At 37.0% G+C, this 72089-nt stretch overlaps 2 protein-coding genes and 1 pseudogene across 2 annotated transcripts; 2 read left to right on the top strand and 1 right to left on the bottom strand.

The window, feature by feature from the left end:
* Positions 1–24751: 24751 nt before the first annotated feature.
* Positions 24752–27772, top strand: LOC129883643 (uncharacterized). Its single transcript, XM_055958261.1, has 7 exons — positions 24752–25249; positions 25703–26197; positions 26282–26425; positions 26625–26735; positions 26911–27006; positions 27094–27596; positions 27679–27772. The coding sequence occupies exons 1-7, from the start codon at positions 24752–24754 to the stop codon at positions 27770–27772; spliced, it is 1941 nt and encodes a 646-aa protein (XP_055814236.1).
* A 19389-nt stretch (positions 27773–47161) lies between these two features.
* On the top strand, positions 47162–48677 carry LOC129881731 (protein ELC-like). Its single transcript, XM_055955842.1, has one exon. It carries the CDS (start codon positions 47349–47351, stop codon positions 48396–48398), a length of 1050 nt encoding a protein of 349 aa, XP_055811817.1. The 5' UTR covers positions 47162–47348; the 3' UTR covers positions 48399–48677.
* Positions 48678–49049: 372 nt separating this feature from the next.
* On the bottom strand, positions 49050–67757 carry LOC129883642 (3-ketoacyl-CoA synthase 11-like; annotated as a pseudogene).
* Between the last annotated feature and the right edge of the window lie 4332 nt (positions 67758–72089).

The raw sequence follows: 72089 nt of genomic DNA, 5'->3' as shown, positions 1-72089 counted from the left end.
TCATTTTACAAAAATTTCAAAAAAATGACCTTGAGGGTCATTACAATATCCACTACTAAAAGAACTTTCGTCCGCGAAAGTAAGGACAAGAGTATACCTGGAGGGTCCAATAAGTTGGGGAATTGCTCCCGCATCTCCTGTTCGGTCTCCCATGTAGCCTCCTCGATCGGACGATGGCGCCACTGGACCTTAATCACAGGGATGGACTTAGAACGAAGCTGGCGAACATCTCTGGCTAGAATAGCAACTGGCTCCTCAACAAAAGTTAGGCGATCATCTAACTCAACACAGTCATACTGAAGCACATGAGACTCATCTGGAATGTACCGGCGCAACATAGAAACGTGAAAAACAGGGTGTATAGCTGAAAATGCTGGTGGCAAAGCCAACTCATAAGCAACCTCTCCAACTCTCCTCAGAATCTCAAACGGCCCGATATACCTAGGGCTAAGCTTACCCCGCCTGCCGAATCTCATCACGCCCTTCAAGGGCGACACCCGCAAGAACACCTGATCTCCTACCTCGAAGCGCAAGGGCCGACGCCTGCGATCAGCATAACTCTAGTGCCTACTCTGAGCTGTCCTTAACCTATCCTGAATAACCCGAACTTTGGCTATGGCATCCTGAAGTAAATCGGTACTGTGCGGCCTAGGCTCTGAAGACTAAAACCAACCAACCGGAGTACGACAACGCCTACCATATAAGGCTTCAAACGGGGCCATCTGAATGCTAGAGTGGTAGCTGTTGTTGTACGCAAACTCTGCCAAAGCTAAGTACTGCTCCCAATGACCCTTGAACTCTAATACACAAGCTCGCAACATATCCTCCAGAACCTGAATAGTACGCTCTGACTGACCGTCGGTTTGTGGATGAAATGCCGTACTAAGATCAACCCGGGTGCCCAACTCTCTCTGAAAGGCTCTCCAGAAATTGGAAGTAAATTGAGATCCCCTATCTGATATAATGGATATTGGTACCCCGTGCAGACGGACCACCTCCTGAATATAAATTCGAGCTAGACGATCTGCAGTAAAAGTGGACCGTACTGGTAAGAAATGCGCTGACTTGGTCAATCGATCAACGATGACCCAAATACCATCATTACCCCTGGATGATCGAGGCAATCCCATCACGAAGTCCATGGTAATTCGTTCCCATTTCCACTCGGGAATGGGTAATCTCTGAAAGACTCCACCAGGCCTTTGATGCTCCGCCTTAACCTGCTGGCAACTTAAACAATGGGATACATACTCAGCTATATCTCTCTTCATACCGCTCCACCAGTAATGTTGTCTCAAATCTCGATACATCTTCGCGGTGCCTGGATGGATAGAATATTTAGAATCGTGGGCCTCGTGAAGGATCAACTGAATGAAGTCTCCAACTCTGGGAACACAAAGGCGACCATCGAACCGTAGTATGTCATCCGAATCTATAGAAGCCTGGCCACCCTCGCCTCGTAATACTAACTCTCGAAGCTTTACCAATTCTCCATCCTCAAACTGTCGACCATGAATCTGGTCCAATAAAGACGATCGTGCTCCCACAAAAGCCAAAATCGGTCCGGAATCTAAGATTTCCAACCTGACCATCCGATTAGCCAAATACTGGATGTCCAAGGCTAAGGGTCGCTTTGCAGCAGACAAGTAAGCTAAACTACCCATACTCTCCGTCTTCCGGCTCAAGGCATCCGCTACTACATTTGCCTTGCCCGGGTGGTAAAGAATAGAGATGTCATAATCGGCTAGTAGCTCAATCCAACGCCGCTGTCTAGAATTAAGATCTTTTTGACTCATAATGTACTGTAAGCTACGGTGATCTGTATATATCTCGCAATGGACTCCATATAAGTAGTGCCTCCATATCTTGAGCGCGAAAACTACCGCCGCTAGTTCCAAGTCATGGGTGGGGTAGTTGCGCTCGTGCACTTTCAACTGTCTGGAAGCATAAGCAATAACCCGGCCATGCTGCATTAGTACACACCCAAGACCTACACCAGAAGCATCACAATATACCGAAAAGATCTCTCCCTCAACTGGTAGAGTCAGAACAGGAGTGGTGGTAAGCAAATCCTTAAGCTTTCGAAAGCTCGACTCACACTCCTCGGACCACACAAAGGGAACATCCTGGCGGGTCAAACGGGTCAATGGGGCTGCAATGGTAGAGAAACCCTTAATGAATCGTCTATAATACCCAGCCAATCCAACAAAACTCCGAATCTCTGTAACAGATGTGGGCCTAGCCCAACCACGAATAGCCTCAATCTTCGCTGGATCCACTCTGATACCCTCTCTGGACACCACATGTCCCAGAAATGCCACAGACTCCAACCAAAACTCGCATTTTGAGAATTTAGCATAAAGCTGTTGATCTCTCAAAGTCTGGAGCACAACCCTCAAGTGTTGCTCGTGCTCCTTCCTACTCCTTGAGTATACCAGTATGTCATCAATGAATACAATCACGAAGGAGTCAATATAAGGTCTGAATACTCGAGTCATAAGGTCCATAAAAGCTGCGGGGGCATTAGTAAGCCCAAACGACATCACAAGAAACTCATAGTGGCCATAGCGAGTGCGAAAAGCAGTCTTAGGAATGTCAGCTGCTCTAATCTGCAACTGATGGTAGCCAGACCTCAAGTCAATCTTAGAAAACATGATCGCACCCTGAAGCTGATCAAATAGATCATCGATACGGGGCATGGGGTAACGGTTTTTCACCGTCACCTTATTCAACTGCCTGTAATCAACACACATCCGCATAGTCCCATCCTTCTTCTTAACAAATAAGACAGGCGCACCCCACGGCGACACACTCGGGCGAATAAATCCCTTACCTAGAAGATCCTCAAGCTGCACGCTGAGCTCCTTGAGCTCTGCAGGGGCCATACGATAAGGTGGTATAGAAATAGGCTTAGTTCCTGGCTCCAAATCTATGTCAAAGTCAATATCTCTCTCTGGGGTAGACCAGGTAGGTCAGTAGGGAAAACATCAGTATACTCCCTAACCACAGGAACTGAATCAATAGTAGGGGCCTTGCTGGATACATCACGGACATAAGCTAAGTATGCTAAGCACCCGGATGTAATTAGCCGTCGGGCCCGCATAAAGGATATGATACCAGTCGGTGAGCGACTATAAACACCCTGCCACAAGACCGGGGGAATACCAGGCATGGCTAATGTAACGGTCTTGGCATAACAGTCCAAAACCGCATGATGAGGGGATAGCCAATCCATGCCTAGAATAACATCGAAGTCCAGCATATCAAGTAAAATAAGATCTGCCCAAGTCTCATGCCCCTGAATAATCACCACACAGGATCTACAAACCTGATCCACTACTAAAGAATCCCTTACCGGGGTCGAAACATGTAATGGGACCTCAAGTGACTCATAAGGAATACCCAAACGTGGAGCAAAATATATAGACACATAGGAATACGTGGAACCTGGATCAAATAAAGCTGAAGCAGTCTGCTGACAAATAAGGATAGTACCTGTGATAACATCATCTGATGCCTCAGCCTCTGCCCTCGCCGGAGCAGCATAGAAGTGGCCCTGTCAGCCTCCCCCACGAACATTCACCCTACCACCTGACCTGCCTCCTCGGGAACCTCCCCGAATACCCTGCTGACCATCGCCACGGCCGTGACCCCGATCTATACCTCCTGGTGGAGGTGGTACTACTGCCAACGGTCTAGCCCGGCCGGGACACTCCCTAGCCCAGTGCTCTAGTGAGCCACAATCGAAACATCCTGAAGCTGAGCGACCCGTGATAACTCGTCCGCGGTAGGAAGAAAGTGGACTCAATCCCCTCAAGCTCTGCCCTGCGATGGAACCCCCCGAACGGGGCTGACTACTCTCAACTGCTGGTAGAGCGGCCTGAATCGGCCGAATGGATTGACCCTGCTGGTACCTATCCTGCTGAAACCGCTGGCGGGGCCTGTCATAACTATCATGGCCTCTAGAATGTGACCCACTGAAGCTATCCTGATGCCTGGGTCTCTTATCGCTTCCCCCTTGGGCCTGGCGATGAATAATTTCGATCGTGCGGGCATGATCCACCACATCCAGAAAAGAGCGGCCCGCAGAAACAAGGTGCTCGGTCCCCAATCTCAGGTAAGGTCTTAATCCACGTACAAAACATCGTACCCGCTCCTCCTCAGTAGGTAGAATCATAGTGGCATGTCGGGAAAGCTGATGAAATCTAGCCTCGTACTCTGCAATCGTCATGTGGCCCTGCTCCAACTGAGTAAACTGATCCCGAAGTCGGTCCCGAACACTCCTAGGGATGTATCGAGCTAAGTAAGCCTCTGAGAACTGGGCCCATGTCAATGGTGGTGACCCAGCTGGTCTGGACTGCAAATAAGAGCGCCACCACTGTCTGGCTGCCCCTCTAAACTGGTGAGCAGTGAAGTCGGCGCCTCTGGACTCCACAAGACCCAAGGAATGGAGCTGCTCTTGACAGGTAGTCAAGAACTCCATGGCATCCTCGCCAGTGGCTCCAGAAAATATCGGGGGGGATAGCCTCTGAAATATCCCTAACATCTTCTGATCTTGTAATGACATCATACCCTCTGGAACTGCTGGCGGGGGTGCAACAACTGGTGGAGGCAGTTGAACCTCAGGTACTGGCTGAACAAGCGGATCCCGCGGTGCTAGTATGCCTGATACTGGGGTCGGGGCCTGTGGTACAACTCCAATAGCCGTGAGGAGCTGCACAATCGTTGCCTGTAGTGCAGGGGTCATAACTGGTGCAGCTGGAGGCTGTGCTGGTGGTGGTGGTCCCTCTGGCTGAGTAGGAATAGGAGCGTCCTGATGATCCTCTACCAGCTCTGGCTCTATCTCTGGGTTGGGAGCTGGTGCTGCTCTCCTACCTGTCCCACGAGGACGACCTCTAGGCATGCCGGGCCTTGGTGCGTTATCATTACCGGTGGTACCGCGCGTACGAACCATTCCTGTGAAAGAGTGAGTGGAACAAATGAGATTTCACAGAATTAATAAGACACAACACTGCACGAAATGATACAACATAGAGAATGTTCCTAATGACATCATGTAGCCTCCCGAAGATAAGTTACGGACGTCTCCGCACCTATCCGCGAGACTCTACTAGACGTTAGCTCTGTACAAGTGAGACCAACGAACCTGGGGCTCTGATACCAACTTGTCACGACCCAATTTTGTAGGTCATGATGGCACCTACTATAACCCTCTAGTAGGTAAGCCAACCCGTCAACCCGGAACTTCAAGTAATGTGTTTGAAGGCAAAAACTATATAAGAGCATTGAATTATAAAAGTAAACAGAATGAATAAGCGGAAGTAAACCAAAACATGTTTTAAACAACTAAAGATCCCTCCCAGAACCTGGAAGTCACAAGTACAGAGCTGCTACAAAATAAAATACGAGTACAAGTCCCGAAAGTGGACCAAAAAGATATAAAACAACTGGCTAGTCTCAGAAGGCAAAAGACGGGCCATCCATGCTGAAGGAGACAAGAATGATCTAAAAACGCCAAGTACTCACCCTAGTCTCCGAAGTTGACTGCAACAGGCTCGATTTATCCACGGCGATAGCTGGTGCTCGGTCCTGCATCACGAAAGTAGATGCAGAGTGTAGTATGAGTACCAAGACAACAGGTACCCAGTAGGCATCATAGGCCGACTGAGCAGAAAAGGTAAAAACAATATGAAAAAGAAGAATAGCCTAAATAGGAGTCAACATAAGCATCAAAAGGAAAAAAAAGTACTACCTATGAAAACTACAGCTAACTATACCCAACTGGGCCCCCATAAGCCCAACCGGGACACTCGTGCGCAAGTTAAATAAAAACTCGGACGAACCCCCATAAGCCCGCCGAGTACACAGAATAGCTACAACTACTAAGGCTAGGAACCAAGAATCTGCGATGTTAGGAGCCGAAGTATTATATCATTTCCAAACCCAGAATCTCTAAGAGTCAATCGATCTAGTGGTGACTTAGGGGTCGAGGCTGGGACTGGGACCCAGAGGCTCACCCGAATATTCAAAGTGGTCAAGGCCAGGACTGGGTACCCGGATGCTTGCCATAATATATAAGTACGGTCGAGGCCGGGACTGGGTACCCGGATGCTCGTCGTAACACATCGATATGATCGAGGCCAGGACTGGATACCAAGATGCTCGTCATACTACCAAGTCGATGGAGGCCGGGGCTGGGTACCCGGATGCTCCTCGATAATTCAGAATGGAGGTCGGGACTGGGTACCCGGATACTCACAGATATTTTATCTTATGGTGCCGAATATTCTCCTTTCCAACTAAACAATAATAGTACCGAGAATCTCCTTTCCAATGAGTCAACCAATATGCCGCCAAAACTAAAACCGGAGCCAAAGTCAACGATCACGAAATCTAGTGCTGCCGACGCCTCACAAAAGTCATGATTATATCGAGTTATGGATGATGGTATTTTTAAGAGCAAGAGTAACGCCTAGCTAAGGCCAAACTACTAGGCACTAGCCCGCTACACCATTCTACAAGGATCTAAGTCTACCGGAGCGACGCCGGGACATCTAAAGCAAGTTTACATCCTATACTAAGGCCAACATACCCCACTGTATCAATAACATGCTCATTCAACTCTACTTATAAAACTTAACAAATAACGACAAGATACACATGCTTCTAAATATCCGAAAACCCGATAATAAGCCTAAAGCATAATTTCTAACGCCTAAGATATACAATCAAACTACCCAACCCAAATTCCAACTATTTCAACATGCTTTCACACATTTCGGCTCAATCTAAAGAAAGGTAAACCGTAGCCTACCTGTAGGCCAAACACGCGGGCTCCAAATCACTGTGCTGGAGCTTTTCCCTTTCGAACGGCCTCAGAACGCTGCCAAGCTGTCAAAAATAGAACCACAACGTCGATACGGTCGTTTAGACACTAATTTCATAATTTTTGGAAATGGACCAATTTTGGGGTCGAAAACGGGAATTGTGGGGCCCACATACGAAATTCCAGATTTGACCCCCAAAACAGGTTCTACACGTCACCCCAAGCACACAAATCAGATTTATAACATAATTCGGGGTGGGAAATTACGTAAGACGATCAAAAATCAATTCCCACATTTTTAAACTAAGAAAACGATATAAGGCAGCCTCCTTACACGTCGATTTCTCAAAAAAGAAATACTGTCAATCAAAACAAATTATACCATGACGTTCCTTGCGAAAAACCCCACAATCTAGCCTCAAGAATCACTCAAAACGGAGTTATATTGACCAAGATACACTCTTTCAATTTTCAACAAAATTTCATTCCGAAAATGACTAAATCTGCTGCTTAAAATCAATTTATTACCTCGAACGACGTGCCAAAAATAGATTCTAAAACTTCCACGATGTTCTCCTTAAATTTCCACGCAAGATAGCCTCTGGAATCACTCAAATCGGATTTATATTGGTCAAGATATAACTTGTCAAAGTTCTTCAAAAATCCATTCCGAAAATGGATACTGCTACAAATAAAATCACGATTTTTACCAGAATCGAATACTCCAAATCAGTTTTCAGTTTCTCCAATGCATTCTCCACGAAAAACCTCACAATTTTGCCTTTTGAATCACCCAATTTGGAGCTCTAGAACTCAAGAAATGAGGGTTCAAAGTTGAGGAGAAAATCTGAAAATTTTTCTGCACTATTGCTGCAGATTTTCTGGTTTAGCCACAATTTAAAGTCTCCGAACGAACCTTCGGAATTCGTTCAGAATCAGATAAAAATAAACCAAATATGCTACTCCACTAAATTTGACATTCCGGACTCAATGGCGCATTCAGAATTTCCATACGAGATCATTTTAATAAAAAGTGGGCCCCACACCCAAAAGTCATTTTCCACAACGGGTCTCGATATTAGCTCGGGAGCCTCGGGAAGCAAACGAAAGGTCGTTCCTGACCAAAATTGACAATCCGGAACTAACCGCACTGTCAGAATTTTTATTCGAGCGCATTTTCCAAGAATGTTGACCAAAGTCAACTATAGGCTAAGTTTCAAAGTCAAAAGTGTCAAATAGCCCCAAACTCGTATTGATTGACTCGATAGTCATTCCAACAGTGCTACTAGCCTAATTTGGTCATTCCGGAGCTGATGGAACCATCAGAATTTGAATTCGAGATTTCGTTAGCCCAAAACTCAAAAAGTCGCAACTAAACTAACTTAGGCCTTTAAAATACCAAAATGGACTCGGGACCTCTAAAAATTCAACCAACACTTCTTCTAGACCAAAAACCATCTCCTGAATCCAGCGGAGTTGTCGGAATTCCATTCCGAGCATCGAAACTCCAAAAGTTGACCAAAGTCAAACCTTGGCTTAAAGTTCCTCAAATTCTCAATTCAAGGCCTCAAATCTTCGTTACAGCTCCAAAACTGATTCCGTAAAGTCTCCTAACCCAATTTAGACATTTCAGAGCTGCTGGAATCGACGGAATTCCGTTCTGAGATCTGTAGCTCCGATTGACCCCAAATACCACTTTTTAACACTTAAAACTTATGAAACTCAAAATTTCCAAGGACTTAACTTTTCATAGGATTTTCTAAAAATCAACACCCGATAACAATTAGAAATGACTCAGGGCATCTAAAGGGATGGGTAAAATGGTCATTTTACAAAAAATTCAAAAAAATGACCTTGAGGGTCATTACAATATGTGGCATATATAGATCCTAGAGGTATATATGTGGCATATATAAGAGTGATTAAGGATATGTAAGATGGAGAGACCCAAATGAGGACAATGGGAGGAGACTCAAAACACTTTCCAGTTAAAATGAGGTTACATAAGGGATCAACTCTTACCATATTTTGATTTGTTTTGGTGATAGATTGTAATGACCCTGAATGTCATTTTTGTCATTTTCAATAAAAATACCATTTTATCCCTCCCGTTACTTTTTTCGAGTCACTTTTGTTTGGGTTTGAAAGTTAGTTTTTTGGAAACCTTGAGAAAAGTTGAGGTTTTGCTTGAAAAATGGGTTCTAAAGGCTTAAGTTGTCAAAATTTGAGTTTCAAAGTCATTTGGAGTTTTGAGTCTCGAAATGAAATTCCGTCAATTCCATCAGCTTCGAAATGTGGAGATTGGTCTAGGATAGTTGGCGGAATCATATTTGGAGTTATAATGTGAAATTTAGGTCCGAAGATGGAAATTGAGTTAAAGTTTGGTTAAAGTTTGACTTTGGTCAACATTTGAGGTTCGGGTGCTCGGATTGGATTTCTGATGGTTCCAATGATTTCGAGAGGTGATTCTAACACTAATTTTTTTTATAATTTTTAGAGGTCCCGAGGATAATTTGGGTATTTCAAGTGCCGAAACTAGTACAATTGCAAGTCATCGGGTTCAGGGTCAAGGAGGCCTCAAATTCAAATTTTGATGATTTCATTATGTCCGGAATATCGAATTTAGTAGGATTGCATATTTGATTTGTGTTCACGGGATTCCGATCAAATCCTGTGGGTCCATTTGGAGACTTATCCTTGTGAAACTTGTTGTTGTCAGCTGGTGACTCCAATTACTCTTCGCGATCGCGGAGGAGTCCTGTCGCGATCGCGAGGCACCTGTCTTTTGACCTTTGCAATCGCGAGGTCTGGGGACGTGATCGCGATGAAGCGAGGGACTGACCTTCGCAATCGCTACGTAAGTGGGTCTTGGTCGCGAAGGGTTAAAAAGCCCTAAACAGTGTCTTTTCCCAAAAGACAGGATTAGGGCCAATTTCCTTTATTTTTGACATTCTAAGCTCGGAGAAGGCAAATTTCAAGGAGATGTTTTATGGAAAACTATTGGGTAATGTATTTCTAATACGTTTCCTTAATTTTCATTGAATAATTTCATATTTTAACTTCAAATTGTGGATTTCAAATTGGAGATTTTGGGATTTTCTTGAACATGAACTTTTGAATGAGAAATGGGAATTTTGAACTCATTTTAACTCCATTTTTGAAACGGATTTCACCATTAAATTCCTTATTACTTGAGAAATATTTTTATTTAAAAATAATCAGATTTTGAATTCAATTTCTGATATGAAAATTTTGACCCTTTTACCCTTTTCACTCGAATTTCTTGATTTTAGTGTCAATAGATTCGAAATGTGATTGTGAGTCTATATTTGATTAGATTGTGGTGATTTGGATTATCATCGGAGAGGAAATACGATAATTTTGGATTGTTCGTGACTTTTTGGCTAAGACAAGTGGAATTCTAACATTTGTTAAGTATGTTGAACCTTGTATTTTCCTATGTGAGTGGATTAGGGTTTGTTGGGTCATTAGATTCAATTGAATTATATGAGTTGAAGGGTGATAGTGGTTTGAATAGGTATTAATCGTCTAAGTGTGGTGGATTTTGGAATAATGATCTATTGTGTGAATATTTATCTTGCTTCACTCTATGATTGTGCCTATATTGCATCTGTGATGGCTGAGAAATGATATGAATAAGGTACTGGATATTGGGATGAGTTTTTTTGTAACATTCCTTAAAATACTCACAAGTGTCTTAAGAATGCATTGGGAATAGGCCGCTCACGTAATGCATTATTCTTAATTTTTTTGGCAAGTTCGAGTCCGTAATATCGATTAGGGGGTCAAAACCTGCTGAAAAAGGGTCTCGGTGGATTTTTAAGACCCGTATGTCGAAAGATAAATTTTTCAAAGAAAATGCGCAAAATAGTAAAGTGCACGGCAAGTCGACTTGCTCCCGTTCAGTGTAATTTTTTCCGAGTCAAAATCTGGCCAAAATCTCATTCGCTCAAAATTTGCCTATCAGGGAACACCTCCGCGTCGCGGACCTAGGCGAAGGTTTTTGTCCGAATTTAGTTTTTTTAGTAAGGGCACTTTAGACTTTTCCCTAGTTGTTAGTTAATTACCTAGACGTTTTTAGGATCTAATTCAGCTCTATAAATTAACCTAAACCTCTAATTCTATTCATTCTTCTACAATTCACCTACTCAAATATTTCTCTCCTACAAAAGACTCTCAAGGACTCCATTGAAGACTTCAAGTAAATTCACTCAAAACTCTCAAGTTCTTCCAAATTATTTGGTTTTCTCACTTATGGTATGTGGGTATTGATTCATGAATTCTTTTATTCATGAAGTCGAATCAATTTCTCAAGTTTTCTATTAAATTAAAGTATGATATTTTATGGGTATTATGATCTCTAGTCCAATTGCGTGAATTATGATTCAAATTGTGACTATGAGTCTATTTTGATATAAATTGATGGTTATTTCATTGAATTAAAGAGTTTTTTCATGAATTATCGTATATTGATCTCTAGTGTTAATGATGTAAATTATGGGTATTTTCAATTATACTTCCTAATGATATTATCTTTATGAATTATGTATGGGCTGATAGAAAGTATGTGATCATGCATGTTTCTAAGTAAATTTCATGATTTCTAAGTCAATTGATTATGCATTTGAGTTCTACTCGTAGTTCAAGATATGAATTTCATGCAAGTTATAAAGTAAGGTTACTTAGGGCCCTATGTGGTGACCTAGGCCCTAACTATATGAATTATGAAAATATGATTGTAATGATGAAATGACAATTCTCACATTACAAGTATGGTATGAAAATGAGCTATTCTATGATTTCAAACCTATGATCATGACTATGATATATGTAAATTATGATTTCTATGCTATGTATGTATTTCGTGGAATTTGACTTAGCATCGAGTAGAATTGAAGTGGGGGCCCTAGTAACAACCTCATGTCTTTTAAACTACGTGCTACAGTAGGTTGCCTTCATGGCCTAGCTATTGGATCCACATATAGCGTGTGTATGACCCGCCTAGCAGGGTAGAGTCTACCTTGGCAAGTAGATTCTCCTTTTTCTTCGTTGTATGGAGAGACAACAAAATTCTATGTTATAGATCACATGTTAAGTGTCGGTTATGGTTCTTATCCCACATATGTATGATCTCTTACGTATGTCATGATTTATATTATGCTTTTTAAATGCTTTGGTCATTATAATTTTCTCATGACACTTATCTCATCTTATCATTTGTTTACTTGATTATTGCATCTCATCATTTACGTTGCATATCATGCCCTCGTACTTAGTATATTTCAACGTACTAATGCATACTTTTTGCCTACATTGTCTCATAATATAGGGGTTGAGGTTGAAGATCATATTCGTCCACATGGCTAGTTAAGCTTTCCTATCCGGCGGTGTTTGGGGTGAGTCCTCATTTATCGGGGACTACTCATAGAATTGGTTATTGTTCTCAAAGACTTGTATTATATTTCATATTGAGGGTGAGTTAGGGATGTCTTAGCCCCTGCCTATGTTCAAGAGTAGAGGCATCTAGTTGGACAAATATTTCAAGTCTATTTTGTTATGTGGCATTCTTTATTTACTATTTATGGTTTAGACTCTCTTATGATATTTCCGCTTTTACTTTACCTTATGTATGCTTATGATATGTAGAAGAGACTTGGTTGGAGCCCCTTCGGGGTTTCAATCGCCATGTTATGACTAGGACCTAAGTCGGGTCGTGACATACTTGTTATCAAAGAATAAGGTTTTCAAGTGTCCTAGGGAGTCCAACATGCAGCGTTAAATAGAGTCTTATTCATGATTGTAAAATGCTTCACATCTATGAATAGGAGGCTATGAGACATTTTAGGTATTCTCACTTTTTTCATAATCTATGTCGTGCTATAGAGTTACCGTAAGACTTATTTTCCCTAACGATCTTTCTTTGTGATTTTCAAAAAAATGGCTTCAAGAAGACCACCATTTCCAAGGGGAAATAATTTTAATGATGACCAAGCTCCCTCAGCTCCTTAATACAATAGTTCTCTACCGGACCAAGTGACTAATGCAGAGTTTCAAACCGCCATTACTATGCTAGCCCAAGTGGTGACCAACCAAGGGATTGAGGCTCCTCCTAATGTTCCTACTCCAGACTTAAGAGTGAGGGACTTTGCACAAAGGAACCCTCCGGAGTTCATGTATCAAAGGTTGATGAGGATCCTCAAGAGTTCATTAATGAGGTACACAAGATAGTGAGTATTATTGGGGTGACTTTGAAAGAAAAAGTGGAGTTGGCGGCTTATCAACTTAAGGGTATTGTTCAAGCTTGGTACACTCAATAGAAGATGGAGATAGAAGATGGAGAGTGTGGATGAATGTCCTATTGAATGGGAAGCTTTTAAACTTCCTTTCCTTGATTACTTTTTCCCTCTTGAGTTAAGGGAGGCTAAGGTGTTGGAGTTCATAAATCTTTGACAAGGCAATATGGGGATGAGGGACTATGCACTCAAGTTTAGTATGTTATCCAAGTATGGTCCTTTATTGATTTCCGATCCACATGCCCGAATAAAGTAATTCATATCAGAGGTATCCGACTTTGTTGCTAAGGAGTGTTGTACAACTATGCTTATTAAGGATATGGACATATCTCTGCTCATGACTTTTATCAAATAAATTAACGGAGAAAAGCTCAAAAAGATGAGGATGAGGGATTTTAAGAGGGCCCGGTATGATGGTGGATTCTCCAATGCTAGAACCGGTGGTAGTAGTGTACGCTCTCAACAAGGCTAAAGCTCGAGGAAGAAGTTTTCTAAGGATAAGATGCCATACCCTAAAGCTCAAGGAAGAGGAAGTGTGAATGCTTGTAGCCCTTCTTTTCCTAAGTGTGCAAGGTATGGAAAGAATCATAGAAGAAAGTGCTTGGTGGGAATGGGTGCTTGTTATGGATCTAGTAAGATGGGACATAAGAAATCCGAGTACCCTCATGTTCCCAACAAGGGTGGAGAAGGTCATCCTCTCGTAGGCCAAGTTCAACAAGGCGACAAGCTCAACCCAAGGTGGCCAACGTAACAATAGATTTTATGTTCTTCACATTAGACAAGATGTTGATGGACTCCCGATGTAGTCATGGGTATGTTACGAGTCTTTAACTTTGATGTTTATGCATTGCTTGATACGGGTGCCAACTTGTCCTTTCTTACTTCTTACATTGCTATGAAATTTGATGTCTACTCCGAAGTGTTAATAGAACCTTTTACGATTTATAGTCCCGTTAATAGAACCTTTTGCAATTTATGCATTACCCATATGGGTCTTGCGCAGAGTTATTCCATCTGATCTTGTTAAGCTTGACATGATTGACTTTGACATTATTCTTTGTATGGATTGGTTACATGCGACTTATGCATCTATATGTTGTAGGACTCATGTGGTTAAGTTTCACTTTCCTAATGATCCTATTCTTGAATGGGAGGGTAATAATTTGATGGTTAAGGGTCGATTCATTTCATGTATTAAGGCCTAAAAAATGATTTTCAAAGGGTGCATTTATCATATTGTGCGAGTTTGGGAAGTCGATTCCTAAACTCCTACTCTTGAGTCAGTTTGTATAGTTAATGAGTTTTTCGATGTGTTTCCTAATGATTTGCCCGGTAATCCTCCCCAAAGGGAAATTGACTTCTGTATAGATCTCCTTCCTGATACCCAACCTATTTCTATTCCTCTTTACCGTATGGCTCTGGCGGAACTTAAGGAGTTGTAAGAATAATTGAATAATTTGTTGGATAAAAGTTTTATAAGACCGATTATTTCACCATGGGGTGCTCCCGTGTTATTTGTTAGGAAAAAAGATAGGTCACTACGAATGTGTATAGACTACCAGCAATTGAATAAGGTCACCATAAACAATAATTATCCAATTCGAAGGATAGATGACTTATTGATTAATTACGAGGGAGTTTCTTAAGAAAATTGGGTTGGCTGAGTCCCATGGTCTTCAGTATGTTACTCTTCAGCTTTGTGGTTCGTCTAGAAAGTGGTGGAGGATATACACTGGATCGTTACCACTTGGATATCCTCTAGTGACTTGTGAGTCATTCACTAATGCTTTTTATGATTGTTTCATCCCTTGGAGTGTGAGGGAGGAAAGCCACCTCAGATTTGAGAGCTTGAGGATGGATGAGATATGTATTTTTGAGTATGAGGTTCCCTTCTATTAGCTAGCCAGACATGACACCGCTATCATCCCCAAGGAGACCGAGAGGGTTTGCCACTTTGTGAGATATTTGACTTATTTTATCAGGCTGTCGGTATTTAAGGTATCTAGATATAAAGCCTCATTTTAGTCGGTGGTTAGTGTAGCCAAGAAGCCAGAGTCGATGGAGAATAAGGAGTTTGGGGACCTCAAGAGGGCTTGTGCTTTGGGACAGTTTTCGAGTGCCTTATTTGGAGGTAGAGGTTCTTACAAAGGAGGTGGTTCTTTTTAGTACAGAGGGACGGTTCATGCCTCTATGCCACTATTTGAGGGAGGACAAGGTTATCGTGGTTCATACAGTTTGGGTCAGGGTTTATCTGGTTCATAGTATAGGCTTGCGGGTCGAGGTGGTTACAATATTCCTCCTATTTCTCTACATCAGCCGTCTGTTTTGAGATCATGTTTTGGGTGTGGATACCCAAACCATATGGTTTGACAATGCCCCATGTAGACTCATTCAGGTCCACACCGTATTTACACAACAACACCAGTCAGAGGTCCAGCACCACCAGTCAGAGGTTCAATGTCACCGACTTGGGGTAGTGGTAGGGGTCAGTCTGATAGAAGTGGTCGTACCAAAGGTAGGGGAGGGGGTGATGCCTTACCAAAGTTAGGTGGTAGAGGAGTTGCCCAAACAGGTGCCAAACAGTGAGCTTATTGTTATTTTTTTCTAGGTAGACCTGAGGCTGAGGCCTCCGATGCAATCATTATAGGTATTATTCCAATTTTTCATCACCCTACATCTGTGTTATTTGATCCTGGCCTTACTTATTCGTATGTGTCAGCTTATTGCTCTTTTGAGTTTGACTTTCTATGTGATCGTATGCCTGTGACCGTGTATATTTCTACCCAGTAGGAGAGCCCTTAGTAGTAGATTAGGTGTACCAATCCTGTCTTTTTTCCTTGAAGGGTTATGAGACGTGGGTGGACTTGATTATCCTTGATATGGTAGACTTCGATGTCATTTTGGGTATGGATTGGTTATCTCCGTATTATGCCATTCTTGATTGTTATGCCAAGATGGTGACATTAGCTATGCCTAGTAGACCACAGATAGAGTGGAAGAGTTTGAGTGGTTCATATCCTAGTAGGGTTATTTCTTGTATTTGGCCCAGCGATTGATCGATAGGGGTTGTTTGGCGTATTTGATCTTTATTTGTGATACTGATGTTGAGCTGCCTTTTATGGAGTCTATTTCGGTAGTTTGAGAGGTTATAAATGTATTTCCTACTAATCTTTCAGGGGTTCCACCTGAAAAGGATATTGACTTTGCTATTGACCTCGAGTCGGGCACCAAGCCTATTTCTATTTCTCCTTATTGTATAGCTCTAGCTGGGTCGAAGGAGCTAAATGAGCAACTTCAGGATTTGTTGAGTAAAGGGTTTATTCGTTCTAATATTTCTCCTTGGGGTACCCGGGTGATATTTGTGAAGAAGAAGGAAGGGTCTATGAGGATGTGCATTGACTATAGGCAGTTGAACAAGGTGACTATCAAGAACAAGTACCCTCTTTCCCGTATCAATGATTTATTTGATGAGCTTCAAGGAGCGGCCTTATTCTCTATGATTAATTGGAGATCCGTATATCACCAGTTGAGGATTTGGCCTTTAGATATTCTAAGACAGCCTTTCAGACCATATATAGCCACTATGAGTTTCTTGTTATGTCTTTCGGGTTGAGTAACGCCCCAACAACATTTATGGAGTTGATAAACTGGATTTCTTTGTGATCGTCTTCATTGATGATATATTGGTTTACTCCAAAACTGAGGCAGATTATGTGCAATACTTGAGGATTGTACTCTAGAGGCTTACGGAGGAGAAGCTTTATGCCAAGTTCTCCAAGTGTGAGTTTGGTTGAGTTTAGTGGCATTCATAGGGCATGTGGTATCAAAAAGAGCATTAGAGTCGCTTTGGTTAAGATCGAGGCGGTCTAAGGATGGACTAGACCCACCTCAACTAGAGAGATTCACAGTTTTGTGGGTTTGATATTGTATTATTGTCGTTTTTTCAGGGTTTCTCCACGATAGCAACTCTATTAACCAGACTCACTCAGAAGAATATGGTATTTCATTGGTCGGATGAGTGTGAGGAAAGCTTCCAAAAGCTCAAGGTATAATTGACTACTGCACCTGTGTTGACCTTGCCTGAGGAGGGTGTTGACTTCACCGTATATTGTGATGCATCGGGAGCAGACTTAGGTGGAGTGTTAATGCAAAAGGGAAAGGTGATTGCCTATGCTTCGAGGTAATTAAAGACTTATGAAAAGAACTATCCCACCCATGATTTAGAGTTGGCGGCGATTATCTTTGTTTTGAAGTCATGGCGGCATTATTTGTTTGGATTTCATTATGAGATATTCACCGATCACTATAGTCTACAGTATATATTTATCCAGCGGGACTTGAATTTAAGGCAAATAAGGTGGGTTAAGCTTTTGAAGGGTTATGATTTGACTATCCTGTATCACCCTGGGAAGGCCAATGTAGTAGATGATGCATTAAGTAGGAAGACTTGTAGCATGAAAAGTCTTGTAGCTATTCTAGTCGAGGAGCGACCCTTGGCTAGAGATATTCAGTGATTGGCCAATGGGTTGGTGAGATTTCTGCTTTCTGATGAGGGTCGGGTGCTTGCTTTTATAGAGGCCCGCTCATCTTTGATGGACTAGATCCGAGAGAGTTAGTTTGAGGATGAGAAGTTGTGCCTCATTCGAGATAAGGTGATAAGAGGTGAAGCTAAAAAAATGGTGCTTGATTCAAAAGGTGTTTTGAGGATCGGTAATTACAGTTGTATTCCTAATATGGGTGAGTTGGTTAGATTGATACTTGAAGAGGCCCATAGCACTCGATATTCTATTCATCTAGGGGTAGCGAAGATGCACCATGACTTGAGTCAGCACTATTGGTGCTGTGGTATGAAGAAGGATATCGCTGAGTTTGTATCCAAGTGTTTGACATGCCAGCATGTTAAGTGTGAGCACCAGAGACCCAGAGGTGAGTTTTAGAGGATGCCCATTTCCACTTGGAAGTGGGAGAGGATCATGATGAATTTTGTGGTAGGTTTGCCCACTACCTTGGAGGTTTTGATTCCATTTGGGTTATGGTCGACCGATTGACCAAATCAGCTCATTTCATTCTAGTTAAGGTTAGTTTCACGGTGGATAGGTTGGCCCAGCTCTATATCAGTCAGATTGTTAGACTCCATGGAGTTCCTATTTCCATCATATCGGATCGGAGTTCATTGTTCACATCTCACTTCTGGGAGGTTGTGCAGCATGGATTGGGTACCCGATTGGACCTGAGTACTGTATTCAACCCTCAGACGAATAGACAGTCTGAAAAGATTATTCAAGTACTTGAGGATATGCTACGGGCATATGTGATCGATTTTGGTGCTCGGTGAAATTAACACTTACCCCTGCCAGAGTTCGCTTACAACAACAGTTACCATTTCAGCATCCAGATAGCTCCTTTTTAGGCCTTTTATGGCCGAAGATGTAGATCGCCTATTAGCTGGTTTGATTCTATGGCGGTGGATAGTCTAGACACCGATTTACTTTGAGATGCCATGAAGTGGGTTTGGTTTATTCAGGGTAGGTTGTTGATAGCTTAGAGTCACCAGAAGAGCTATGCTGACAAGAGGGTTCGACCCTTAGTATTCATGGTTGGTGATCAGGTATGGTTGAAGGTCTTTCCCTTGAAGAGTGTCATGAGGTTCGGAAAGAAGGGCAAGCTCAGCCCTAGGTTTATTGGCCCTTTTGAGATCTTAGATCGAGTGGGAGAAGTGGCATACAGACTTTTCTTGCCACCTAGTCTGTCTTCTATACATCCAGTATTTCATGTCTCGATGCTACGACGCTATATTCCGAATTAGTCTTATGTGATTTCCCATGACTCAGTGGAGTTGAGCCCAGATTTGATATATGAGGAGGAGCATGTGGCTATTTTGGATAGACAGGTTAGAAAGCTGAAGACTAAGGATATAGCTTCGGTGAAGGTCCAGTGGCGGCATCGGTCAGTGGGGAAGGCTACTTGGGAGTTAGAGTCAGACATGCGGGCTCGTTACCCCCATCTTCTTGAGACTCTAGGTATGTCCCTTGCTTTATGTTCAAGGACGAACATAGTTTTTAATAGTGGATGATGTAATGACCATAAAGGACATTTTTGGTATTTTGATAAAATTACCAGTTTACCCCTCTCATTAGTTTCCCCGAGTTACTTTTGTTTAGGTTTGAATGTTAGTTTTTGGAAACCTTGTGAATAATTGAGGTTTTGCTTGAAAAATTGGTTCTAAAGACTTAAGTTGTCAAAATTTGAATTTCGAAGTTATTTGGAGTTTGACTCAATTTTGACTTTGGTCAACATTTGAAGTTCGGGTGCTCAAATTGGATTTCTGATGGTTTCAATGATTTCGGAAGGTGATTCTAACGTTATAAATTTTTTATAATTTTTAGAGGTCTCGAGGATAATTTGGGTATTTCAGGTGCTGAAACTAGTTTAGTTTGGACTCATCGGGTTCCGGGTCAAAGAGGCCTCAAATTTGAATTTTGATGGTTCTATTAAATTCGGAACATCGAATTTAGTAGGGTTGCATATCTGGTTTGTATTCACGGGATTCCAAACGAATCCCAAGGGTCCATTCGGAGACTTAGCCTTGTGAAACTTGTTGTTGTCAGCTGGTGCCTCCAATTACTCTTCGTGATTGCAAATGAGTCCTATCTAGAGGCACCTGTCTTTTGACATTCGCGATTCCGAGGTCTGGGGATGCGATCACGATGAAGCGAGGGCCTCGTCTTCGCGATCGTGACGTAAATGGGTCGCGGTCGCAAAGGGTTAAAACGCCTTGAGCAGTCTCTTTTCCGAAAAGACGGGATTAGGGCTAATTTCCTCTATTTTTGACATTTTAAGCTCGGGGAGGCAAATTTCAAGGAGATTTTTCATGGAAAAATATTGGGTAATATATTTCTAACACTTTTTCTTAATGTCTATTGAATAATTTCATATTTTAATTTCAAATTGGAGATTTTGGGGTTTTCTCGAACATGAACTTTTGAATGAGAAATGGGGATTTTGAACTCATTTTAACTCCATTTTTTAAACGGATTTCACCATTAGATTTCTTATTACTTGAGGAATGTTTTCATCTAAAAATAATTAGATTTCGAGTTTAATTTTTGATATGGGATTTTTGACCCTTTTACCCTTTTCACTCGAATTTCTTGATTTTAGTGTCAATAGATTTAAAATGTGATTGTGAGTTTATATTTGATTAGATTTTGATGATTTGGAGTATCGTCGAAGAGTAAAGGCGGTGATTTCATATTGATCGTCACTTTTTGGCTTAGCAAGTGAAATTCTAACCTTTATTAAGTATATTGAACCTTGCATTTTTCTATGTGAGTGGATTAGGATATGTTGGGTCATTAGATTGACTTGAATTATATGAGTTGAAGGGTGATAGTGAATTTTAATAGGGATTAATCGTCTAAGTGTGGTGGATTTCGGGACAGTGATCAATTGTGTGAGTGTGGTTTATACGACATCATTGTGAATATTTATCTTGCTTCACTCTTTGATTGTGCATATATTGAATCTGTGATGATTGAGAAATAATATGAGTAAGATATTGGATATTGGAACTGAGGTTTCTACCGATCGATGTGATTTGCCGAGGTTTCTTCTAGCGGCCGAGGTCTCTTCCGACTGATATTATGGCCGAGGTCTCTTCCGATAGATATTGGCCGAGGTTATTTTCAGCGGATACATGGTTTATGTGAGGTCCCCATGGGGTACGACCTGAGGTGATAAGCAAATGTATATCGTAGGATAGACATGCGTCTGATATTTGATATTGCATTTGCATTCATTTATTCTTGTGATTGATTATGATATGAGATTATATGTGTTTGCTTGAGTATAGTGGTGAGAATGTATTTGTGCCTTCTATTGTGGACTGTCTAGTATTCTAGTGCAATTGTGATATAAACTGTATAGATTGGGCTGTCTGAGTACAGGTGTGTAGTTGTGGAGGATTGTGGTTGGGATGTTAGGAGTACCCATGTTCCGCATTGCTTTACTTAGGGTTTAGTTTCTATTTTGATGAGTACCGTGTTATTGGTGCTCACCCCTTGCTTCTACATTTATGTAGGATCTGAGCGTGGCACCTCCTGCTCATAGTACTCTTTGATCGGGTCTTATCTTCTTCATTTCTGTTGAAATAGCGGCTTATACATGTGACACCAAGTCTTGGGTAGTTTAGAATCTACTTTCCGCTTATCCTTATTTATATCATCTTAGACTTTATATTTCTGCATTTATTTTTGATTACTTTGAATTGTTTAGACTTTAGGATGACTTGTCTTGGTGGGATAGGCGAGTGCCATCACACCCGAATTCGGATCGTGACATGGATGAATCGAGATGACATATTCACGAGGATGCACCATGGCGTATGTTATTTGCAACTGACACAACATTGATCGACAAGACACACAGTGTAGTTAACGGTAGACTGAAGATTTGGAGACAAATTGTAGAGTCAAGGCTTCAGGTTGAGCAGGACTAAAATAGTTACATAAAATGCAAGTTCAGTGTCGCATCACATGAGATAGATAGGGAAGTGAGGATTGATACACAAGTCATTCCCAAGAGAGGAAGCTTCAAGTATCTTGAGTCTATAATTTTTAAAAAATTGAACGAACAAGGACATCGCACATTTTACTGGAGTAGAGTGGATGAAATTGAGACTTGCATTTGGTGTCCTATGTAATAAGAATGTGTTACCGCCACTTAAGTGTAAGTTTTATAGAGTGATAGTTAGACCAACTGTCATACCCCAAAATTCATCCTGACGCAACAGGAACCCAATGATGTGGAACCACATCAGCAATACCTTATAGATATGTGGCTCACAAATTTGCCTCATCACTTCCTATTATTTATTTAGTTAAATCTAATTATTTCAAGTTATGCAAGTATTAGAAAAAGCAATTTACTAAGTGAAGTAAATATAGCATAAATGGTAAAAATATTTGTCTAGTAGCTAAACCTAGTAGTGTGCCCCAATAAGCCAAATAATGACTTTAAACAGTATTCACAACACAACATCTCTGTCTACGAAACCTCTAAGAAAGAATAACTAAATCGAGAGACAGCCTCAAATATGTGGCCTGGCGTACATCTGGTAGAAATATTCTCTGCTCATACCAGAATACAAAAAGCATTACTAAAAGACATGTAGAAAATGTTGAAACTAGAATTATTGGGGGTACTCAAAGAAGTGACCCCTTCAAAAATTAGCATATGCCATTAATTATTTTTTTAGTAAAAATGAAAGAATAATTCGCTATATGCTAAAATAATTAGCAGAGTCGAAATTTTTATTTTAAAAAGTAATCTAAACTAGAAAGAAATACACTTCAGCTATGAGAATCATCCCTAACACCTTTATGGAATACAGTCCCGGGATAATTCTGTGTATTTCTTTCTAAACAAACAACTATGTGTTTTGATAAAAGTGTTAGATGGAGTTGATAATTAGCATTTTTATGCCCAAATGACTGAAAATGTCTTTGAAATTGTTAGCTCTAAAAAAAAAAGGTTAATGGTGCAATGTTTTTAAATTTAAATTAATCCAAATACACATTACTTTAACATATCAATTCACTTAAGTTATAAATTAATAAGATAAGATTATTTTCATTAAATATAAATTATTTATTTAAATATTATATATAGTAAATAATAATGTGAAAGAACTATGAGTATTGAAGAGAGGTAGGGGAGACAATATTAAGTCAAACATGTTCAATCCGCTCCATGATTTTACGAATTGGGTCACAGCCATTTATTAAGTTGACCCAATAAGTTGAATCCAAAATAACACATTAAACAATGGGTAAATTACCCTTTTACACAACTTCCCCTAATATATTTACTTTTACTCCCATATACACCAAAAAATTTCCAAATTCCCTCCTTTTCCTTTCTCTCTCTAAAAGTCACTGATACATCCGCCCTATTCCTCTATTCTTGCCCTAATTTGCTCTTGTTAGTTAGTTACTCTTCAAGTGTTAATCAATTTCAAGATTCCAAATAAGGTAATGTATCAATCTTTTCTTATATGGAATTTTAATTCATCCTCATTCAATATGATTTCTCCTAAAATTTGTATATTTTGATTTCTTCTGAAAATCTTTGAAAAATCTTCTAATTTTTTATCATTTGTTTTCTTCTGTAAATCTTTCTATTTGTGTTTCTCATACCTTAGCTTATACATATGGATTCCGTTCATGGTCTCAAACAGTCCACTAAAAATCAACGAATTCTTGTTTCTCCCGGGTCTGATTCGTCTTGGAAAGGTTACGACGAAGTTAGATCCAAACATCGTAACGATCCAGCAGTGATGAATAAGCTACGTGAGAATTTGAAGTCGAAAGCTACAGTTAAACATGCACCCAATGAAATAGACAAAAAGATTGAAGGGGTTACAACACGCCCTAATCTCCCAAAGGTATGTGTTCAATTAAGTTTTTTTGTTTTAGAATGAAAATTTTGTGAAGGTTTTAATGTTTCTGATACATATCATTTATGTATCAGATACATAATATCTTTTTAAAAGGAAATCTTTTGGAGATTTTTTATTTCTGATACATCATGTTTAAGTGTCAGTTTCTGTTGTTTTAATTTTTAATGATTCTGATACATATACATTTATGTATCAGATACATATTATCTTTTTCAAATGTATTTTTTTTTGGAGATTTTCTATTTCTGATACATCATTATTAAGTGTCAGTTTCTGTTGTTTTAATTTTTAATGACTCTGATACATATATATTTATGTATCAGATACATAATGTATTTTTCAAATGTAATTATTTGAGATTTACTATTTCTGATACATTATGTTTAAGTCTCAGTTTATGTTATTTCAAGTTTAATGATTCTGATACATCTACATTTATGTATCAGATACATAATGTCTGTTTCATATGAAATTTTTTGAGAATTACTAATTCTGATTCATCATCTTTAAGCCTCAGTATTTGTTATTTCAAGTTTTAATGATTTTGATACATATACATTTATGTATCAGATACATAATGTTTTTTTCAAATGCAATTTTTTTAGAGATTTACCATTTTTGATACACCATGTGTAAGTGTCATTTTTTGATGTTTCAAGTTTTAATGATTCTGATACATATACATGTATGTACCAGAATATAATATATAATTATTTCTGATACATCTTCTGTATGTATCAGAACCTCATCTCATGCATCAGATATCTTAATGCATATGATACATCGTATCCATGTATAGAGTTCAAGTTGTATTTAACCATTTTTATGTCAATGCAGGGAATGAAATACGTCATCAAGAAGATCTCGTCCCACCCATTGAGATTCGGAATGGCATATAGGGCTAATTTTCTTGATGATTTTGAATCATCAATAGGTGAAGAAGGTATAAAGTTATTTAGGCAATCTATATTTGGTCGCTACTTAGATATGCCAAACTGCAACTTTCAAGGGCAAATCATCAAATGCCTCTTACTTCTTGAGGTAGACCAAAAAAACAAAGAAGAACTGCACATTCGTCATGTGCAGGGTAATATACTGCGATTTACAATAAATGATTTTGCTATCATTACTGGTTTGTGATGTACCGGTAATATGAATGACTTCAAGTATTCTGATGATCAAGCAAGTAGATTATTGTCTTTTTATTTTCCTGGTGCCAAAAATGGGATCAACAAAGCTCGTTTCGTTGAGCGTTTTCTGGTTGGAGGATGGAAAACAAACGAAGATGCCGTTCAGATGGCCATTCTCTATTTCATCCATACTTTTGTTTTTTCTCAACTAGGTGATGCACCTATATCAGTTGATGATTTCAAGATGGTAGAAGATGGTAGTTATGAGCAATATCTATGGGGGAAATTAGCATATTCAAAATTGATAAAAGGAATGCATCAGGAGTTTTCAAATGCCAAACAAATGTATCATCTAGGCGGCATGTCATACGCTCTGAATGTTTGGATATATGAATGTGCATCTCAAGTTCCCTCTGAAATTGCTGTAAGAGTGGGTAATAAAATTTCCAGAATTCTTAACTGGCGTGTTGTCGCCGTGAAGCCAAAATTTAAGACCTTCATGTCTACCATCTTCAGTGAGGTACATGCTTTGAATATTATTCGTTTATGCACTGATTCATTATACATAAAATCTAAGATATATTATATATCCATGACCTTGATACAGTATAATTTGATTCATAAAGTAGATGTATCAGCTCATATATTTATGTATCAGGATATAAATGTATCAAGATATAATATATCTTATACATATACTTTATATAACCTATCTGATACATATAATTGTATGTATCAGAAAGGTATTTACAGCTCATGAAAACTCATTTATCAGTATTTACAGCTCATGAAAACTCTATCTTATGTATCAAATTATAAAGTATCAAGAATTACATCTCATGATACATCTGCATGTATGTATCAGATAATGTTGTTTTTCTATCAGTTTAGCATGTATGAAGGATTAATGTTTCTGATACATCATGTTTATGTATCAGCATTAACATGCATTAATTATTCAAATTTTTTGCAGTATCCATGCTCCAACATTGTCCAATCTCAACATGAAATGGAATCTATTGTCGTTCATGACAGCCAACAGAAACCTGAAGATTCAACATCGGCTGCCAAGGTCAATTTCAGAAAACCTCATGAAGTCACTGAATTTGAGAACTTTTCAACAACACCACCCACTGAATTTTTAAAGAGATCCAGGGATGTCGCTGAGACATCTTCTCCACCTCCTTCCAAGAGAATGAAGACTTCCCCTGCTAAAAAGCCAATTCAAGTAGAAACAGTCAACATGCACAAGGATTTCTTACCACCAAATGAATCAGAAAATCTTGTTTCTCCTGACAATGAACTGGGGGCAAAGTCACCAAAGGAATCAAAAAAGCCTGTTTCTCCTGACAATGTACCAGGGGCGAAGTCAGCTATAGGAGGTGAATCTTCCGGTCATTCGGATCAAATTATTAATATGCAATTCAAAGCATTGAAGAAGTCCATAAAGAAGTCTCTAAAGAGATACGTAAGTTATTACTTTAAGATGTATCACGTACAATATACTTTTAATTAGGTGATACATTCTGATTTTTCATATACATGTATCAAGGTTGACCGGAAGTTCAAGCGTTTGGAGAACAAAATGGATTCAAATCACATTGATCTTTTGAAAGCCATCGACAGTATGGTGAACCGAATGACTGGCACATCATCTCAAGTTAAAAAAGATGATTTTGATCAATCATTCCATGTGGTTGACAACAAGGAGCACCTACTGGATTGAAGGTGCACAATTTTGCAAATAAATCTAACACACCCCAAAAAAATGATAAATCTAATGTCCAGGAAGATATTAAGGTACATACATCATGTAATATTTGATATTTATGCTTTTAAACTTCTGGATACTTTTCATTGTCATGTATCAAATGTAAATGTTATTATGTTTTCAGGGACCTAAACCATCCACCATGATAAATCAGGTGGACAACATATCGGAACAAAGCATTTCAGCAGATGTTCCTGAATTATTTGATCAACAAGTTTATTCTGATACATTAAAGGTAATGTATCAGAAAAAAATTGATGAACAATTTGATTCTATATATATATATTGTATAAGCTCTACCTCTTTAAATATATATATATATATATATATATATATATATATATATATATATATATATATTTAGACATTTAGTACATATATATCATAAGTAAATATTATTATGTTTCCAGGAAGATGAACCATCCGTCAAGGATGTATCAGCACACCAAATGGAACCACAAAGAGCAGATACTGATCAGCTTATTGCTGATTCTGATACATTACAGGTAATGTATCAGATTCTTTACTGAGAGAAAGTCAACATTATTAATTTTTTTAATGACGTTATACATTACGTGTACAACACTGGAAAGAAAGATGAAAGAGTAACTGATGATAAATCTGACAAAGTAGAAGAGCAAGTCGAGGAGATTGAAAAAGAAAAAATCAAACCAAGCACATCAGAATCCAATACTTCAGCACCATTTTCGACCGAAACTCTGGATGTGATAGATGCTCTAATATACGGACTTCCATTACCAGCCATGCCATTGACAGCTGTTAGTCATGAGCAAGTTCAGGATGAATGTCTATTACGCGATAGCCAGCTACCAACCACTCTTCCATTAAAAGCTAATGTATTGTCTGACGATGCGAAGACACCATCTCGAAGAAGCAGGATTCCTTCGAAGATCTTACAGTCGCCGTATCTTTCAAACTTTGGGTCGAGTGAAAAGGGAAAGGAAAATTTGTCAGATGTTATGCATCAGACACACCCTTTTGAAGGTTTTGGTATATGCTATCAACCCCCTTCCGAGCTTGTCACAGACTACTCTCAATGGATAGATAAAGGACTTCTAAAATCATATGGCAACAAGTAAGTATGACATATTCAACTTATACCCATACAAGTCGTGTATTATATTTGTTATGTTATTAAACTACAAGTTTCCATTCAGGAATTCGAAGGAGGATCATTACAGATCTAAGTGTTCTTCATTCGGCTTTGAAAAAATGGACTTTGTTGTGGCATTTCCTAAAGATAAGAACTGATTCTACCTAATGTCACAGCCGGACAGATGCTGGAATGATGAGGTAAAAATTTCATCATAAATAATATGATACAACTCATACTAACTACTTGATACATACATATTAATGTATCTGATACATAGATAGATAAATGTATATGATACATACATAATCTGATACATGATGCTAGTTGTTATATAACTAATACTTTCTTAAAATGTGCAGCACATCGATGTAATATTTTACTACCTTCGGAAGAAATCAAAGATGCAGTTGAGCAATCAGTATCGATACACAACGACAAACTGCATTTTCAAAAATTACATCGAATATGCACACACACGCTACTATCACCTTCCACCTAACATTTCTACACAAGAAGATATGGCAAGGGCCACTGTTACAGCTCATCAAGAGAGATCCGTGAAGAACATAATAAGAGGTTTCTCAATACCAGCCGGTTTGCCCTGGCATTTGGTAGATGAGGTATACATTCCAGTAAACTGCGATACGGATTTTCATTGGGTTCTTGCGATAGTTGTGTTGAAAGAGAGGTTGATACGTGTGTATGATTCATCACCTAGACGAAGAAGTAGCAACCCTTCCCAAGAGATCCAAAAGATAGCAGCAATGCTACCAACATACCTGCAAGACAGTGGTTTCTTTGACAACAACGAACGTACTGATTGGTCGTCTCTTGATTCATACAAGGACAAATCAATCGGTAACATGCTTGAACCACATCACCCATTAGCAGTTGAGTATGTTGAAGGAATTGCGCAACAGGAAAGTGGCAGCTTGTGAGTATTAACATCGGCTATGTATACCTAAATCATTCATATGTCAATTTTACTTTTTTTAAATTCCTGTATTCCTTTATTTACAGGGATTGTGGAGTTTTCCTGGCCATGTTTGCTGAATATCTTAGTGATGAAATTTCTATTCCAAATACCGGATTAAACGCTGAATTCTTCCGTTCAAGATATGCCGCACTCTTATGGAGATATGGTTGTCAGAAGGCCATGGATGGTTATGTTAGCGATAACGACGATCCAAAAAAACCTAGGAGAGACATATCTCCAAACCAAGGAGAACTGATTGATGTCCAATAATTTTTTTTAATGTAAACATTTTAGGTGATTCTGATTCTTCCAATGTATCTGATACATAAAATGTAATGTATCATATTTAGTATGTTTTAATATTTTCATACCTCAGATTTACTATGTTTTTCTCTGGTGTCAAAATGGAATATAAAATCAAAGTTTATGATTTATACTCTACTGTATCAAACTTGTATCGAGTATAATATTCATAAGTGTCACATTTTTTAAATTCTGATACATGAATCAAGTTTTTCTTTATTATGATACATCATGCACATGTATCAGATTCTCATTTCTCAAGATTTAATGATTGTATCAGATTTAATATGTTTTAATATTTCCATACATCAGATTTACTATGTTTTTCTCTGGTGTCAAAATCAAATATAAAATCAAAGTTTATGTTTTATATTCTACTGTATCAAACTTGTATCGAGTATAATATTCATAAGTGTCACATTTTGTGAATTCTGATACATGAGATAAGTTTTATTTTATTATGATACATCATGCACATGTATCAGATTCTCATTTCTCAATATTTAATGATTCTGATACATTAATTTTTTGCATAAGAATTCTATGTCTCAAGATTTAACGTATATGATACATCTTGCTTATGTATCAGATTCGCATTTATCAAGATTTACTGCATATGATAATTTACAACCTATATCAAATAGGATCTTATGTATCACCAACAACTCTTGTGTAATTATGGTTGTCGAAAAGACAAGAATGTTTATGTTTGGGAAAATAACAATCCAAAAAATAAACCATGTGAGATTTCATTAATCCAAGTTATGGCGAACCGATGGACGTCCTGTATTTTATTTTAAAAAAAATTGTAGCAATAAAATATTCTAATCTTGATACATATCAACTGAAAAAAGATTTTTATATTTATGTCATGTGTCAAACTCAAATATAAAATATAATAATAGATGTTATTTTATGATTCAATTAGAATGTACACCGAGATACCACAAACATCATATCTATTTAGGAATGAAATTACAAGTCTTTCTGTTGTGGCCTTCGTGGCCACAACCTCCACAAGAATTTGTGCTACTTGTTATTTTCTCATTAGCGAACTTTTTTCTCCCTTTCTTTGGTCTTCCTGGCATCCTTTTGTATATTGGCAGCAAGACAATTTCTTCCAAAATTTCCTTCGGAGCAGTCCAGTCTTTCTTATCTGGCATTGGAACCATTGGTAATTCATAAGTATTTGCCAACGCCTCTGGTTTGTAGTAATCGGAACAAAATGGGTGCAGGTCAGTAATGTTCTTGCTCTTCAACACTGCAATTGCATGTGGACATGGTATCTCGTCTAGTTGAAATCTACCACAAGTGCATGTTTTTCTCTCTAGACACACAATGTTTCTTATACCTAATTCGTAAACAGAATAAAGATACTCTGATGAAGCAATAACCTGCAGGAATTATATTTCAAATTTATGTATCAGTACTGCTTCCTCACATACACAACTATGTATCAGAACTGATGTAAAAGGGTAATAATTATCACAGGATATACATATCAGATGAATCAACAGCCAGCAAGAAATAAATTTCACATATATGTATCAGAAAGTACGTATCAATTACATAAATGATGTATCAGTATGTATTTTAAACATGTTATGTTTATATGTGTCAGTACTTATGTATCAACTACACATTTGATGTATCCGAATTGATATATCAGTGTATAATGAGCACAGGCTATACTTGAATGACGAAGCAACAAACTGATATAAATAAACTTTATATATATCTAATAGTACTTATGTATCATCTACACAAATAATGTATCTACACTGATGTATCAGTATATATTTAGAACAATTTATGCATAACTGATTAATCATCAGCCTGAAGGAAAATAATCTTTACATATATGTATCAGAACTTATGTTTCAAATGTAGAACTTATGTATCATAATTGAAGTTTCATTATTTAATTAGCACATGTTATACATGACTGATGAATCATCAGCCACCAAGAAATAAATATCACATATATGTATCATAAAGTATGATTCAATTACAGAAATGATGTATCAGAACTGATGTATCAATATATATATATCAGAAAGTATGTATCAAAAAGTATCTATCATGTACCAGAACTGATGTATCAGTATATATGTGTCAGAAAGTATGTATCGTGTACCTTCATTCTCGAACACTTGATCGTGTTTGAAACTAGGATATCTTCGAATTTTCTACCCAAAGTATGTTTTGTATAAGATGCTATTTCTCTATTTTTGCAGTTCCAAGAACCAAATAACATTCTCGTTTGCTCTAAAAAGTCAATTATAGGCAGCTCTCGTGCTTCAACAAGACATCCATTGATACATTCTGCGATGTTAGAAGTCATCATTCTACCCCTGTTGACAGTGGCATGAACCCTTGACCACTTTTCGTATCCTGCATTTTTTAAATATTGTGCCACCCGTTGATTGATTCTTTCAACTTTGGCCATTAATTTATCGACTTCATCTTTTCGTATGCCTTGGCCATTGAATAGAAGATGTCACTTAGTACAGCTTTGCTCCTTCTGTATTTAGTACACACATTTTTCCATATATGTCATATGCATGCAAAATGAGGAACATTGGGAAATACCATGCTTACACTCTTGATTATGCTTTCGTTCCTATCTGATACAACACACATATTGTCCCTCTCTCTAAATGCATTCTTGAAATTCTGAAAAATCCACGTCCATGATGAATCATTTTCCGTATCAACAATACCATACGCCAACGACAATATGCAACCTAATAAATCAATAATAGCGATACAATAGTTATTAGAATTTATCAGAATCACAACAAACGTGAAAAATGAGATGACACACTGTTATTCAATAAGAAACAGTATAAGAAAGTAATACCTGCCCCATCAAGTGTGCTAACTGATACAAACGTCCCTTTATAAGGTTCATCAAGATGTGCACCGTCAACAACAACTACTGGTCGACAAAACTGAAACCCCCTCATCAAGGGTCTTAACGCTATGAACAAATACATGAACTCATCAGTTGATGACTTATGCATAATTATGTACGAATTTGGATATACGGTTTTTAGAATATGTATGTATACAGGCAGCTGTCTATATCCATCAGCAGGTTTTCCCCTTAACATCTCCAAAGCATGCTCTTTTGAACGCCATGCCTATTGATAGGTAATATCAATTTCATACGCTGATTTAATATCCTCTCGTATATCATTAGGGGTGACAATTCTCTTATGATTAACCAATTTAGGTGCTGTGAATGCACTAACAAAAGCCTTTGTAGCATGAACTTTGTTGAAAATTCTATCTCTCAGTGCACATGAATGTTCACTATTGAAATATCTAACTTTGAATATATCGGATTTTTTCCAACATGAAGCTTTCATTCTCCAACAACAGCCGTCTGAAAGGCATACTAACACATAACTGCATTTGTATAAAAAAATTGACATGTATCATACCAATATTTTTTCATATATAATATCAACAAATAAAGTGACATACTGATAGGAAGTCTGTCAACCCATGTACTTGATACATGCTTCTTTGTATGTATTATTAAAAAAAAACATCTGATACATAGAGTCATATGAATCTGATACATACTGACAACATTATTATCATTTTCTAACTGAGTTACAGAAATGGAGTTTTGATGTATCATGACATGAAAAATTATTTTATTTTAAGAATGTATCAGATACACACAGTAATATGTATCTGATAGATACTGTTGGATACTATCCAACATCAAAATTTCAAAATACAGAAATGGAGTTTTGATGTATCATGACATGAAAAATTATTTTATTTTAAGAATGTATCAGATACACACAGCAATATGTATCTGATACATACTGTTGGATACTATCTAACATCAAAATTTCCAAATGCAGAAATGGAGTTTTGATGTATCATGACATGAAAAATTATTTTATTTTAAGAATGTATCAGATACACACAGTAATATGTATATGATACATACTGTTGGACACTATCCAACATCAAAATTTCCAAATGCAGAAATGGAGTTTTGATGTATCATGACATGAAAAATTATTTTATTTTAAGAATGTATCAGATACACAGTAATATGTATCTGATACATACTGTTGGATACTATCCAACATCAAAATTTCCAAATGCAGAAATGGAGTTTTGATGTATCATGACATGAAAAATTATTTTATTTTAAGAATGTATCAGATACACAGTAATATGTATCTGATACATACTGTTGGATACTATCCAACATCAAAATTTCCAAATGCAGAATATGCGCATACCTTTTACTGTCAGATCTTTTAACCTTGAAATTAAATTCATTATTGATTTTGTATTTGGTCATTACATCAACTAGAGTTGCTTTATCCTTATAGAATTGATTCTCCTTCACTTCCGCACCATTTGTTATCATCTATGTAGTTCGTCAACTCCAATTCTGCTATATAACAACTTGCAACTTTACCAGATTCTTCTAAATCAAAATTGTGGGACTTATTCGCATTTGATTCGGCACAAATGATTGCTCCAGATGTACTGTCGAATGATTTTATCTCACATCTTTTTATATCAAAGCTTGATATGCACAGGGGATAATTCACGAAACCAGGCTCTTTCTTCTTCAACTCTATGTAAAGATTAACACCCATATCATTACGAATATATATTGGCGACGAGTTACCTTCAACTATGTATCGGATTTTAATTTCTTTCTCTGATTCATCCACACTCAATTCAGCAGCGATTGCTGCTTTTAAATTTGAGTAAGATACATTGTCACCGACAACGATTCCATCACTTTTGTATTGTTCATAAGTAATATCGAATTGCCAAACTCCAGAATATCTCAGTAGTATCGGGATATTCATATCGATTAATTGATGAAACGCGAAGTTTGCTTTGAATTGATGCTCTGTTGTTTTCCTTGTAGTCGATGCTCTGACTTTTGGCTTCAAAATTCATATACATAACTGTCGCCTTCTTTAATAGATCAGTAAATGATATAAAGAGCCAATCTTTTATTCATAAATAGCTGATGTGCATGAACTATTCTATAGCTAAAGTTATGTATCAAATACATAACTTATGTATCAGCAAAAGTTGAAAAATAATTGAAATCAACTTCGGTATGAATTGATGCTCTGTTTTTTCCATTCGAGACGACGCTATGTTTTTTGGCTTGAATCTTCATGGACATAACAATTGTTTTTTTTAACAATTGATGTATCATATACATAACTGATCTATCAGATACATAACCCAAACTGGAAAAAAAATTGGAAACGAAGTTGGTTTGAATTTATGCTCTGTTTTTTTTTGGCTTAAATCTTCAACTGCACAATCGTTCTTTGTTTAACCAAATTAATCCCATTAATTAGATCACTAATTGATTTGAAGAACCAATCATCCCTTATATTAAGATACTATCCATAAATAGATGATCTTCATTAATTACTGATTGGATAATTGATGTATCAGATACAAATCTAATGTATCAGAAAAGTTGAAAAAAAAGGGGATATCGGGTAATTTTGATACAATGAGAGATGTATAGTAATTAAACTTTTCCATTATGGGATTTAGGTAAAGTTTACTTAAACAATCGGGTCAAAACAAATTAAGATAGTATAATTGGTTAATACTTAACCCAACCCAAACAAGCAAAATAATATGTTTGTTTGAAGCCATTTTTTTTCCCGAGCATCCTTCAAATTTAATTCATTCTTCTTGGTTTACAAATTAAGTTATTTATAGTTACAAATTGTAAGAACCAATGTGATACACAAACGATTTATCGCATCAAACTATAATAGACAAAAAATCATTCAACAAATTCACTCCAAAACCAATTTCACTGGAAAAAACTTATATAGTAAACTAAAATAGTTGATAATATTTGAGTTATGTTAGGCGAATTGGGTTATGGCCTGTTGTTTAATCCATTTTGATCCAAATAAGCTTCGGTCAAATTGAATCTTTATGCAATAATTAATTTGATTAGTTTTGATCCGATTAAATTTAATCCAACCCATTAATTGAGTGATTTCATTAATACAAATTGAAAATAAATTTCTTTGATAGATAATTTATTATACTTAGAATGACAATATAAAATTGTCTCATTTCTTTTGGGGACGAACGTATGACTTAAATATGAATAGGACAAGAAAAAAAAACAAAATGGACACTGTAGACATGTAAAAATTATTGAGTTTGGTTGGTGCATACAAAATTTGGATTAATTTTTAGGAAAAATTACAATCCAATATTTTTGGGTCATTTAATTTATAAAATATGTATATAATGTATAGATACTGTATATTTTTTATCAATATACATATAATATATATATATATATATATGTAATCGAGTGAATATATAATGTATACTTCGACTATGTTTAATAGATTAGATGGCCGAATGATTATCATTATTTTTAAATTATTTGATTCTAATAATTAATCTGAACATTACAAATTAAACTAGTACATTTTATTATTTTCAAGTCCAAAGATCATTTCATTTTGAGGCTCAAACCCATGTCGCGTGTAAACTGACATGGCATCTCAATCAAATTAAGACCAACAAGATGATTGTTGTGTGTTCAAATGATAAGGTAATCCCAATTAAATTCAAGAACCAATCAAAACCCTCCAAGTGTCCAAAATGACATGTCTTATTGTTGGATTTATGATAACATTGATGACTTGTATGAACCAATTAGAACAACGCAAACTCATTATACTTGAATTGCCTACAATTATAAAATAGGGGGATTCCAAAACTTTCTGAAGACATTCAACAAACATTGGAGAAAACATCAGCATCAACTAAATAGTTCTTCAAAAAATGGTCAACGGATTTCTCGCTGGAGATCAACTTGAAATAACGAAACATTTTTTGACATTTTTTGAAAATGAAACATATTTCTAGGAGTCTTAAATCATCCTGCATTTCTAGAAATACGTACACCCTCAAATCATGGAAAAGTTTAGAAGAAAAGAATTCAAAAACCAACAAAATTGTACTTGATAAGATTTATCAATAAAATTATATTTTCTTTATTTTTAATTGCAAATAATTTTGAGCACTCAAAATTTTGTTGCGAACAAACCCAAAGAGCCTAAAGCCATCTAACTTTAAAGTTTGCTTTTATTTAATTAAAAAATATTCAAGCCTATCATAAAAAATCAGTCTGACACAGAGTTTTTTTAAATCACTGATTTATAAAATATTAACTTTTAATATACTCGAATCCAATAGTTTTTTTTCTTACTTTAATAATAACCCACGGTGACCAAATCATTACATTACTATCTATCTATAATATATAATTAAAAGGAAGAAAGTCTAGTTTAGAATTAAGCCAAGTGACAACGCAATAAACAGACATGTATCAGTTTTAAGACAAAATTAGTTAATTAGGTAATAATTAGTTATTAAAATTTAACAATTTTTTAAAATTCAAATATTACAAACATATTTTCAAATTAAACATTTTAGTTATATTATTTTTTAATTTGAATTTAAAAATAATTAAACAACTATATATTTTTCAAGGGAACCTGTTTTATTTTAAATTGGGTCCTGTTTTAAAAAAAAATCGAAATTGCAAATTATTTATATTAATTTTACAAACTAAAAAAATATAATAATCATGTTTATGACTCTTTAATTGTGGGAAGTTACTGGGGGTCCATCCCATGAAGTTTGTAGTCAACAGTTGCTGCCGCAATTGTTGTCAAAGTGCATCTGCAGCCTTTCGATGGAAAGTGACACAATTTCTTTGACAAATTGTGAACGGTGAAATGCAAATTTCACATATAAAATGAACTCTTCAGCTCCTCATTTAAGACATACCAATTCATGGAGAGAAAAATTATTTAGAGAGCTGTGAGGATTCCCCACACTATAAGAAAATAGTCTGTGAAGAAAAATAGAGTGTGAGCGATATTTTAGTAAGGTGGTAAATCAAAAGAGTCTTATTTCTTTTGAGTGTGAGGTAGTCATTTTTGAGTATTGTACTCGGTAATACCCATTGTAAAATTTCTTACTATAGTGATATCAGTTGCTCCTCTTGGCCCGTAGTTTTTTCCTTATTTAAAAGAGTTTTCACGTAAAATTCTTGGTGTCATTATTTTTCAATTTTATTTCATTATTTGGACCATATATATTTTTGTGTTGGCTCGCATTTTCCAACAAACTAATATCAGAGCAATATTTTATCTGAGTATGCTCTGTGGTTGCAGAACAGCCTGAACATCCACATCAGAAAAGATTTACTTTGATTTGCAATAGTTATATCTTTGGGGGTAAAAGGATGGAAGTCAACACTAGTAGAATGTTACTTTGAATGGTGTTAATTATGCCATTTGAAAGGGAAAAATGGAAGATCTATTTTATGTCAAAATTTTTTATCAATCAGTCTTTACCACTGTAAAGCCTGATAATAAAACAAAGGAAGAGTGGAATCTGTTGCATAGAAAGATTTGTGGATTTATTAGACAATGAGTTGATGATAATGTGTTGAACCATATTTCTGGGAAGACACATACTCATACCCTATGAGAGCATCTTGAAAGCTTGTATGGTCGGAAGACTGGAACAATAAAATGTTCTTAATAAAGCAGATGTTAAGTTTAAAATATAGTGATGGTTCTCCGATGACAGATCACCTGAATAATTTTTAGGGAATCATGAACCAGTTATCTGCTATGGTTATTAAATTTGACAAAGAAATTCAAGGTTTACTTCTACTTGATTCCCTACCAGACTCTTGGGAAATATTTAGAACTTTATTGTCAAATTCTTCTCTGGATAGTGTGATATCTATGGATTCCATCAAGAGTAGTGTTTTGAATGAGAAGATGAGAAGAAAATCTTAAAAATCGTGGTTCTCAGAATAGAGAACATAGAAGGAGAAAATTCAGAGGTAGACTTAAGGATATTGAGTGCTATCATTGTGACATGAAAGGGCACATAAAGAAGTTCTGTCAGAAATTGAAGAGGGAGAACAAAGACAAAGAGGAAAATAAAGAAGATGGCAATGAAAATTACCTTGCCATCGTCTCCTCCGAAGATCTTATTACATTCCTTGATGCAAATTTGATAAATATTGCTTATAATGAGTCAAGCTGGATTGTGGACACTGGTGCCTCATCTCATGTGACATCAAGAAAGGAATTTTTCTCTTCCTATACTCCTGGTGACTTTGGAACCTTGAGCATGAGTAATGAGATTGTATATAAGGTGGTTGGCGTGCGTACAATTTATTTGAAAACTAGTATTGGAACTAAACTAGTTTTGAACAATGTAAAACATACATCTGATGTTTGTCTGCACCTAATTTCTATTGGTGTTCTAGATGATAAAGGATGTGTTAGTACCAATGGCGGTGGAAAATGGAAACTGATTAAGAGTTCTTTGGTTGTGGTTCATGGTAACAAACGTCATGGTCTATACTAGACTACGACTTTTACTTGTTCTAATATGGTGAATGCAGTTGAGAGCGATAATTCTTCAACGTTGTGGCATAAGAGGCTTAGCCACATCAGTAAGAAAGGGCTTAATGTTCTAGCCAAGAAGAAATTATTGTCATATTTCCAAAGTGCTAAATTTGAAAAGTGTGAGCACTACTTGGCTGGAAAACAAAATAGAGCTTCCTTTAAGTCTAACCCTCCCTCAAGAAAGACATAGTTGCTTGAGTTAGTGCACTATGATTTATGCGGTCCAATGAAGACACGTGCTCTGGATGGTGCACTCTACTTTGTCACTTTTATTGATGACTGCTCAAGAAAGCTTTGGATCTATGTCTTGAAGACTAAAGACCAAGTGTTAGTTGTCTTTAAGCAGTTTCAAACTTCAGTTGAAAAAGAAACTGAAAAAAACTGAAATGTATTCGTAGTGATAATGATGATGAATATTGTGTACCATTTGACGAATACTGTAAGCATCAAGGTGTTAGACACCAGAAGACTCCTCCTAAAACTTCTAAGCTTAATAGGTTGGCTGAGAGGATGAACATGACCTTGATAGAAAGAGTTAGATGTTTGCTTTCTAAAGCAAAGTTGCTGAACTCTTTTTGGGGTGAGGCATTATTGACCGTTGCACATGTTATTAGCTTATCTCCTGATATTTCTTTTCAAAGTGATGTTCCAAATAGAGTTTGGTATGGAAAATAAGTTTCTTATGACTATTTGAGAGTATTTGGTTGCAAAGTTTTTATACATGTGCCGAAAGATGAGAGGTCAAAGTTAAATATCAAGATGAGGTAATGCATCTTTGTTGGATATGGCCTTGATGAATTTGGTTACAGGCTATATGATCCAATTGAGAAGAAGCTTGTGAGAAGCCGTGCTATTGTCTTCATGGAGAATCAAACCATTAAATATATTGACAAAGCAAAAAAGCGAGAATCTTTAAGTTTTGATGGTGTAGTCCATCTTGATCAAGTTCCTCATACAAGTGTGCATGATGTTAATGGGCCTGATGATCATGGTGATACTCAGAATCAAGTCCCATATCAACATATTTATATTAATAATAACAATGATGTCGTTATTGATAATACTCATACTTATGAAGTTGTGGACTAATCAAGCATTCCTCTTATGAGGTCCACAAGATAACGTATTTTTCTCTCTCATTATTCACCTAATGAGTATGTGCTACATTGATGGGGTTGAACCTGAGTGTTATGAGGAGGCCATGGAAGATGAGCATAAAAATCAAGGGATTGAAGCCATGCAAGATGAAATGAAATCTTTGCATGAGAACCACATTGATGAATTGTTGACATTTCCTAAAGGCATGAGAGATTTGAAGAATAAGTAGGTGTTCAAAGTTAAAGTTGAAGAACACAGCTTGAATCCCATATATAAAGCTAGATTGGTTCATAAGGAATTTAGTCAAAGAAAGGGTATTGACGTTGAAATATTTTCTCCTATCGTGAAAATGTCCTCCATTCGTACAGTTCTTGGTTCGGCTGCTAGTCTAAATTTAGAGATTGAGCAGATGAATATGAAGACGACTTTCCTTCACGGTAACCTAGAAGAGAAGATTTATATGGAACAACCTGAGGGCTCCAAAATAAATGGTGATGAAAATATTCTGTGCAAACTCAAAACGAGTCTCTACGGGCTTAAGCAAGCTCCTAGACAGTGATACAAGAAGTTTGGATCTGTTATGGGGGAGCAAGACTACAAGAAGGCTTCCTCAGATCATAGTGTATTTGTACAAAAAAATTTGATGATGATTTTAGCATTCTCTTGCTATATGTGGATGAAATGTTGATTGTGGGCAAGAATATTTCCAAGATTGACGAGTTAAAGAAAGAGTTGTGTAAGTCTTTTGCCATTAAAGACACGGGTTATGCCAATAAAATTTTGGGCATGAAGATTACTCGTCTAAAGGATGAAAGGAAGATTTATCTGTCATAACAGAAGTACATTGAACTTAAACTGAAGCACTTCAAAATGAAGAATGCTAAGCCTGTTAACACACTTCTTGCTGGTCATATGAACTTGAGCAAAAAGATGTGTCCTATAGCTAGGGAGGGAAATGAGAGCATGGCCAAAGTTCCATATTTTTCCGTCGTCGGAAGTTTAATGTATGTGATGAAATGAACTAGATCTGATATTACTGAAGCAGTTGGAGTTGTCAGCATGTTTCTTAACAATCCAGGAAAACAATATTAGGAAGCTGCAAAATGGATACTCAAGTGTAATGACCCTGAATGTTATTTTTGGAAATTATCATAAAAATATCATTTTACCACTCCTGATAATTTTTCGGAGTCATATTTGATTGATATTTGATGTCTATCCCATCATTTTTTTTGAAAAGTTGAGATTTTTGATACACTTTTTATTTTAGAGGTTTAAAATGACTCAAAAATGGTATTTAAGATCATTTGGAGTTTCAAGTCTCGGAATAAAGTTCCGTCAATTCTATTAGTTCCAAAATATCAAAATTAGTGTAGAAGAGTTGACGAAATCATATTCGGGATCATATCGTGGATTTAAGGGGTTGAGTTGGAAATATTTGATTTTTGGCCATAAGTTTGACTTTAGTCAATATTTGAGGATCGGATACTCAGAATTGAATTTCGAAGACCCCATTAGATTCAAAGGGTGATTTTAGCCTTGGGGAGATTTCCTGTGTATTTTTTGGAAACTCCGAGGGTGTTTTGGTATTTTGAGGCATAATATTGGTTTAGTTGCGACTATTTAATTTCTGGATCAAGGAGGCCTCAAAATTAAATTTTGATGGTTCCGTTGGGTCTGAAACATCGAATTTAGTAGGATTGCATATATGATTTGTGTACACGGGGTTTCGATCGAATCCCAAGGTCATCCAGAGACTTTGAAACTTGGTAAAAATTGGAACTTCAGTTATGTCTGGTGGAGGTCTTGCTTTAGCGAGGGGGTGTCTCTAAAGCGACATCCACTTTTGTGACAAGCCTGTAACTTTTGCGATAGGGGTCACATAGGCGGACTTCGCTTAAGCAATCCCCTGGTCGCTTAAGCGATGAGGCGAAGGTCGCTAAAGCGACCAAATGTTCGCAAAAGCGAACGTCGCTTAAGTGAAACCCCCAGTCGCTTAAGCGATAACTGACAGCGGTTCTGGTCGGAGTTTATGCTATTTTCTCTATTTTTGAACTTTGGAGCTCAGTAGGGGCGATTTGGAGAAGGATTTCATTGGGTAAGTCTTGTTAACTCAATTCCATCATTCCCAATGATTAACTATTGGTTTTAGCATGAATTTGGGAGATTTCAATGGGTGAAAATGACTATTTTTCAAGAACTTTGAGAATTTCTTAAAATAGTGATTGTGACTTGATTTGAGTTGGGTTTTTAAAATGGTTTTCACCAGTGAGTTCCTAAGACTAATAGGAACAATTTCATCCAAAAATTTCCCTAATTTAAACGCCTAATTTTGAATTTGGATTTTGAGCCTTTGACCCTCTTTTCGCCGAATTTTGTATTTTTTATATAGTTGGGTTTGGTTTTTGATTGTGAAACAATATTTGAATAGATTGTGACGATTCAGAGTATAGTTGGAAAGGCAAGGTTCACGTGGATTGATTGATTTCATCTTGGCTAACGTAAGTGACTGTTAAAACTCCGTGAATCTCTTAGAATTTCTGAATATCCCATTGTATATGTGTTGGGGCATAATGGAGATGAGGTTACGAGTTTAATTATTATATAAACTAATTAAAATATATAGACGATATTAATAAAAGACGATGTGTGATATTGTTAAGTATTAAAACTTACATGTCGTAATCTAGATCTATGTGTATTTGATTATTCCTCATTACTTATGTGAGCATGTTATTTGCATTAGTTCTAAAATACTGTGATGAGAGGTATATAATTGTGAGATAGAGGTCATTTCCGATCAGAGATATGATATGGTCGAGGTCATTTTTGGTGAGAGATTGATAGGGTGAGGTCATTTTCCGCAGTATTATACTGCCGAGGTTATTTTCAATGGGATTATATTGCCGAAGTCATTTCTAGCAGGATTATATTACCGAGGTCATTTTCGATGAGATTATCTGGCCGAGGTCATTTCCAGCGAGGTTGTGGGACCAAGGTCATTTTCGGTCCGAGATTTTGAGATCAAGATAATTTTTAATCATAGTTTATTATGCCGAGTTCTTTATCGATAATTGCACGTATGCATGATCATTGAGTGTGCTTATACATATTTTGCATATCTATGTTTGATAGTTTGATGCCTACTATGACTTGTGAATAATTGTACGATATATCTTGTGATATTGAGCTGTGATCTGAGCCTTATTGAACTGTTTAGTATGAAATGTTAGGTTGGGCTGATTTCTATGCAGGTTGTAGTCTGGAGGTTCGATTGGGTTGGAAAGGGAGTTCGTGATTCCTATTAGAGTTACTTAGTTTTTTTAGTTAGCTTATTGGGTACCGTGTTGTTTGGTACTCACCCTTGCTTATACACTTGTGTAGGTTCTGAGTTTGAACTTTGTTCACTGTCTCTTTCTGTCATTTGACTCTTTTGGGAGTTTGAGAGAGGTAGCCATTGATATCCAACGAACTCTCGCACTTCCTGTATGTTTATGCTTTATTTTGTTTGAGAGTTGAAGACATATTGAGACTTATACTTTTATTTCCGTCTTGTTATTTTAGTGGCCTGTACATGTGACAACCAATCTTTGGGGTGTTTAAATTGAAAGACTTTCGCTTTTTTTTATCATTTACTTAGTTAGATTGTTTTCCACTTTATCCTCCGTAAATGTTGGGTTTTATGTTGGCTTTTCCGGTGAGAGAGGACAAGTTCCATCACACCCGGATTGGAGTGATGACAAATTGGTATCAGAGCCTAAGTTCATAGATCTAACATATACAAGCCAAGTCTAGCTAGAGTCTTGATGATCGGTATAGAGACGTTTGTACTTATCTTCGAGAGGCTATGAAGACTGTTAAAATACTTTCTTTATTCATTTTTTCTTATCGTGCAAAGTCATTATCGCTAGTGTTGAGTGTTACTGTTGTTTTGGCAGATGTAGAGGACCAGATCTATGTCTATTGGTAGGGGAAGGTAGTCCTTGAGGCAACTGTTAAGACTCCAGCTAGGGGTAGAGGCAGGGTCCGAGTGAGAGGCCGAGATGGTGGAGCGTTTGCTAGTATAGGCCGTGCCCGAGGAGCGGTACCTACCCGAGGTCGTTCTAGAGAGGCCTCCCTAGAGCCACAAGTTGAGATTGCTGAGGACCAGGTTCCTCCAGAGCCCGCACCACCGTTGCTTCAGAAGACCTTATTGAGGATGCTGGGTTTGTTGGAGAGTTTTACTTAGGGTACTGTAGCCATGCTATAGGGTTTACAGACTCGAGTTGGTACACAGACTCTAGAGCAACATTAGGTCCTAGTAGTTCAGGTTCAGGTGGGCCAGCCACCATTTTTCCTGTACCAGTTATCGGTGTGCAGATTGCTCCAGATATGGTTATGACTATAGCAAATCTGCAGTTCTATGAGATGTTTCAGAAGATGAAACCTCCCTAGTTTTAGGGTGGTAAGAGCGAGGATGCACATGAGTTTTTGACAATATGTCATGATATGTTGGAGGTAGTGAGCATGGCTGATGTCTGGGGTGTTCGATATGTTGCAGTCCAGCTCCGTAGGTCGACCAAGGAGTGGTGGAGGACAGTCATAAGGTCCATACTAGTTGGGTCCCCTCTGGTTGAGTGGGGAGTTTTTGCTAGTGCTTTTTAGGATCGCTTCATCCCATGGAGTGTATGGGAGGAGAGTAGACTGAGATTTGAGAGTTTGACTCAAGGCGACATATTAGTTGTCGAGTATGATGCCCGTTTCTGCCAGTTATTGAGGAGTGTTACAATATTGATGTCGGATGATACAGATAGATTCCGAACATTCATGAAGGGTTTGACCTTCTCTATTCGATCCTATGTGTTCAGATTGGCCCATGATGGGGCTTCCTTCCATCCATTATGAGCACCGCCAAGGAGGCAGAATTGATGGTTAGAGAGAAGTCTGGGGACCCCAAGAGGTCCCATGCTAGTGGTCAATTTTTGGGTACCTCATCTGGAGGTAGATGTTCATATAGAGATGGCAGTCAGTTTTAGCGTCAGAGACCTATTCATACTTCTATGCCAGTAGCCGATATTGGGCAGTTTGTCCGAGGGTCTCAGAGTTTGAATGGAGGTAGTTATGGTATTCCATCAGGGTCGTCACAACAATCTTTTATTTCGAGGTCTTATTTTAGTTATGGAGATCCGGGTCATTTGATGTGCCCCCACTACAGACTCATTTAGGGCCCTAGCGCACTTATTCAGCGACTTTAGAGAGAGATTCAACGCTTTTGGCTAGAGGTTAGGGTAGAGCTCAAATAGGTAGAGGTGGTAAAGCCTCTGGTGGTTGTGTTGTGATTCTGTGAGGTAGGGGTACGGTTTAGGCGGGTGATGGTAGAGGAACACAGTGCTATACTTTTGTAGGGAGACCTGAGGTTGAGGCTTCTGATGCGGTCATTACAGGTATCGTCCCAGTTTGCCATCGACCTGCATCTATGTTATTTAATTCTAGATCTACATTCTCCTATGTGTCTACCTATTTTGCATCTAGATTTGATTTGACTTGTGATCGCATGCTCGTGCCTGTTCATGTCTCTACACTCGTGAGTGAGCTCTTAGTGGTGGATTGAGTGTATCAATCCTGTCTTGTTTCTTTAGCCGGGTGTGATACTTGGGTAGACATGATTATATTGGGGATGATAGACTTTGATGTGATATTGGGTAAGAATTGGCTTTTTTCTTATTGTGTTATTCTTGATTGTTATGCTAAGACCGTGACCTTAACGATACCGGGTGTTCCGAGGATCGAGTGGAAGGGAACTAATGGTTCTTACCCTTGTAAGGTCATCTCTTATATGCGTGCTCAAAGACTGATTGATAGATGGTGCATGTACTAATTGGATTTTATTCAGGATAATAGCGCCGAGTCGCCTCCCATGGAGTCTATTCCCGTAGTTAAAGAGTTCGCTGATATGTTTCCTACTGATCTTCTGGGAGTTCCTACGGATAGGGATATTGACTTTGCTATTGACTTGGAGATAGGCACAAAGCCCATCTCTATTTCACCTTATCGCATGGATCCGATAGAGTTGAAGGACCAGTTGCAAGATCTATTGAGTAAGGGATTTATTCGAAAAATTGTAAATATCGGGCCCGCATATCGTCCTCCGACTCCCAAGTCACCTCTCCAAGTGGTGCCTCCACTGTACCTTCACTGAAGTTATCTTCTTAGTCCTAAGCTTACGGACCTGTCTATAAAGAATGGTTATGGGGCTCCTCAAAAGTCAAATCTGGACCAACTCTACTGTGTCAAGAGATAGCACATGAGACTCATCCAAAATATACTTTTGGAGCATGGAAACATGAAACACATGATGTACCGCTGATAAGCTAGGTGGGAAGGTCAATGTTCTTAAATTATCCCAAATATTAAAGCAGAATAGTAAGGATATTAACATACTTGGAGCAAATAATACAACGGAACATAACAAGTTTTATAATTATTTTTTTTTGTAACTGAATTTTATTAATCAAGAAAGAGAAATTAGGATTAATTTTTGTTGATATCGGCCGCGCTAGGGGACTATACTAGTAGTTAGTAGAAAGATAATCGTATAAGAAAGATGCAAGTGGGTTGCTTGTATTGCTCATGCTGATTTCCCACTTTGTTTAATATTTTCCCATAATAATGGTGTTTGAATCACAACGTGTATTTTAACTATTTCGCTGAGTACATATTCTCTCACCCCATAGTTGTTGGATAATTGCACCTATCAAAATTTAATTAGATAGAAGAAAAGTCAATTTTGCATTTTCTCACTCTTTTATGCCAATTAGATCTTTCTTAATTTTATGCAACTACCCCAAAAACATTTTATCTGTTTTCGGTTTCTTACTTGGCCAAACAAGTATATCTATTAGTAAATCTTATCACCTCATAATAATTAGTCTCCACCATATTTTCCATGCCAACTATCAATTTAGTGGCGAAGTTAAAAACTTTGTTAAAGATATTTAAAATTTAATATATATATATATATATATATATGAATAATAACTTTTGGCCTACATACTTCATATAGTTTTTTATACCCACTATATAATTTTTCAATGAAAAATGTTTGACTAGCCATCATTTGCTACATGTGGCTATGCCACTGCCCATATGATGCAGAATAAACAATGAGAAAGAGGCAAATCAACATTTGTAGAGCAAGCAAAGTTTTGTTTTAAAAATGCACAAGTGACTATCTTATCCAACTAATCTGCTTATTTATGTAAGATTTGGCATTTCTATAAGATTTTGTTACTCGTTGACTCAAGAAATTGAACAGTTTGAAGCTAGAAAACATCTTTACTCACATCAAAAGCAAAGTTCCAAGAAACTACACAACACTTAAAAAACATTAGAAACAATTGACTTCACTGTCTATTGGTCATTTTTTATATAGGAGAGTCTAGAGGATCGAAGTTTTAGTTTTGTTTTTTTGGTCGAATACATCAACCACCCCTTAAATCTATTAGTAAATTTCATTTAGACACTCGGGCTATGACTTGTTCCAATTAAATATTTGAATTCATGATAAAATGTTTCTGTCAGACACTTCCAAATCAAATTTGAAAAAGTTTTTGCGTTTATTCTCAAACACTCATTACGTAGATAATAGAATCTTGAGAATACCTTCAAAATCCTTTCCAAAATTTGAGTTAGAAGTGACAAATTAGAACATTTTATCATATGTTCAGATACTCAATCGAAACAAATCATAGTTCGAGTGTCTAAATGAAATTTACTTGCAAGTTTAAAAGGGCTATTGTATTCAATCTAGTTTTTTTCAATTCACTTTATATATAGTGATTGATCATCACTCCCAAAATCAGCTATCTTTGAACTCAAATGGATTACTTCAAATCACTAGCTCATGAGTTATTTTCCACAAATTTTGAAACATCTCCATCTTCAATCCAATTCATAGATGCTGCACTTTCTTGTACAAGCCCACATTTTGCACCATCTTACACAGATCCTAATCAAAAACGTATAATTCGAAGGCACCTCGTCTCTCTGCTTCATGATTATCTTTCTTTCAAACCTTCCATCGATGCATTCATGCACGAAGATGGCACGAGTGTCAACTTACTTAACGCAAACGGAGAGTTGCAAGTCTCTTCCTCCACCCCTGCAATCCCTCTTACCATTTGGTTACATGAAAGTTACCCTTTTGTAGCCCCTATTGTCCTTATGTCTACAAATACTACCTATCCAATTTATGACAACCATCCTTTTGTTGACTCTTCATCAGGTGCTATTTCTTCATTTTACTTAGTAAATTGGAAGTACCCTGGCTGCAACCTTTCTGAACTTGTGCACAACCTTGTCAAGATCTTCTCACATAATCATCCTTTTTACTATTCACCTTCAACTGACAATTTCTTTCACCCTTCTTTCGCTTCTAGGAGAGAGGCTGTGGACCGTCTCTCGTGCACACTTCATTATGACATGACAGAATTACTGTCCAAGACTCATGAAGAGGTGGTGGAGCTTTCAAGCCTTAGAGAACAAATGGTTAGAAGGGCAATTGTTGCTGAGTTTTCGGTCGATGAGAATGAAAATGAAAGGACAGAATTGAAGGAAAGGGTGAAAATTTTGACAGACGAAGTGGATAAACTGTCGAATTGGCTAAAAGTTAATGATCAAGATTCATTTTCAGGACATGAAATTGAGGATGCATTTGAAGCTACTGATGAGAATTCAAAAACATTACTTGATTGCCTAGCAGCAGACAGGGCAACAGAAGATTTGATGTATTCATTAGATAAGGCAGTTGAGCAAGGGGTAATACCTTTTGGTACATATATAAAGCAAGTGAGACTTTTGGCCAAAGAACAATACTTTGGTAGAGCTAAGCTTGAAAAAATGGGAATATCTCTCCAGTGGCTTGATTGACGACGCGATCGTTTATGATATTTTCATTCACAAAGTGAAATCATGTAGGGCTATAAGCAGAGGCGGAGCCAGAATTTGAAGTTTGTGGATTCAGGATTCTAATTCTTTCAAGTTACTAGGTTTTAAAGTAATAATTTGTGCATGTTCAATGAATTTCTTACGAAAAATATAGAATTTGAACAAAAGTTACACTGGCTCCAACCTTGGCTATATATGTATAGAAAGCCAAAGTTGAATCTATATTTTTACCTCAAACTTTGTTATTTGACTATCAAAGTTGATAAAATGCATTGTGTTACTCTAATATCTTCCTAATTCATAATCTTCTATCCTTTGTAGCTTGACTACAGTAACTCTTCAGATTTCGAAATCTTGAACATCCAGAAGTAGTCAAGCAGGGGAGGAGCTATTGCAATAAAGAGGCTTCCGTTGAATCTCCTTTGTTGGAAAATTATCCTATGTGAATGGGATAAGAACAATCATTTTGTATATAATTGTTGAGTCCCTTTAATGTAAAGAAAGCTTTTAGTGTAGTGACATTCATGGTTAAAAAAATTTCTTGTTAGAATTCCTAGCTCGACCACTAGAAACGAGGAACTCTCAGCTGCATACGTCGACATAAGAACTTCACCATTCTCTATAAATGCCTGGGTTGTAAAAACATTTACAAGTATTATTGACAAATGGAAAGTTTGCTTAGAAGAACAAAACTTAAACAGGGATATAGGGAAAACAAATGAGCATGTACTCATGAGTTTTCCTATATGGAAGCAACGAATAGGTCCGGGACTACTTCGATCTCACTAACATCCACGGAGAACTCATGAATTTCATCGCGCCATGGATTCATCTCATTGAGATTAGTAGATTGGATTGCCTTCCAAATCACACAACTACACTTGAAACTTGACCCAAACGGGATTTGTCACAATGCATCTCCTTTTTGAAAAACTAAAAGAAAACAATGTAGAAATTTACTTCTTATTATTGTTGGATGATCGAAATTGTACACTTTGAGTTGTATTTATACAAGTAAATGACATCTATTTTGTAACTATAACTGGACATGTGTCTAATTCTAACTAGCAATGCTAATAACAAACTTGGAGGATAAAAAGAACAAAAAAGAAATAGGAAAACTAAGCTTATGTCCCATAAAAGAAAAATAATTATAAACAAATACCCTTTACAATTCATACCTCTAAAGCATGAGATTTGCGAGCAAGATACTATCGCAGTATCAATATACTGACATGGTATTATTAAGGCTGTTTCAGTCCTTAATGATACCACTACAATATATCTATATGCTGTCATGATATCATTAATGTCTACTTCAATCCTTCAACTACATTTCCATGAAAACTAGCATATACTGACATGGTATCATTAAGGATTGTTTCATATAATCATTAAGGATCATTTCATACAAATGTTGAATGATACCATCATAGTATATATATATATATACTGTGATGGTATCATGAAGCTTTTTCTAGGTCATTCGAAATTACATGAATGATACTACCACAGTATATTCGTATATTATAATGATATTGAAAATCCTTAATGAAACACTTTTAAAATCCTCAATGATACCATAACAATATATTGATACCTTATCGGTATCATATAAGTTTGAGCTCTTTTTTAAGAAATAAAAATAAAACAGTTAAGAAAAAATTATTAAAATCACAATCTTATTTATTAAACTAATTAGTAAATACATTCTTTGTGATACTCCGTCGGTATATTGATACCATATATGGTATCATATAAAACTGATCTTAATCCTCTGTGATACTCCATCGGTATATGATACCATATCGGTATCATGTAGGGTGGACGCTGACGTCAGTACGACGTTAGCACGCGAATTTAAAAATAATTAAAGGAGGTACAGGGGTAATTAGTTTGGCCGAAAGGGTATATAAAGAAATTATTTAGTGAAAGGGTATAGAATGGTAAATAGTTTATTTAAAGGATCCATTTTGTGTATTTTTCCCAAAGAAATACTATGTATCTACAAAATAAGCCTCGAAAGCAACAAATGGGCCAAAACACAAATCAGTAACCCAAAAGTTCATAGCTTTGAAGCCCAAAACGTATTTGCCAAAACAACCAATCTTCCCTAGGCAAATGAACTATTGAAGAAATCGCCATAAACTCCAACACCCCCCCCCCCCTAAAATTGGAGGGGAGGAAGAAACACACAACTTGCCTAAAAGATTATGATGAATATGTCCTGTGAGTGATTTAGTAAAAATGTCGGCCAGGTGGGAAGAAGATTTAACATAGGGGAGTGAAATTAAACCTGTGAGGTACTATTGGTGGACGAAGTGGCAGTCAATCTCGACGTGCTTCGTTTGTTCATGCAAAACGAGATTTTTTGCAATGTGGATTGCAACTAGACTGTCTGAATGAAGAGGTATCGATAAAGTAATTGGAACAGAGAGATCTTCAAACAATCAAACTAACCAGGTAAGCTCAGCCACAATCCTTCTCACAGAACTATACTCAACTTCAGCAGAACTGAGGGAAATTGACGTTTTCTTTTTAGATTTTCAAGAAATAGGTGAAGAGCCGAGAGTGGAATATAGTAGCCACTAACTGATTTTTGTGAATCTGGATAAGTACTCCAGTCGGAATTGTAAAAAAATCCATCAGTTGAAAAGAAGGAGATGCTGAGATAAAAAGACCAAAACCTGGATCTTTGAGAAAATAACGAAGAACCCTTAAAGCCGCATTAAGATGACTTTCACGAGGGTCTTGCATGTATTGACTCAGATACATTGCTGTGAAGGAAATATTAGGCCTTGTATGTGTCAGGTAATTGAGCTTACCCAATAGATTCTAGATAAAGTAGGATCCTTGATAGAAGTACCTTGATTTGCTAACAATTTGACAATAGGATACAAAGTAAAGACACGGGAGTTAAGTGCAAAGAATCAAACTTCTGTAACAAATTTAAAGAAAATTTTCTTTGGGAAATAATCAGACCATTAGGCTCCCTAATAACTTACCTACCAAGAAAAAGATAAAATTCACCAAGATTCTTAATTCTGAACTCTATATATAGAAATAGTTTTAGAGAGTGTAACTCAGTTTGATTGTTTCGTGTTAATAAAATATCATCCACATAGACAACAATAATAGAGATAGATGCACCAAAGTTTTTTAAAAAAGAGAATAATCATTTAGAGAATGACTAAATCCTTTAAAAAATTGAGTGCAAAAGTGAGTTTAGCATACTATTGTCTGGATGCTTGTTTAAGTTCAGAGACGGGTTTTTTAAGAAAACATACATGGTTAGGAGAAGGAGATGAAAGCCCAACATGGAATTTCATATGAACTTTCTCATTTAAATCATCATGTAAAAAAGCATTATTGATATCGAACTAGAGAACACCCCATCATTCTTCACTGCTATAGCTAAAATGCATCTTATAGTAGTCATCTTGACTACCGGTGAAATCGTCTCATTATAATCAACTTTGTAAGACCCCGAAAGTTGAAAAGATGGATAAGGAAAAATCTTGCAAAAATCATTTGGTGTCAGTTCCTACGAGCTGACCTACGGATCGTAGGAAGTCCTACGGATCGTAGAAAGGCCTCGTAGGAAGGGCCCTGAGGTCTGAGAAATTGCCTAAGTGTGAACTCACTCTACGAGGGATTTTTATGAACCATAGAAAGTCCTATAATCCATAGAAAGGACTTGTAGAACGAGTTCAGAGATAAAGTAATTGAAATTTGGAAAAGTTGGCAGGACTAAAGGTTCGATGAGTCGTAAGAATTTTGATGAACCATAGGATGGGGTCGTAGGAAGGTCCTAAAGAAAGAGAAATTTGACTAAGTGTATGACCTTTTGACTAGGAGAGTCTATGACTTGTAAAGTCTTCGATGACCCGTAGAATCTGTTCATAAATCTCAAGTGCAATTCTAGTAGCTCAAGTTTTGGTGCACTAGTCCTATGAAGGGATCTTACAACCCGTAGGTATGTGGTCGTAGTAGTTGGGCTATGTTAAGACTGAGGTTCTACGAACCCTATGTACGACCTGTCTCTTGACCTACGACCCGTAGTTCCCCGCCCGTGCGTTCTTTCGGCAGTATTTAATGAAGGGTGCTTTAGACATTTTCTATTCTATTGATGCTAAGGTATGTCATTTTAGGGTATTTTGTTAAACCTATAAGTTCCCAATTCCTTCAAAGTTACATCATTCCTTCTCATTCTCACAAAATCACTCAAGGATTCAAGGTTTCCTCAAGTCTTCCTCCCCAAGAAAGACCTAGGGTTTCCAAGGATCTTCAAGGTTTCAAACTTCAATCTCAATTGCCTTTAGAGCTTTGATAGCTAAGGTATCTGGGAGTTCACCAATGGATCCCTTCCATCCATTGGGTCCCAAAGGAACTCAATTCTCCAATTTCAACTTACCCAATTTAATGAGGGTTTCATGTCATTTCTTAATGGGTCTTTCTAAATTGATTTTAATTAATATTCTTCTTCTTTATTATGCATGAATTTACTATGATACATAATTTTAAATTAATTTCACATGGACCCATATACTATGGTATGAATTTCAACTACGAACTATAAATTTATGATGGATTTATGAAAAGCTCTGAATTATATTTCAAGTATGTTTTCAAGTATGAATGAATGAATAGTGAAGATTTTCTCATAATACGAAGGAATCATGATTTAAATGCTTAGAAAGGTAAGTATTTATATGAACAAATTATGAAATCATGATTTAAGCTGCTATTCTTATGATATATTTTATAAATGTGGATTGGTACATGTTTTTCTTTACTAATGATATGAATGATAGTAATTTTATTAGTCCGTTAGGATTAACTTAGCATCAAGAGGACTTTGTGGTGGAGACTTGGTAAGAGTCTCTAGTAGAAACCCCTAGTCCCAAACTACATTTCCCTCGTAGGGTTGCCTTAATTGGCCTAGTTAGTGGATCCACATATAGCACATGATGATGATTATGATATGGAGTCTACCTTGACAAGTAGCCTATCTTTTCTCGATGTGGAAGTTACATCGGATTCCATGTTATAGCTTACATGGTCTTAAATATCGGTTAAAGTTAATATCCCACAAAATGACTATGTTTATTATTATCTCTCAAATGATATTTTTATGATGCATTGACCTTATTAAATATTTTCATGTTTTACATCATGCTTTTCAAGTCATTTGGTGCATCTCATGTTCACACTTATTATGTCCGTGTATTCATGATTATGTATATTTCTCACATACTTAGTACATTCCATGTACTAACGCATACTTTTGCCTATATTATCTCTAATATAGGTTACATCGTTCTTGCTCTTCCACGTGGCTAGTTGGTGATCTACTCTTGCATAGCTATTTTGATGAGTCTTCATGTTTTGATGGCAACCCGTCATGTTATTTCTTCATGTTTCAAGACTTACATACTTCATTGTTGTCGGTGAGCTAGGGCTTGTCCTATGCCTCGTTCAAAAGTTTAGAGGAGGCATGTCTAAACTATAGTAGTGTGTTTCATTTATGTTGAAGTTTATGTTGACATCTCCTTATTTCGAGATTTTTATGTTGAGACTATTTCCGCATTTTAAAGCTTATCTTCTATTTCATGTTTTGAATGACATGCTATGTATGCTTAAAGGCTTGGTAGGAGTCCTTCATTGTTGTCGGTAAGCTAGGACTTGTCCTATGCCTCGTCCAAAAGTTTAATAGAGGCATGTCTAGACTATAGTAGTGTGTATCATTTATGTTGACATCTCCTTTTTTTGAGATTTTTATGTTGAGACTATTTTCGCATTTTAAAGCTTATCTTCTATTTCATGTTTTGAATGACATGCTATGTATGCTAAGAGTCTTGGTAGGAATTTTTCAAGATTTCGATCACTGTGTCACATTTTGGACCTAGCTTGGGTCATGGCAAACACCTTCTCTCTGCACACACCCCTAATAACTAATCTGGCCTTTAGTGCTTAAAGTATGTCATCAGAGTGTTGCTTAACTTTATAGACCCACTTAGATGGCAGGGCCTTTTTTCCAAGGGGTAGAACAACTACATACCATGTGTTGTTGAGTTTCAAGACTGCAAGTTTCTTATCCATGGCTTTTTGCCAATCTGGATGATGAGCTGCCTGATTGTAGTCAACATGTTCTTCTATGCTTCTAATGGAATTGGGCATGAATTGATTGTTAGAAGATAAAATACCAAAAGATAAAGAATCTGGTGTAACAATACTTAGAAAACATGTGGAAGTTGCATTAGTGAGATAAAGATCATTACATATGTAATCTTCTAAAAACAGGCCTTTTATGATTCGTAGGAGTCTTTCTGATAAGAGTTTGAATAATTGAGGAAGTGGCTATCTCAAGAGAAGAATAAATAGGAAACTGGATTAGAGGTGAATTAGGAGAAGTAGAGGAAGGAGATGGAATGACAGGAACATGAGCATTAATAATACTAGGAGTAGGATTGATAGTAGATAATTTTGACAAGTGAAAACAATCTAAGTGACTATCACAAGATAGTCTAGTAGGAGAAGGAAACAATGTAGGATGTCGATCAGGTTTAGATAAATAAGGGAAGTATTCTTCATGAAAGATTACATCCCTGATTTTTTTTTTTTTTTTCGTATTTAGATTTAAGACTTGAAGGGGAGCCTTGGAGTAACTGGTAAAGTTGCTGCCATGTGACCAGGAGGTCACGGGTTCAAGCCTTGGAAACAGCCTCTGGCAGAAATGCAAGGTAAGGCTGCGTACAATAGACCCTTGTGGTCGGGCCCTTCCCCGGACCCTGCGCATAGCGGGAGCTTAAGTGCACCGGGCTGCCCCTTTTTTTTTTTTTTTTAGATTTAAGACTTCATATCCCTTTTTTCATAGGGATAACCTATAAGTACACAAGCCAAAGCTTTGGGATCAAATTTGATACAGTGGATAGGAAGGGTAGAAACAAATCATAAACAATCAAAATAGTTTAGATGAGAATAGGATGGTTTAGCTTTGAATAAAATTTCAAAAGAAGTTTTCAGATTCAACACACTGGAAGGGAATCGATTAAAAAGATAGGTAGCAGTTAATAAGCATTCCCCAAATATGTAATAGCAAGATGAGACTGATACAATAAGGCTTTTGATGTTTTCAGTAAATGCTTGTGCTTTTTCTCCACTATTTTATTTTATTGTGGAGTGTAAACACAAGTAGTTTGATGTATAATGCCTTTGGAAATAAAAAAAATCAGATTGAAGCTTGCCATTGCCTAGTTCAAAAGCATTGTCAGTCCTTATATTATTTTATTCTTGGAGTTGAATTGTCTTTCTATCATAGAAAGGAAATATTGTAGAACAGGAAAAACATTTTCTTTGATGCTAAGTAAATGAGTCCAAGTAGCTTTGCTAAAGTCATCAACAATTGTGAGAAAATAGCTAAAATCATTATGTGTAGTAGCTTTATAAGGCCCCTAAACATCTACATGGATTATATCAAAAGCTTCTTTAATAAGGATAAAACTATTTGGAAAAGGTAACTTGGATTACCTTGCCATTGGACAAATAATACAAGGAGAAGAAAAATTTGAACAAGATATAGAAATTGGAATAACTCTTTTCATATTATTGAATGACATATGGCCTAACCTATAGTGCCCTACCTTTTCTTTTACATTGGAATCAAAACAACTAGAATAGAAAGTAAAAATATTTTGTACAGAATTTGAAAAAGATAGATAATCTGGACTAGGATTTGGCAGATTCTTTATGAAGATAGCTGAATGAATTCAATTAAAGATGTATAGACCTCCTTGTTATCTACCAAGCATAAGAGGGCTCTCCTTTGAAGGGATCTGCAACATGAAACAAGAATTAGTAGTGAGGAGTAGGAATTTCTAAAACTGCTTGCGTAATTTGTCAATAGCGATGAAATTGAACCTAAACGAAGGAATATAAAAAATATTCTGCAAAACTAAATTAGGTCAGAGAGACACAAATCTTTAATGAGTAACTTTGACTCTATGAGAATTATAAAGATTAACATAATAGGTTTAGACAAAGCTTTGAAACTAGAGAAAAAATTTCTATCAAAGTCATATCCTTAGATGCTCCACTATCTAGTATCCAAGAATATGTAACACCTCGAAAGTTGAAAAGTTTATTTGGAAGAGAAATGTTGTAGAAATTCCTTGGTACAGGCTCGTACAAGTCAACCTACGGGCCATACAAAGTTCTACTACTCATAGGAGGGCAGTCGTAGGTAGCCCTAACACTTGAAAACTTGAAATTCTGAAGTTTTTGGACAAGTCCACTTACGGTCCTTCCAAGGACCTACAGACCGTAGGAGTAAATCGTAGGTGAGGTACAGAGATACTGTCTCAAGGTTCAAGTTCCACGAAGGGGTCTTATGGATTGTAGAAATAGATATGGGCCATAGATGGCCCCGTACAAGAGATTCAGAGAGTTGGGTTGTTACGTTGTGGGGGTCAACGACCAGTAGGTTAGTTTGTAAGGTGAATTCCATTAGTTTGGATTTTTGGCCCTTTTTCTACGAGCCACTTTGATGACCCATAGAGTGACCTTCGACCGATAGGTAGGGTCCGTAGGGTCAGTTCGGCAAATTTTTTCCAGGGTTATTTTGGTATTTTTCTATTCATTTAATATCTAAGATATGTCATTTTGGACTAATTCCTAAGACCTATAACTACCCAAACCTTTCAAATTTCCCCATTCTATCTTATTCACTCAAAAATCCTTAAGGCTCTCAAGAAATTTTCTCTCTAAGGTCATCTTCAACAAGTAAGCTAGGGTTTCAAGAACTCAAGTCTCCTTTTCAATTTCATAACTAAGGATTATCAAGTTATGTGGAAATTTCATCCATGAAATCCCAAAGTATTGTCAATTCCTCTTTATGATTTCTTGCTAAACCATAGGTTTTTGATGATTTTGCATTGGGTTCGATCAATTATGATTTTTTTCAGTTTTAATGATCTTGTTATGCATGATTTGATCTTAATTACATATTTTCAAGAATTTATACATGAATCAATGCATTATGCCTCTTTTATGAGTATGAGCTATGTTTGAGATTAAGCATGCATCATGATTTTTAAAAACTATGATTCAAGAATGTTTTTAGATGAAGTACCATATGATGTTTACGAAAATTTTATCATGATTAGAATGCTTTAGACAAATATCTCTTATGAATTGAAGTATGTTATGAATCATGATATGTTGAAAGGAGCTATCCTTTTAATTTTAAAGTATATGTTATGTAGAACTTGATATTACTAGAGTTTTACCATCTTCAAAAGCCATGATATAACTATGACTATTCTTGTTGAGAGTTTACCTAGCACGGAGCGAATATTGGGATGAAGGCTCTTCCGTTAGTAGAGGCAGGGTCTCTAGCAGAAATTCCCTTGTCCTATAACTACGTGCCCCATAGGACTTAATTTTAATTGACTCTAGCTAGTGGATCCACATATAGCTTATGTTTATGGTCCTTATCTGGCAAGTAGGAAATCTTTTTTCGGTGTGGGGAAGACACTTGACTCAATTTTATAGCTCGCATAGTTATGTTAGTTAATGGTATCTCTCACTATGTTATGTTGTGGTTATGACTTTTTACGAATATTCTATTGACCACGTTTTATGTTTCTAACGATGTTTTAAAGAACGATATCATATTTTAGCTTGGTCATTGCATTATCATATTTTATGTCATGCACTGCACATTCTCCATACTCAGTATATTCTATAGTACTGACTGTATACTTCTTTTGCCTATATTATTTTATAATATAGGTTACGATGCTCCCCATCCGACCCGCGGTTGGTATTGGATTTTGATCAGCTGTCTCTGGAGTGGTGAATCCTCACGCTTCGAGGACACATTTTCATATGATTTTCTTTCAGACTACACTTTTCAGTTTTCAAATTTTAAGTTAGGTAGGGATATGTCCTAACACCTCACCTATGGTAGTAAAGGCTTATGTCAGACTTAGCTTTAACTTTTGGTCTTTTTCAAGATATTTCTATGTTACCGCGTTATAGTTCATTTGATTTATCTTGTTATTTTAAAGTCATGAGATGCTAAGAGACTTGTTTATGATCTTTTGAGATTTTATTTTCCATGTCATGTCTAAAGTATATCTTGGACCGTGACAGAATAACTGTCAACTTTAATCAAATAAGCATAGGAATTAAAGAACTTAGTTATACCAACACAAGTTACATTTACAGATGCAACAGGAGTCCCTCCATTCTTCTGATTCGGGTTTTGCAAATTTTGTGCCACATTCTCCAAACTTAGAGACATATCATTTGCACCACTATCTATTTCCCGTTGACTTTCTTCAACTGTGCTAAAAGCATTATTAACCACAACTCCTCTGTGATATTTTTTGATTTTAGTGAATTTGAAGTCTCAAAGAACCTGTGAATTTTGTAGTAGTGGTCAATTTTGTGTCCTATCTTTTTGCAATGTTACATACCAGATTGCTTTTTTTTAGTGGGGTTGCTTTGCTGAGTCTTATGGTCATTAAACCTCTATGTTCCTCCATTACTAACAAGAAAGGATGATGATTCTCATGGGTAAGTAGGAACAATATGAATTTCTCTCTATTTTTCATCTTGAATCACAAAATATTATGCCAATCTAATGATAGGAAGAGGCGAAGATAACAGAATATTACTTCTAACCCCTATAAAAGTATCATTCAAACCCACAAGAAATTGAAGCAACCTCTCATCTTGATGAGCCTTTACACCTTTTTCTTTAACACCACACACTCACAAATACAAGTAGAAAAGTCTTGAGAGCATCTAACTCATCCCATAGAGTTTTCATTTTTGTGAAATAAGTAGAGATGCTGGAATTTTCTTGAACTAAAACATTTAAATTCTTTTGTAATTAAAATAATTTTGCACCATTAACCTGATCAAATCTATCTTTCAGGTTACATCACAATACTTTTGCACTTTTCGAGTTCAAATAAATTCATCAATTTCTTTGGAGAGGAATTCAACATCCAAGACAAGGCCATATCATTGAAACTTGACTAAGTTTTTAGAAGAACAATATCAGCAAAAGAAAAAGCTACAGATTCATCAATGAATCCTATTTTTTTCTTAGCCGAAAGAGCTATGACTACAACTTTTCTTTAGCTACCAAGCTCTTATTATCAAAGCCAGTAGAGACAAGGTTCATGTCGGGATAATCAGAAGGTTGAATATAAAAGGCATGTGATGAATCTACTGCATCAATTGCAATAATTCGATCAGTCCTGCCAGAAGTGCGTGTTGGGACAACAATGATTCATTCAATTCAGTCATATCAGAAAACAAAGAAGATGAAGGATATTGGAATCGATATTGAAAATTTTAACAATTCTCTGATACCATTAATAACTAAAAGAAAAGAGTGTAGAAATTTTCTTTTTTGTATTATTGGATGATTAGAATTGTAATTGGTAAAGTTGCTGCCATGTGACCAGGATGTCACGAGTTCAAGCCTTGGAAACAGCCTCTGGCAGAAATGTAAGGCAAGGCTGCGTACAATAGACCCTTGTGGTCAGGCCCTTCCCCGGACCCCGCGCATAGCGGAAGCTTTAGTGCACCGGGCTGCCCTTTTTATTATTGGATGATTAGAATTGTAAACTTTGAGTTGTATTTATACAAGTAAATGACATCTATTTTATATCTAATTGGACATGTATTTGATTCTAACTATGCTAATAACAAATTTGGAGGATAAATACAAAAAAAAAATAATACTACATATTTACATAATAAGCCTCATATATTGAAAGAAACAAACGAACCCAAAGACAAATCAGTAACCCAAAAGTCCCACAGTTTAGAAGCTCAAAATATGTTTGCCAAAACAACCGATATTCTCTAGGCAAATGAACTATTGAAGAAATAGCCATAAACTCCAATACTTTTTTACCCCATCTTTAGCCTCAACATACGCTACTTTATTCCAGATCGAATTGCTGAAAGTGTTACTAATTCTATACAACGTCATTCTAGAAGCTTTCATTTATTCATTGCTAAATCTCAATTTCTTCTGTAAATCTTTCAACATTGACTTTCCGCCAACATATGGGAAAAAATTATCAATGAATTTGAAGAAATCAGAAATATAAGGCTCTACTTTGCTTTTTGTGTGAATAATATTCATCATGTAACAAAATTTTTCAGATACAAAAAGGACTAGGGGATATATTTGATCAATGATTTTTATAGTTGCGTACAAGATATCTTTGTTGATTGTGATTTCTCGATGTCCTTCAACATCTTCTTCTGTGAAGATACAACTATGAGCGATCATCATTCAAACTTTGAGATCGAACGGTGTGGATGAGCTCATACTTGGACGTATTCTGATTGAATAATTTGTTAAAGAGGAGAAGGGCGACCCTACTGACAAAGAATATGCAATTGGTCAACAATTTTGACCAATCATTGCCCTTGTATATGTTTGTTGCAATGGTGACTAAAAGGGCACAACAACTATCATGCACCTACACAATAATATTTAATAATTACTTTATTTTTTAAAAATCTGTGATAATAAAATCATACAAACAAACAGAAATAGAAACAAGATTAATTAGACCTTAGTTGAGAGAGCAAAAAAACTTTAAGCAAATTTTGGATAAAGCCTAAGAAAATAAGACCAGCACTGCAACCCATTCCAGTAATATTATAGGTGCAGATTTCATCTCTCAGGTTGTAATATTCACTATAATGTTAAAAAGAGATGGCATAACATTGTATACACCAGAAACAATAACTAATATGCTAATATCCTCACATTGTACGTACTTCACAACTTCACCTATGGCTTCACCTTCTCCACTTTTTCTTTAGCATATTCCACACTCATACTAGGAGCATCTTTCAATAAAATTTTAGAAATGTATGTTTTATCACCTAAGCCTAATCGTTTTAAAATCCTATCCATGAACTCTAGTGAGTCTTTGTTATAAAAAAGACTTTTGCTGCTTTTATGGAGAGACCTTCGTTTGCCAAGTTGCTGGTTTTTAAGGGGCTTGTAGCATGCAAAATCTATTAGAAAAACTCTTCGCCTAATGTTTTTGTGGAAGAAAAATAGTATTCCTCATGGGAGGATCTAGAGTTCACCCTAACCCCCTTAGCCCCCTTCGTTAGAAAATTATATTGTATATATAAGATTAAATTATGTTTTCATGAGTATAGATACTAAAATGAACCCCCTTGACATAAATAAAGAGCCTGGCTTAGTGGCTAAGGTGTTTGAAGAATCACTTCAATTTCTTGGGTTTGATTTCACATCATAGCATTTTCCTTTTTTTTGTTCCTTTGTAAAATTCAAAATCAAAGCTGAAATAGGCTTAGCATTTGGGCTCAAAATTAGATTCCAATAAAAAAACTTTTTTATTTTTAAGCTTAATGTGGGGTTTTATTTTTTATTTTTAATTATTTTTATTTTTCTCCTTCTCAATTTTCATTTGTTCAAATTTATTAGGCACATTATTTTTATTTTTGTTTTTTATTCTTCTTATCATTATTGCTCATTTTATTTTTATGTAACTTTCTTTTTATATACTAATTCAAAAATAATCTTTAAAAAAATATGAATTGTTCTTAAACTTGAAATTGGGATAGAAAAATATTTTTTAAAGATAAAGTAAAATAAATCTAATTGAATGAAGAATTTAAAAGGTATGAATATTCATGATATATAATGAACCCTTTTGATGGTTAGGGAAAAAACCAATAGTGGAAAGATTTTGGCTAGAAAATTCTTTGCGTATTAACTTAAAAATATCAGGCTAGGCCAGTCTCAGATGAAATTTGGGTAAGGTAAGGTCTAAGAAAATATGAAAATGGATGGGGTGATATGCCTAAGCGTGCATCGTATTTTCTAATAGCTAAGACATTAAGGAGTCCGTATGACTTTTCGAAATCAAATTTGGATAAGTAGAACTCCCGATATCGGACTTGACGTGAATGAGATAGTTTGGATCGTCAAGATTTGAAGGTGTGTTGCGAAATGGAAAATTTTGGAAAAAATTCCAAGTTTTTTTCCCGTGCAATCCGCTATCATGGAATTGGGTCGCTATAGCGGGGTAACCAAGATTTTAGTGTAGAAAGTTTCAAAACAATCATTGTTTGTCTATCGTGTATTGGAGAATTGTAGATGTGACTTAGGGCTATTTTCATCAGTTTTTTACTATTTATATCAATAAAGGTAAATTAATTACTTTCATAACTTGTAATTTGATTCTTAAGCCTTAGAATCTATGATGGATAACCTTAGGGGGGAGGGTTTAACTTGAAATTAATGGTGGAAAAGTCCTAGTTTGAGTAGAATGATCATGAAATTGTCCAAGAATTAGGATGTGAGTATGATCCAAGAATTTTTACGCCATTATTCATTGATTTTTGTATTTTGTTACTATTTTAGAACAAGAACAAGCCAAGACATAACAAAAAGGGAAAGTTCAAGGCTTGATTTGAGGTAGGTGATGGTTGTTAATTTTCAATGTATGTAATGTTTGCATGTTAACTACTTTATAGTATTACTTGTGCAATGCATGTGGGAAAAACATAAGGGCTGAATATGAAATGACATTATGATGGTAATCTTATGCAATGACCCGATTTATTTATTTGTGGTTTCTCATGTGGTTGTTCATTGTGATTGTGCATGTTGTTTGTGATTACTAGTTGGCTAGGGTACCACGCCTAGTACATATATCTATATGGTTGGCTTAGATAACACATTAGTATAATTTACTAACAATGATTGGCTCAGGCACCACGCTGATACACTAATAGATTGTATGTGTGTTTCAAAGGATCAAGTATGTGTTATTCTGATCATGTGGGACATGTTTCATGCATTTGCAAGTTAAGAATGGTGACTGAGAATACATATCTGTTGTGATATGTTGATATATATGCTGACTTGTGTTACTATATTGGGGTTACTTGTTTACATTCTTATCTTGAAATAGTTGCCTGATCCTATCAGTACAATGTGTTTGTATATTGATTCTGCATTTGATCTTTGTTTGTTGAGTATAGGGCATATTCAGACGGCTGCTAAGAGACCTCAATTATGAGACTTCTGCGATTTTAATCCAAAGATGAGCTATTTTATTTAGGCTGTCGTGGAATATTCTTCTTAGTTAATTGTCCATCTCTTCGGACACAGACACTTTAGACTTTTATTGATGTTTTCTTGTTGGGGTTACATCCCCCTTATTCTAGACTTTGTTAGAATTTTGGTCGTATGACTCTCAGGTTCTAGGGAGTATTTTTCCACAAAGATGCTTGATTTTTTGATTGATTTTATAGTAACTTAAACTTTTAAATTATTTTAAACTATTTTTCTCGTTTATTGCATGACTTGGATTCTTAAAATGGTCTATATGTTAAATTTTGGTGTTAGTGATTGATTCTTCCATCGGAGGGTTAGAGTGAGTGCCCACACGATGGTCTAGGTTGTGACATGATACTTCTTTCTTTTTCTTTTCATTTCTATGTATTCATCACTTGTCTTTTTTTACGAATGACAAATCGTATAAATTGAATAAATGAACTAAAATTTGACGATGCCACTTATTTATCTTTTAAACATGCATTATAATATTAGTAATTCAATCCTTACACATTTTTAAAAAATCTTGAGAATCTTATAAATAACATATGATTGAATGAACACTAATTTAAAATTTTAAGAAAATTCAAAATAAAGTAGAACTACAAAATAAAAGAAAAAAGTCAAAAAACATTTAAGAAGACTTAATGGAGCAGGGTAAAAATAGGAAGAAATGTTAAATGTGGCATGGCATAGCAAGTTAAACTTAGCGGGTTAAGGTTAAACTTTTTCTTCCCTGGTTGATTTTACTTCATTTTTCGGCTTATTTCTTTATATGTTGAACCCCCTTCATAAAATTTCTGGCTCTGTCACTGGCACCACTAGTATTAATGTAATGAAACTAGAAATTGACTTATATTTGACTCGATCCGCTCATTTTCCACTCCTAGTTGGACTTATTGGATTCTTAGGAATTAATGTGAGGATTGATCATTAGGGATCTCTGTAATGACCCTGAATGTCATTTTTTGAAATTTTTTGTAAAAAAACTATTTTACCCCTCCCAATAGTTTGTTCGAGTCATATTTGATTGATATCTGAGATCGGTTTCGTAATTTTCTTGAAAAGTTCATATTTTTGATAAAAATTGAGTTTAAGAGGTTTAGAAAGACTCAAATGTGGTATTTGAGGTCATTCAGAGTTTCGAATCTCAGAACAAAATTTCGTCAATTCCATCAGTTTCTGAACATTGAAATTGATTTGGGAGAGTTGACGAAATCGCATTTGGGGTCATATTGGGGATTTGAGGGTTGAGTTGGAAATAGTTGAGTTTTTGGCCATAGGTTGACATTGGTCAACATTTGAGGATCGGATGCTCGAAATTGCATTTCGACGCGGAGGGTGATTTTAGGCCAAGGGAAAGTTCCTATAATTTTAGAAAGCTCCAAGGGCATTTTGGTCTTTCGATGCATAAAGTTGCTCTAGTTGCAATTTTTAGGTTTTTGGGTCTAGGAGGCCTTGAAACTGTATTCTGATGATTGCGTTGAATCCGGAATGTCGACTTTAGTGGGAATACATATATGGTTTGTGTATAAGGGATCCCGAACGAATCTCGAGGGTCATTCAGAAACTTGGAGACTTAAGTAACATTGATGTCATCTGGTGCCTGAGAGTCCTTCTCTGCGTTCTCGGAGGATGTCTTTGTTCGTGGAAGGATAGTTGTCGCTTTTACGCATTCGCAGAGCTTATGCCACATTCGTGGAGGGATGTCTGGTTAGCCTCCGCGTTCGCAAAGTTAGTGATTCGTATTCGCGGATAGCAAATGTCCCCTGAATAGTGACAAAGTCGGGGTCTAGCCTATTTTCATCATTTTTGGTGAATTTAGAGCTTGGGAAGGCGATTTTCAAAGGATATTTCATGGAAAAACTTTGGGGTAAGTGATTCTAACCTCCAATCTTGATTACCCACTGATTGTTTGAGAGTTTTAGCATGAAATTGAGGTTTTTAAATTGGAGAGATTGGGGTTTTTAAGAACTTGAATTAGTTTCAATATTTTGATGATTGTGAGCTCGTTTTAAGTCCAAATCCACTTCCGTTTACACTAGTAAACTTCAAATATCTTGAGGATGTTGTTTATGTAAAAATTTCTGAAAATTTTTGCTAGTTTTGGAATCGGAATTTTTGGGCATTTCAGGTCAATTTCAGCCCAGTTTCCTAAAATATGATATGGATAACGTTGGTTCCATATTTTTATTGGGAACTTGAATTTATATAGATTGTGGTGAATTGGAGTGCATTCGGAAGGGGAAAGCTCACTTAGAGTGATCGATTGCGTATTGGCTAAGGCAAGTGGACTCTTAAAACTCCGTGAATCTATTAGAATTCCCAAATATCCCATTATATATGTGTTGGGGCGTAATAGGGGTAAGGTTACGGGTTTAATTGTGATATGAATTAATCTAAAAATGAATTGATGGGGTTAATAAAAGATGATGTGAGATATTATTGAGTATTGAAACTTACATGCCGTAATCTTGATATCTATGTATATTTGATGAAATAATTGATAGTCTAATTGTGATTGCAATTTGTGTGAATTGATTATTCCTCATTACTCGTGTGAGCATAGTGTTGTATTGGTCCTAAAACACTGTGATGAGAGGTATATGATTGATAGGCCGAAGTCATTTTTGATAAAATTATATTATCAAGGTCATTTCTATCGAGAGATTGATAGTTCGAGGTCATTTCCAGTGAGATTATATTATTGAGGTCATTTTCGATGAGATTTCATATTGACGAGGTCATTTCCAGTGGGAGATTGATAGGTCGAGGTCATTTCTAGCGATATTATATTACCGAGGTCATTTCTAGTGAGAGATTATATTATCGAGTTCATTTTCATTGAGAAATTGATAGGCTGAGGTCATTTTCCGTAAGATTACATTATCGAGGTCATTTTTAGCGAGAGCATATGGCCGAGGTTATTTCTGGCAAGGTGATGAGACTGAGGTCATTTTCGTTCAGAGATTATGAGGCAGAGGTCATTTCCAATTAGAGTTTATCATGCCGAGGTCTTTGTCAGCAATTGTACACATGCATGATCACTAAGTGTGCATATACATATTATGCATATCTGTGTTGATAATTTAATGTTTGTTTGTGACTTGTGAGTACTTGTATAATACATTTTGTGATATTAAGTTGTGATCTATATCTTATTGAACTGTATAGTATGAAATTTAGATTGGGATGATTTCTGTGTAGGTTATATTCTGGAGGTTCGGTAGGGTTGGAAACAGAGTTCGTGTATTCTTTTAGATTTACTTAGTTTTTATAGTTAGCTTGCTGGGTACCGCGTTGTCCTTCCTTCTACACTTGTGTAGGTTCCGAGCCTAGACTTTGATCATCGTCTTTTTTCTTGATCATTTGAGCCTTCTGGGAGTTGAGAGAGGTAGACACCGATATCCAGCGAACTCTCTTACTTCCTGAATTGTTATGCTTTACTCTATTTGAGAGTTGAAGACATATTGAGACTTGTACTTTCATTTCAATTTTACTTTCTTTAGTGGCTTGTACATGTGAAAACTAATCTTTGGGGATATTTAAGTGAAAGACTTCCACTTTTGGTTTATTATTTACCTATTTCAACTGTTTCCGCTTTATTTATCGAAATATTAGGTTTTAGGCTGACTTATCCACTAGGAAAAGACAAGTGCCATCACACCCAGAATTAGATTATGACAAATTGGTATCAGCGCCCCTGGTTCATAGGTCTCATGTGTACAAGCCAAGTCTAAGTAGAGTCTCGAGAATCGATAAAGAGATGTTTGTACTTATCTTCGAGAGGCTATGAAGACTGTTAGAAAACTTCTTTTATTCATTCTTTCTTATCGTGTTGTATCATTATCGCTAGTGTTGAGTATAATGTATTGTTTTGGTAGATGTCGAGGACCGAGTGAGAAGAGTAGCACCTGCCCGAGGTCATACTAGAGAGGCCTCCCAGAGCCACAAGTTGAGATTGCTGAGGACTAGGTTCCTCCAGATCCCACACCACTGTTGCTATGGGAGACCTTATTGAGAATGCTTGGTATATTAGAGAGTTTCACTCAGGGTGCTGCAGGCACGCCGCAGGGTTCACAGACTAGAGTTGGTGTACAGACTCTAGAGCAACATTAGATCCTAGTGGTTTAGCTTTAGGTAGGCCATCCACCATTGGTTCCCGCAGCAGCTATCGATGCGCAGATTGCTCTAGACATGGTTATGACTATAGCTGATCAACAGTGCTATGAGAGGTTTCAGAAGATGAAACCACCTTAGTTCTAGAGTGGTAAGAGCGAGGATGCACATGAGTTTCTGACATTGTGTCATAAGATATTGGAGGCAGTGAGCATTACTGATGCTTAGGGTATTTATTTATTGCACTCTACTCTGTGGGTCAGCCAAGAAGTGGTGGAGGACAATCATGAGGTCCGAAACTGTTGGATCCCTTCCAATTGAGTGAGGAATTTTAGCTAGTGCTTTTGAGGATCGCTTCATCCCATGAAGCATATGGGGAGGAGAGTAGATTGAGAATTGAGAGTTTGACTCAAGGCGGTATGTCAGTTAGCGAGTGTGAGGCTCGTTTCTGCCAGCTGTCGAGGTATGCTACAGCATTGATCCTGAATGATGCGGAAAGGATCCGCAGGTTCGTGATCAGATTAGCCCGTGAGGGGACTTCCTTCCAGTCCATTGTGAGCATCGCCAAAAAGGCGGAATTGATGGTTAGAGAAGAGTTCGAGATCCCCAAGAGAGCTCGTGTTAGTGTTCAGTTTTCGGGTACCTCATTTGGAGGTAGAGGTTCACATAGAGGTGACAGTCAATTTTAGTGCCAGAAACCTTTCACGCTTCCATGCCAGTAGAAGATAATGGTCAATTAGTCCGAAGGTCTTAAAGTTCGGGCTGAGGTGGTTATGGTATTCTATCAGGGTTTTCACAGCAGTCTTCTGTCCCAAGGTTATGTTTTAGTTGTGGAGATCCGGGTCATTTGATGTACCAGTGCCTACTATAGACTCATTCAGGGCCCCAACATACTTATTCAGCAGCTCTAGAGAGATATTCAGTGCCTCCGACTAGTGGTTGGGGTAGAGCTCAGACAGATAGAGGTGGTAGAGCCTCTATTGGCGGTGTTATGCTTCTGTATGGTAGGGGTATGGTTCAGGTGGGTGGTAGTAGAGGAGCTTAGTGCTATTTTTTTTGGTGAGACCCAAGGCTGAGGATTTAGATACAGTCATTACAAGTATCATCCCGGTATGTCATCGACCTGCATCTGTGTTATTTGATCCTGGATCTACATTCTCCTATGTGTCTACCTATTTTGCATCTAGATTTGATTTGACTTATGATCGCATGACCATGCCTGTACATGTCTCTACACCCATGGGTGATCCCTTAGTGGTGGATTGAATGTATCGATCATGTCTTATTTCTTTAGCCGGGTATGATACTTGGGTAGACTTGTGATCGCATGGATTGTCTTTCTCCTTATCGTGTTATTCTTGATTGCTGTGCTAAGACTGTGACTTTAGCGATACAGGGTATTCTGAGGATCGAGTGAAAGGGTACTAGTGCTTCCTATCCTAGTAAGTCCATCTCTTATATGCGTGCTCAGAGATTGATTAATAGAGGGTGTATGTCCCATGGAGTCTATTCCCGTGGTTAAGGAGTTTGCTGATGTGTTTCCTACTAATCTTTAAGTATTTCCTCCTAATAAAGATATTGACTTGCTATTGACTTGGAGACGGGCACTAAGCCCATTTTTATTCCACCTTATTGCTTGGCTCCAGAGTTGAAGGAGTTGAAGGACCAATTGTAGGATCTGTTGAGTAAGGGGTTTATTCGCCCTAGTGTGTCACCTTGGAGTGCACCTATTTTTTTTGTGAAGAAAAAAGATGGGTATATGAAGATGTGCATCTATTAATGACAGTTGAACACGGTGACAGTTAAGAACAAATATCCCCTTCCTCGTATTGACAATTTGTTTGATCAGCTTAAGGGAGCGACCTTGTTCTCCAAGATAGATTTGAGGTTCGGGTATCATCAATTGAGGATTAGACCGTCAGATATTCCTAAGACCAATGTTTAGACTCCTTGTGGCCATTACGAGTTTCTGGTTATATCATTTGGGATGTCCAACACCCCAGCAGCATTCATAGAGTTGATGAATGGGGTGGTTAGGCCATATCTGGATTCCTTTGTGATTGTTTTCATTAATGATATCTTAGTGTGTTTTAAGATAGAGAAGGATCATTCTAGTTATTTGAGGTTAGTTCTTCAGAAATTGGAGAGAAAATGGTGAATGCCAAGTTCTCTAAATATGAGTTTTGACTTGATTCTGTGGCATTTTTGGGACACGTCGTATCCAAGGAGGGTATTTGGGTGTATTCGGCCAAGATTGATGTAGTTAGAGGCTGGATCAGGCCTACTTCCCCCACTGAGATTCAAAGTTTTATAGGTTTGGCTAGGTATTACCGATGCTTTGTGCAGGTATTCTCTACTATTGCGGCCCTACTGACTAGACTAACTCAGAAGTCAGTAAATTTTTATTGGTCCGATAAGTGTGAGGTGAGCTTTTAAAAGTTCAAGGCCTTGTTGACTTCAGCCTATATTTTGACCTTACCCTATGAGGGTGTAGACTTCATCGTGTATTATGATACTTCTGGTGTTGGGTTGGGTAGAGTTCTGATGCAAAAAAGAAAGGTAGTTGCCTATACGTCTAGACAGTTGAAGGCTCATGAGAAGAACTACCCTACCTATGATCTAGAGTTAGCGGCAGTGGTATTTGTGATTACTTGTATGGTGTGCATTGTGATGCAAAAAAGAAAGGTAGTTGCCTTTCGTATATCTTCAGTCAGAGGGATTTGAATCTGAGGCAACATAGATGGCTTGAGCTACTGAAGGACTATGACATGACTATCTTGTATCACCTGGGGAAGGCCAATATGGTGGCCGATGCTTTGAGTAGGAAGGCTCCTAGTATGGGTAGTCTTGCGGAGATTAGTGTTGATGAGAGGCCTTTGGCTAGAGATGTTCAGAGGTTAGCTAATGGTCTTGTTCGATTGCGAGTTTCTGAGAAGGGTGAAAGATTTATTACTTCTATTGAAGCCCCCTCTTCCTTAGTTAAGCAGATTAGGGAGAGGCAGTTTGATGATGAAAATTTATGTCTCATTCGAGACAAAGTGTTGAGGGGTGAATCCAAGGAGGCTAGACTTGATTCAGAGGGTGTCTTGAGGATTGGGGGCCGGATTTATGTGCCCAAGGTAGGCGACTTGATCAGATTAATACTAGAAAAGGTTCATTTCTCTCAATATTATATTTATCCGGGCGTGGCAAAGATGTATCATAACTTTAGTCAGCATTACTGTGGTGTGGGATAAACAGAGACATCGCAGAATTTGTGTCCAAGTATTTGACCTATCAACAGGTCAAGTGTGAGCACCAGCGAACTGGATATATGAGTCAGAGGATGCCCATTCTTACTTAAAAGTGAGAGCAGATCACCATGGACTTCGTTGTGGGTTTGCCTACCACTATGGGTGGTTATGATTCTATATGGGTGGTGGTTGCCAAACTGACCAAGTCTGCCCATTTTATTCCAATTAAGGTGAAGTACACCACTGAAAGACTAGCTCAGTTGTATATCCGTTAGATCGTTCGGCTTCATAGAGTTACAATATCTATTGTTTCGGATTGAGGTTCAGTGTTTACTTCGCAGTTTTGGCAGGCTCTACAAGAGGGCTTGGGCACTAGGTTTGATATGAGTATAATTTTTCACCCACAGACTAATGGTTAGTTCGAGCGGACGATTCAGGTGTCGGAGGATATGCTCCAAGCTTGTGTTATTAATTTTGGTGCTAGGTGAGATCAACATTTGCCCTTAGAAGAGTTTGCCTATAGTGACAGTTATCACTTCAGCATTCAGATGGCCCCATTCGAGGTATTGTATGGTAGGCGGTGTCGATCTCCTATTGGGTGGTTTGTCTTAGTTTGGATAGACTCTTTAGACACGAACTTTCTTAGTAATGCCATGGAGCAGTTTCAGATTATTCAGGATAGACTCTTGACATCCTAGAGTATGAAAAAGGTCTATGCGGATAGGAGGGTTCGACTATTGGAGTTCATGGAGGGTGACCATGTTTGGCTTCGAGTATCGCCCATGAAGGGCATTATGCGATTCGGAAAGAAGGGAAAGCGTAGCCCTCGATTTATTGGCCCATTTGAGATTTTAGGGCGAGTGGGATAAGTGTCTTACAGATTAGCCTTGCCATCTAGCTTATTAGCGATACATCTTTTATTTTATGTTTCACGATTCAAAAGTATGTATCGGATGAGTCTCATGTGTTAGCTCTTGACACGGTGGATTTGGGTCCAAATTTGACCTTTGAGAAGGAGCCCATAACTATTCTTGATAGACGACTCCATAATCTTAGGACTAAGAAGATAGCTTTAGTGGAGGCACCGCTCAGTTGGAGAGGCGACTAGGGAGCTGGAGGATGACATGCGGGCTCGATATCCACAGTTTTTCGAGGCTTCAGGTACTTTCTTTTACTTTA

This window comes from Solanum dulcamara, chromosome 3 (genome assembly GCF_947179165.1).
Source record: "Solanum dulcamara chromosome 3, daSolDulc1.2, whole genome shotgun sequence".
In the NCBI taxonomy this organism is placed as follows: domain Eukaryota; kingdom Viridiplantae; phylum Streptophyta; class Magnoliopsida; order Solanales; family Solanaceae; genus Solanum; species Solanum dulcamara.
Note: the sequence above shows the minus strand (reverse complement) of the source record. Positions and strands in the feature narration are given on the sequence as shown.

Bases quoted from the DNA above. Each gene is read 5' to 3' on its own strand.
- LOC129883643 (XM_055958261.1), top strand. From the start codon at position 24,752: ATGAATGACTTCAAGTATTCTGATGATCAAGCAAGTAGATTATTGTCT. The intron at 25,250-25,702 runs GTACATGCTTTG...AATTTTTTGCAG, and splicing joins TGTCTACCATCTTCAGTGAG to TATCCATGCTCCAACATTGT. The intron at 26,198-26,281 runs GTAAGTTATTAC...ACATGTATCAAG, and splicing joins AGAAGTCTCTAAAGAGATAC to GTTGACCGGAAGTTCAAGCG.
- LOC129881731 (XM_055955842.1), top strand. From the start codon at position 47,349: ATGGATTACTTCAAATCACTAGCTCATGAGTTATTTTCCACAAATTTT.